Source organism: Gymnoscopelus braueri (assembly GCF_963280865.1).
Source record: "Gymnoscopelus braueri genome assembly, chromosome: 21".
Classification (NCBI taxonomy): Eukaryota; Metazoa; Chordata; class Actinopteri; order Myctophiformes; family Myctophidae; genus Gymnoscopelus; species Gymnoscopelus braueri.
In genome coordinates, this window is record NC_137623.1 from 11,877,019 (window position 1) to 11,949,107 (window position 72,089).

The window sequence follows — 72,089 nt, forward strand, 5'->3', positions numbered from 1 at the left end:
TGCAATACCACATTGACATTGTCCTGTTTGGCATGGGGCGCTATTGAGCCAGTTTGTATGCATGTTATCTCCTGGTTCTGTGTGGAAAAAGTAAACTTGGAACTGAAAAAACTGGAGGGATTGTACCGAACGTGACGTCACGTTCGGGTGAAAATCAGTTTGGTCTGTTTTGAGACCAATTTACAGAAAACCCCAGATATGCTGTGAAAGCCTGAGTGTTCAAACTGGGGTGTTTTTTGGGATAGAAGAGAGGTAGGGGAGACCAAAAACACACAAAAAAGAAAAGTTAAAATTCATGGTGTAGTCCCTTTAACCACTTTAGCCCTGTTTTATATATAGGCTATTTTCAAACATTTTAGTACTTTTATTTTTGGTACTTTATATTTTGATGCCAATACTTTTGTACTTTTACTCAAGTAACATTTTGAACTCTTTTACTTGTAACAGAGTATTTCTACATTGCAGTATTGCTACTTTTACTTAAGTAGAAAATGTAAGTACTTTTTCCACCACTGCTTCTAACCTTTTATGCCATGGACCCCAAATCGTCTCTGTGCATGACCGTAGTTCCAGTTTTCAGAAGGTGGCACATCTGTTTCCTGTTCCAGTTCCAATTTTCAGATGGCTTTGTTTGATTGGCTCAGCAGCAGATTTGAACTGGAAACACATGACTGTGTTTCCAGTTCAAACCTGGTGCCGAGCCATTCAAACGAAGCTGCATCCACACTTGAGATGCAAGTTGACGCTAGTTGTCGCAAGCCCTTGTTCCGGTTCCGGCCATTTCTGGCCGTTACTCAATGAAAAGCGGAACCCGGATATGCGCTTCAGACGCGCATCGGGGCGGTCTTTCCGTTTTTTCCTATAACATGGGAGTGGATGGGACTTCCGATGACTTGCATCTTATGTGTGGATGCACCCTATGGGAAAATGAACTGGAGCAGGAAACAGGAATGCCACCTTCTGAAAACTGGGACAGCAGTTATGCACAGAGCCGGCCCCCCTAATTGCAAAATGTCTTTAAAAAAAGAGGGGGGAAAAATGTTGTCTTCTAAGGTCACAACACGTCACATCTATTATGTATTATTATGATTTTATGTTATAAAATGTTTGATCTTGAGCAAAAAAATAAGGAGAAGCTGATAGCAGCAGTGTCAATATGATTTGTGTAACCGAAACAGAAATTGTTAGAGTTGATAGTTGGTTTAATTTACGTTTTATAAAAGATTAATAACATTAGCTTGAGGCACATGTATCGCTCTATTAAAACATGCTGTAATTATATTTGTCTTGCCAGATAATAATTATTAGAACTTATTGCCCATGCCCTGTGGTGTAAAAATATCTATTTTAGCCAACTTTCAAGAACAGTTGTACTTTATGAGGAGTCACATGGGATCTCTGAGGGACATGGCCGCTCCTCTGAGATCATTTAGTAAGAGAATAGGGACTGATCCGGTTTAAGTGAACAACGTGTCAACAGTTCTTCTTTCTTGTGCCCGCAGTTTTCCAAAACGTATAATAGGACAGAGATGGTTTTATTGTTTGTCTAGCCAGTAAAGCCTGTCATTTGTTAGCCATGAGAGCAAGGCAATCAAAGAGTTGATCCCAGCTATAGCAAATCATTTGTCTTTTTCATTCCACTGGGTACAGTATGTATGAGCCTCTTAAAATCAACTTCAATAAAGATTTAGGGATTTTTAAGATGCCTGTCTTAAATTGATCACAGATTGGGATGTGTCATTAAAGCTCTCGCCACCATGATGTGGTTGATGAGTTATTCTAAGCGGAAAAGAAGATGAGGCAACCAAGATGAGGACTCCTACTACTGTTAACTATTTTTAGTATAGTTTAAACTATATTTATATGACAATTTTTATATTACAGTAGGTAACTGTAATCTCAAACAAATAAACATTGCAAATAAGTCTGTCATTGAAAGACATATCATGATGTGACTGGGAATGGCACCGCCCCAGAATCGCCTACCGTGCCGTAACGGATTGAAAGTATCGTATTGTCAACCATTTATCGTGATGCGTATCATATCGCTGTTAAAATGTATCGTTACACCCCTACTGCAAACTTATAAAGGCCTGGTCAGGGCCGTCACTGGCTGAGACCCCCCACACGTGCACACATGCACTCCACATGCATGCAAGAACGCATGCACGCACACGTTTTTCAAACAATGTTAACCACTTAACTCCTAACATACTCGTACGCGCAGCGACCTTGTAGTTCTGCTAGGTTTGTTGTTTTTTAAACGTTTTTTTTTAAACATTACAAATGATGTGTGGAAGCACTCCAACCGACGCCTCCTGGAGGCTGTGCCTACCGCTTTGACAACCTGTGTGGCCTAGTCATTATGATTGGAACACACCAACAAGAGTCAAAGCATCAGGCTCTATGAACAGCCGCCATATTGGAAAGAAATTGGGCCTCTTCCTTACTTCCTTCACAGGTGTTACAAATGATACTAATGAAGGCTTTGTTCCATTCTGGTCAAACAGAGTCAGGGTGCTGCTGGTACATGTTGGCTCACTGGAAACACTCTGCTACACCAGTGGGTCTCAAAGTGTGGTCCAGAGACCCTCAAGGTTCCTTGAGGGGGTTCCAAATGGCCCCTTACGAGTGTGTAACTCTGAGAGTGTACAAATGGAACCAAATGGACCCGTAAGGGTCCATTTGGTTCCATTTGTACACTCTCAGAGTTATGGAGGTCCTTGAAATCAAAAGGTTTGAGAACCACTGTGCTACACTAAATGGAACATAGCCTTCATTAGTATCATTAATTGGTAACACCTGTTAAGGAAGTAAGGAAGAGGCCCAATTTCTTTCCAATATGGCTGCTGTGCATAGAGCCTATACTGCTGCTGTTTCCTCTGTTGCTTTGACTCCTGCAGCAGGCACTCGGTGTCCGACACGCGAGATGGAAACGATGAAAAGCAAAGTGTAGGGGCCGTCATAGGACCCTGAAGAGAGAGAGAGTGGCCTTTATTGAAGTTATAGCCCACTCCCATGCATTCCTCTGCCAAGTGCCTGGGCCTCCCTGGAGAAGCTTGAGATGAGACACTGACTCAGACTCAGACAGGGGGCTTTCGGGCTGGAGCTGCTCCAGGCGGGTGGACACACATACACACCCACACACCCACCGCGCACACAGGCAAATAACACTCACTTTCTTCCTGGTTTCCCCTCCCTTCCTCCTCTCATTGTTCCGTCAGACAGGTTTTTCAGCTGTGATCCACGGTGGGGATTCTCCCGTTTCCGAAACGGGAAACGCATGCAGGCTCGTAAAAACCGCAACTGATTGATTTATTGAGTTTCAGGGGTTGAAGTAGGTGGGATATTTAGACGCTCCTCCGAGATCATTTAGTAAGAGAATAGGGACTGATCCGGTTTTAAGTGAACAACGTGTCAACGGTTCTTCTTTCTTGTGCCCGCAGTTTTCCAAAACGTATAATAGGACAGAGATGGTTTTATTGTTTGTCTAGCCAGTAAAGCCTGTCATTTGTTAGCCATGAAAGCAAGGCAATCAAAGAGTTGATCCCAGCTATAGCAAATCATTTGTCTTTTTTTTAATTCCACTGGGTACAGTATGTATGAGCCTCTTAAAATCAACTTCAATAAATATTTAGGGATTTTGAGATGCCTGCCTTAAATTGATCACAGATTGGGATGTGTCCTTAAAGCTCTCGCCACCACGATGTGGTTGATGAGTTATTGTAAGCGGAAAAGAAGATGAGGCAACTTCTTTTGGACTCCTACTACTACCGTATAGTTCTTCCGCTCCAAATGGGCTCCTTAAAAACCCCGAACCCTCCCTTTAAGACACTGTGGGGAAACCGAAAACCCGGTGTAATGGAAGGAAAAGGCCACTTTAGCCTCCAGTCAGCCAAATGCCCCCATGTCCTGAGTGACCCCCGAACAATATTCTAGAATTCATAACAAGAACGTTTACCGCCAAAGGACTGATATGGAGAGAGGGAAACGTACACATAAAAATGGATTTACTAGATTACAAAGTGAAGTCCACATTGTGGACAGCTCAAATAGACCTGGGAGAGGGTATAAAGACAGGTGAAGGTTAAAATGGAAACCAAAAGCTGAAACAGAATTGATATGTTATTCCTAACCCACAGTACAATCTGGGTGCATGGATGGACATGAACATGCTGTAATCTGTTCCAAAGCGAGAGGACAGACACACAACACTCCGAGAATCTACGGTGCGTTTATTGACTGAGTAGGCTATAAATTGAATAAGCACTTTCACACCCCAGTAGATTGATAGTAGTGCAAACAGGTCAGAAAACTAAATGAACACAGCGTAAGCCCCTGTGGGGATAGTGCTAGTAGTCATTCTCCTCCTCGCCTTTGTACAAAGTGTGTCATCACAGATCAGGCAGATTAAGCTTGCGTTTCAAACTCTGGGAAAGACTTTTTTCATGTTTGGGAATCTACACTGAACGGACAAATGCGAAATACAGAAATTGCAAATGTGATCATTGTGTTTTAGAATGGATTATTCTTTTAGGGCAGTTTTTTTCACCTTCTTCTCTCTTTGCTTTTATTTAGTCTGGAAATAGAGCAAGGTCAAAGAGGGAGAAGGTCTCCGGCTGAAATTGAACGGGGGACGTTGTGCTTATGCACTATCCAATCAGTTACTGGTCCATTACCTGGCATGAAGAGCCGAAGGAGAACATACTATGTACTTTATTATCCATGGTTGAGCTTTTGGAACATGAGCAGCACATTGTTCACATAATACTGTAACATCCCTGCTACTTCACTCACCAAGAGAGGGCTAAACCTTTGTGCAGGGGCACTGAATCATCTTTTATACTGCTTACCTATCACATTTATGTTCCATGACTTATTCCCATAAATCTATACCCAGACAATGACGGATAAATAGCCGATAAATCGGGCTAAAAAGCAAATGGTTTTCCCATGATTGTTTACAGATTTGGTTTAAATCATTTCCTTTATTCCCGCATCTTAAAACGGGAGCGCTTTATGGAGAAAAGGGATGTAGAAAAGCTGGCGGGAAGTTTTGCGTTTAGGCCCGGGTAAATCGATTTAATCAAATCTCCTGAGATTTGTTTAATTGGACATCTTGGTTGCAGCTTTGAATATTCAATTTCAGAATACACCCCACAGTGGTGCCCGCCCGCAGTGTTGATTTCGTCAACTAAAACTATGGCGAAAAATGTTCCGTCGAAATACCTTTTTTCACTGACGAAAACGAAATAAAAACGACATAAAACCTAAGCTATGATGACAAAAAACGAAGACTAAATAAATGGGCAATTCCGTCAACAAATAAAAACTAGACTAAAATCATGTTAGGGAGGGACTAGTGGAGAAGGGATCCAGTAGAACTAAAAGACAAGTCATTTTATGCTCGGTTGCGCTCAGGAGTTGCGCTCTGAAAATAGCAGATCTACAAGCTCACAACGCGTCGCGCTGTGACGCGTTGTAAGCTTGTAGATCTGCTATTTTCAGAGTGCTCCCAAGTGTAAAATCAGCCATTACGACGCCATCAAGGCCTGCCAAAATACATTTTTGTCGACAAAATCAACTGTAGATTTTGTCTAGAACTAGACAAAAACTAAAACATTTCAAATGACTAAAATATGACAAAAACTAAATGGAATTTTATTCAAAAGACTATGACTACAACTAAATCAAAATTTGCTGTCAAAATCAACACTGCCCACCCGTTGACCTAACGAAATGTGGGAGCGTAGAGGGGAGAGGGTGCAGGGTTAATGATGTGTGTGTGTACAGTATGTGTGTGACAATCACTGAGACTCGTAGAGGCCACTGTTATTCGTGTCATTAAAACCTCATCCATAACCTGCTGGCGAACAATGGACGGTGGTCTAAAAACACTGCTCTGATAACAAACAACCATAGATCTCGCTGTCTGTCGCTCCGAGGCCTTTAAGATAACCTCTTATCAAGGTAGAGATACACAGGAATCATAACAGCTAGCGTTGCTCTTCCTGTCGTCATTGCAGAAGCGAGTGTCGAGCCACAGAGAGTGATGCACGGTTGCCCTCCTGGCCCACAAACATTCCACTTTTTTTTTGACAAGGATAGTGATTTTGCCCAGTAGACTGCGGCTAGGTATTGTCCTATGGATGATGGAGGTGGCAGTAGAGCAGAGAACCGAGAGCTCAAACCCTACAAGACTGTAATAACGAACAAAATCCTAGACAGAGCTCATCCCTAACTCGTGTCATTTGAGATCATTCTTTTTTTAACCCATTTAAACCGGGAACGCATCTGTGTCATTTTAGATTTCTTTGGCTATTAAAAAATAGCAGATATACAAGCTCATAGCACGGCACCGAGTGCCGCGCTATGAGCTTGTAGATCTGCTATTTGAACATTTTTGCGAATCTTCTGAAAAATAATCTGAAAATATATATTTTAAAGCAAACATTTGTAACTCAAATCTTTGCTTCTGGGGGTCCCTGGAACAAAATATTTTACAAATGTTCGCTTTAAAAAATATATCTATTCAAAGATTTGCACACATTTTCACGATTTTTCAAAAATTGCGAAACTACAAGCTCGTATAGTGCGGCACTCGTGCCGTGCTATGAGCTTGTATATCTGCTATTTTTGAGTAGCCATTACCAAAGACATCTAAAAAATTACACAGATGCGTTACCGGTCTAAAGGGGTTAAGTGCGGGGGATTTTTATTATTTTCTTTTTTTCCTTTCCTGACCTGACCAGAGATTCCGGATCAGTGCTGTTATTTTTAGAAGCCTCGTACATATGGTGCCTGGCACTCATTTTTGCAATTTCCCTTCTAAAGATTAAGGTTAGCATTGAGGGAAGAGAAATTGGCCACTCATCAGCGTTCAGGGTCAAATTCACTCCAGAGTGGAAACATGAGGGGAACGGAGCCGAGCGTAACAATAACATAGGGGGTTTCTAGTTGTAGATCGTCATCCATAACCTCTTTGGGTAACATTGTTGAATGTTTATAGACTTAAGGATGACAGAGTCAAAACCTGACGATGTCAAGCAAAGTACCTGGGTGGTTGGCAGACAAAAGGGCAGGAAAACCAAATCTGCTGAGAAGGTATGTCGTTGGCACTGGACCCAGACATTCTTCTGGGGTTCTGGAATCCAGACGACAACAAGTTCTGTGTTCCGTTGGTGGCCGTGGGCTGATGACAGCCTATTCTCTACATGCTCTCAGGCCATTGTTCACGCCATGATTGACTGAGGAAGGTGCTTGTTGTTGCTGGACTCTTATCTGTGTTTCTTTCTTGGACCTGGCGGTCCAAGAAAGACGCAGTCACTACTATGTCAGTGGTAGTAAGGCCCGGCCTGTCTGTCTGCAGTTTGCTGGTGGAAAAACAAAAGAGAAATATAATCCGAGGAACTATTTATGAACAAGGTGAAGAAACTTTTTTATTCCATTGGCGCTGTACACTGAAAATAATAATAAAAAAGTGGTGGGGGTAGGGGGCAGGGGGGCACGGTGGTGCTCACAGCTAGAAGGTCCTGGGTTTGATTCCCGCTGAGGACACTGTGGGTGCTGGGGGGCGTGTTCTCTCCTCCGCGTCATCAGTGCCCATACCCTAGGTAAGGTTGGCGAAAGGGCCTTTTCTGTGTGGAGTTTGCATGTTCTCCCCGTGTCCCCTAGGGTAGGTACCCGCACAAAAAAACATGCAGTAATCCTGGTCTCTATACTGCCTCCCCCTGGTCAGCCGGGGCGCCTGATGGAGGGGAAAGGAACTGGTTGGAATAACGTGTTCCTTCCATGCGCTACGTCCAACCGGGGAAACACCCCTGTCAGGTGATAAGAAGCGGCCTGCTCACTCCTCATGCATTGAAGGATGAGCTCAATTCGGGGCTCTCCCCATTCTGGCAGAAGGAGAGTAGCGTCCAGGATTACAGCTAGGGCAATTGGCACTGGGTGAAAAAATGGGTTACAAAAATCGAGGGATAAAAAGAAAAAAAAGAGGAAAAAAAAGAAACTGGTGTGTTTTAGTCACAGGCTCACAGATGGTGAACAGCGACATTACGAGAAACAAAGGGACATTTAATTTCACTCTTTAAATTCTCTTCTTGATAATTGCTTTTATATGCCACCCACTGCTCGTATCCCAATCAGCCAGGATCTGAGGCTGTTCGGCACGCCATGCAAACCCTCTCCCTCAGAGAACTATCCATTTCTTAATTTGTAATACCGCAGCTCAGAGAGCTCGTTCTCTCCTACTTAGCGATTCTCTGGGTGAACGTTTGCCACGGCCAAAGAATTCATATTACCACCTGTGTTTACCATCCAACCAGGTCCCATCCACTGGCTCCCTGGGGTGTTGTTATGCGAGGTTATTAACTGGGAAGCACAGCTCCATTGTTGCTCGCCATTTTCATTTTGGACCCCTCGGTAATGGAGTGAGATGGGGCCATCACGCAACACAAAGGAAAAGAAAGTGAGCACGCAGAGGCAGAACGTTCTCACGAGCTGTCAATGAAACACAGACGAATACCTCTCCACTTGCCATTTGTTCAGTGGTGGAAAAAGTACTCAAATTTTGTACTTAAGTAAAAGTATCAATACTGCAATGTAGAAATACTCCATTACAAGTAAAAGTCCGGAATTCAAAATGTACTTGAGTAAACGTAAAACGTATTGGTATCAAAATACACTTAAAGTACCAAAAGTAAAAGTACTCGTGCAGAATAATGTTCCATTTCAAATGTATAAAAACCTTTTGAAAATAGCAGATCTACAAGCTCACAATGCGTCGCATCGCGACACATTGTGAGCTTGTAGATCGCCTATTTTCGAATGGCCAAAATGTATATAGGGCTGAAGTGGGTAATGTATGTTTTGTAATAATAATCAAAATCTACAAAGTAACTGGTAACTAAAGTTTTCAAATAATTGCAGTGGAGTAAAAGTACAATATTTGCCTCTGAGATGTAGTGGAGTAGAAGTAAAAGTATTGGAAATTGGAAATACTCAAGTAAAGTACAAATACCTCGAAATTGTACTTAAGTACAGTACTTAAGTAAATGTACTTAGTTACTTTCCATTGTGAAACACAGAGGAATACCTCTCCACTTGCCATTGTTCCCCATTTCTTCCTCAACAAAGGAAAGGAACTTGGTGAAGTCAAAAAGAGAGCATGCCAAGTTTGCCGTCGGCATTCGGGTAACCACAGCAGCTTTCTGGGGACATTTTCTGTGGTTTTCCTTCAAGCAGATGGAAAACGTCATCCATATTTTATGCAATAGGAATGGACCAGAGTAATGAGGGGATTCCCACGTGACATCACAGCATAAGCTGGATTTTAATTTGTTTACATTTTCATAAACAAAAGTACATTGTACCTTGACTGGAATAAAAAAAAGGCAGCCTGGGTGATGCATTATCAACCTCCCATTCAGGAAAGTATCTGAAGTCCTGAAACAGGGCCTTGGAACTGAAGCATTGATGTGATTAGTGTTTAGAGCACAGAATGGATTCTCCTTTCTTATGCCCCACAGCCCAGCTGACAAAAGACACTATATAGGGCCCTATTTGTTATTAGTTCAAATAACCAATCTACAAGCTCACAACGTGTCGATGTAGATCGGCTAGTTGAACTATTTGAAAATGTTTATAAAAATAGTAAAAAATGGCAAAGAAGTTTAGGGATAATGGGTAAGGGCCCATAATCTTTTGGTTTGGTTCACTTTACTAATTCTATTACATTCAGAAAAAACACACATAAGCTATTGTCAGGGATAAAACAATGAAGCCCTGGCCTCATTTCCACGCTTGCTTTCCTTTCAGTACCATATTGTTGGTTTCCCTCAGAAAGGAGTGAGACCACACAATAAAAAAAGATAATACAAGAAGACATTTAACAGTCCCAGAGGAATTACGCAACTTGGCCATGCAAGCTTTGTTGTAATTCAGAAGTTCACGTTGCCATCTCTATCCTTTTAGTTACTTACTTTGCAGATATACATTATTACAATATAAAACATGCATACATTAACCACTTTAGCCCTATTTTATACCGTGGCTATTTGACATCGCGACGCGTTGTGAGCTTGTAGATCTGCTATTTTGCTGCTAACATTTTAGCACTTTTAGTACTTGTAACGGAGTACTTCTACATTGCAGTATCGATACTTTTACTTAAGTCAAACATTTTAGTACTTTTTCCACCACTGGTTTTTACTCAGAAAGAGAGAGAGAGAGAGAGAGAGAGCGGTAAGACAGGGACAGGAGGAGGTGTGGGCCGCAGGTTGGACGGACTACAACACTCTGCTTTGTTCTTTTACTTCTGAGGGAGGAGCAGGTGATAAAAAGCTGCACACAGGGACCTATCCCAACACACATGGTTTATATTTCAAGCCGTGTTCAATAAGAAAAGCACGCTGTGATTGAATGAACGGGGATGTTTCCATTATACTGCTGCACCACAGCCCACTCCAGCCAATCCTCTCACATATGCAGTGGTGGAAAAAGTACTCAAAGCATATAGAAATACTCTGTTACAAGTAAAAGTCCAGAATTCAAAATTGACTTGAGTAAAAGTACAAAAGTATTGGCATCGAAATGTACTTAAAGTACCAAAAGTAAAAGTACTAAACTGTTTGAAAATAGCAGATCTACAAGCTCACAACGCGTCGCGTTGTGAGCTTGTAGATCGGCTATTTTCAAATAGCCTATGTATAAAATAGGGCTAAAGTGGTTAATGTATGTTTCATAATATCTTAATTTATATCTTAAAAGTAACTGGTAACTAAAGTTTTCAAATAGTTGTAGTGGAGTAAAAGTACAATATTTGCTTCTGAGATGTAGTGGAGTAGAAGTAAAAGTATTGGACATTGGAAATACTCAAGTAAAGTACAAATTCTTCAAAATTGTACAGTACGTAAATGTACTTGGTTACTTTCCACCACTGCACATATGGTTCCTGCTTCTACTAAGCCTAAAGTATAGGTCTACGTTGCATTTGTTTTTATATTCTCTAAATATTTACTCACTCCGCATTCTCATATTGGCACTCCCAAGTATGCTAGCCTACCAGACCACACAATGGCACCAATCAACTCTGTTGGTAAATATCCAAAAGGTATCAGAATACCTATTCATTTATTCAGCATAGCAACCATCTGGAGGGCAGCAGAGCATTTAAATGTTTGGCAGTAAATCATATTCTAGCTAACAATGCACTGTAGTGAATATGTCTTTCTTGAGCCTTAACCACATTGAAGGGGCATGTTTTTGTTAAATATATATTTATTTTGTTAAAATGTTCATGCTCTATATTCTGATAGTAAGTAGATGTAGAGTGTTTGATCAGTAACAGGTGTTTCCCTGTGTCTCCAGCTCGTTTATCAGCTTAAAAGATATAGTGTACAAGTTCCAATTTTCACTGCTCTTTTTTGTTTTGTTAGTTCTAATTTCACTTGTTTATTCTGTATCCTGTATGCAGTCCTCTCTCCTGACTGGATACAATTGATATCCCAACCTGACAATTTGTGTAGGCTACTAAAAGAGCTTACTTACAAACTCTTTAACCCTGGTGTCCCTATTTAGTTTTTTTGTTTTTGTTTTAAAGGAAGGGTAAGTGATATTTTTTGGTTAAAACAAAAAGTATTTTGTTAAAAGGTTAAAGCACTATATTCTGATAGTAATCATTGCTATAGAGTGTTTGTTCAGTAACAGGAGTCTCACCGTCTCTCCAGCTCTTTAATAAACAGAAAATACATTTTCCGGTAGGTGTCAAAATCTCAGCCAATCAGGAAAAAGTACCAATTTTTAAGCTTCATTTTTATAGTGTTCCAGTTCCAATTTGCCTGCTCATTTCTTAGTGTCATCACTTCCAATTTCACTTGTTTAATCTATATCCTGATTGAGTTCTCTATCCTGATTGGATAAAATTGGAAATGAAACTGAAACGAAAATGCATTTTCTGTTTTATGAAGAGCTGGAAAGACAAGGAGACTCCTTTTACTGAACAAACACTCTATAGCAATGAGTACTATCAGAATATAGAGCTATCTAACACTTATTTTAACCAAAGAAAATCACTTACCCTACCTTTAATTTTCTTTTAAAAATGTCAAAAATAGCAGACAGCACAATGTATCACGATGTGACATGTGTGTGTGTGTGTGTGTGTGTGTGTGTGTGTGTGTGCGCGCGTGCGTGCGTGCGCTCGCGAGTGTGTGTTGAACTTGACATTACTGTCAACCAATACCTTCATCATTATCTGAGGCATTCTGCCAATACCAGCGAAATGCTCTCTCTATGACACGAGGCGTCGGATCAGCGCGTAACAACGCTCCCCCTAATCTCCGTCCCCTTGTCGGACAGGGCTCCGGCTGGGTGCTGCCTGTTTCCTTCACCATTTATGTTGGCACCGGGAGCGGTGTAGCTCCTCAGCTTTGACAGCGCTGCTCTCCTTCCAAAACAGGAAGAACACACTGGCCTCAGATAGACACAGGAGACAAAAAACAAACCGACCGGGGTCCTGAGGCACGAGGCAGCAGGCCGCAGAGGACGATAACGGCTGGACTTCGGCTGTTGTCTGACCCCTTACACGCCGCGTAGACTCGTCTTCCCAGGATAAAGGGCCCTGGTCTATCTAGACATTTTGAAGGATAGGAAGTACACAGGCTTCAGAGGAAGTTCCTGCGCTGGGCAGCCTGGGTGGTTTGCCAAGAGGCTTTAGTTGTAATGTCTGTCTGATATCATTTCCATGACCGGATTCTAAACTCTAAGAAATGCCTTGGGCTTCGTACAGCCTGGACCGCAAGACTTTTTAACCTTTTCAAGAGAGGTTTTGGATAGGCTATAAATGTTCAAGACATCATGCTTACTTACAATACATAGCCTTGTGCTGTTTGCTACCGAGTAGCCTCATTTGTGCAGTTTTGCAGTTAAGTGCCGTAGTAATGGTAATCTTAGGCAGTCTTATGCAGTCTTTGAGAGAGAGGACCCAAGGACAGCACACATTTCAGCTATTAAACATTTCCAGGCTATACTCTGGTGGGTTGAACCAGTACATTTCCTGTTACAAGCCATCAAAGGTTCATTTAAAGGTTTTAAAAAAGTGCAACAAGTCCTCAGTGTTAAATTATCCATTGGTTAAACTAAGCTGGTGCCCAAAGATGAAAGTCGGGAACGACACAACGTGGGAATGCATGCCATATCTGATTATGCAATACCATTGTACTCGTTGTCGGAGAGTTGTCAGAGTATCCAGGCCAGGGTGGTACCCATTAACATAGTTCTCAGAGGCTAGTTTATGATGCCAGCACAGGGATCTCCATATATCAGTTTCAGTTTATTTTTATTTATAGTGCAACATCACCCCAAGGGGTCTCTGTGCACTTCACAACAAAAAGTACATAGTAGTCAAAAACACCGTAAAATGTGCCCGCATGGTCAAACAAGTTACCATGCAGTACACGGTTCAGAAAAAGTACAGAACGACAAAAAATAAAAATAAATAAAATACATTTTGAACAATATTTAAAACCACAGGGCAAGAACGTGGCAATAAACCACGTAGCAATAAGTTCAATAAAACTAGGGGGAACCATAATGCAGGGAAAAAAGATAGGTTTTTAGCCTGGATTTGAAAATGCCCAGAGAGTCGGCATCTCTAACAACTTGAGGGAGAGTATTCCAGAGATAGGGGGCGCGATGTGTGAATGCTCTGCCCCCAACTGTTACTTTACTATTTGTTGTGACTGTGAGGAGACCAGCATCCTGGGAGCATAGTGGACGTCCAGGGATGTACGGTTCTACTAAACTGGACATGTAGGATGGGGCAAGTCCGTTTAGGGCTTTATAGGTCAGGAGTAGTACCTTGAAATCGGCTCTGGCCTGTATCGGCAGCCAGTGTAGTGCTATGAGTGTTGGTGTGATGTGATCATGTTTCCTTTTCCTGGTTAGTAATCTAGCTGCTGCATTTTGAACTAATCTAAGGCCATGTGTTGCTGTTGATGGTAAACCGGAGAAGAGGGCATTACAGTAGTCTATTCTTGAAGTGATGAAAGCATGAACCAGGGTTCATGCTTTTCATATTATGGCTACAAATAATCATATAACTAAAATGGGATCAGTGACACAAATGTGACGCAAAACTTGGCTGATCCATGAAGCCGATGGGTTTGCCAATCAGGGAAGCCGATGTGGATGTTCGGTTCAGGACAACCACCAGTCGGACTGAGTTTCCACTAAACACATCCCTGGGTCATCAGCGATATAGACACATGGCAAGTCTGAAGTCGATTGCTCGAACGGTGCCCAAGTTATCCCCGGGAGAGATTTTGTGAATTTATGTTATATATGAGGATTTGACTGTGTACACACAGGGATGATGTCATTTTTGTAGGCCAACCCTAGCCCTAACCCAATAGAACCACACCTCTCTTCATGTATGTTTGTCCATCACTTATGCTCGTGTTTAACCCATTAAGACCTGAGGTTCCGATTCTACAAAATATTTAATTAAAAAAAAAACAAAAAAAAAAATATATATATATATATATTCAAAGATTTGCAAATTTTTTCCCAAAATAGCAGATCTACAAGCTCGTAGCGCGGCGCTCGGTGCAGCGCTATGAGCTTGTAGATCTGCTATTTTTGAATAGCCAAAGAAATCTAAAATGACACAGATGCGTTCCGTGTCTTAATGGGGTAAGCAAAGCATCTGGTTCGTCCAGTGTGATTGTGTTGTCCATGTCAAATAAATAAAGTTATTACAAGGCTTAGTTGAATGCTTGATTCTGATTGGTCAATCACTGAATTATGTGTTATTTCTGAATAATGACCGATGAGCTCTATAATGAGCTCTTGCATAACTTACACTCTTGTACTGTACGTTCGTCTCAGTAAAGATATAGAAGGGGGGGAAAAATTACTTTTGGTACACCCCAGTAACTCCAAAATGACGCTTGACCCTGACACTGAGCAGGTAAGTGGAAATGTGTCACCATCCTTCACTTTGCAATATCACGCTCGGCATCCACACCAAAGCACTTCACAAGAGCCGACTTATAACTCTCGACTCCATCCATGAGCATCTACCACTCGCGGTGCCTCCAACAGTGACCTTTCATTTTGCTCTGACTGTTTTCTTTCTCTCCAACGAAACCCAGAAAATAAACAAGGGCAGATGAAAAGGTGCCTTGTTGGCAGACGTGCCCCATGTTTCCGTATTGTCGCTCCTCATTAGCGGGTGATGGGCTGTCCCGGCATCGGCCAGCTGTGCCCAGTCACACACACACGGACCAAGGCGGAGAAGCAGAGGGTCAGCACGCATGTACACACACACGCACGCACACACACACACACACACGGCAGACTGGCCATGGCCCTTCATTTCAAAACGTTTACTGGCAGGTCTGTGCCCTCTGATCTCCTATGAAATGCCACCATGTCCTCCTGCACTGACGCCAGTCACAGACAGATGCGCGTGCACGCGCACACACACACACACACACACACACACACACACACACACACACACACACACACACACACACACACACACACACACACACGCACACGCACACGCACACGCACACGCACACACACCAGAGAGTGCACCTGCGTGGCAGTTGAAGGACACAGAGCAGAGGGGACAGGTTACTCACTGCACCTCGCCTTCTGCTGAAACCAGACACTTTGCTGTCAGATGTGTCAGAAAGACTCGGGTGACAGGGCTCCCTGGTGGCTCAACCTGTTAATGCATCCACCACATGCAGTAACAGCAACGTTCTGGGTTCAGTTCCTGCCTGGGGATAACAAGGAGGTGCTCCGTTGAAGCCTGGCAAGTCAACCCACTAATTTGACGTCGTCTAGAGAGCACTGTTTCCCAAACAATGGGTCGGGACCCATTTGTGGGTCACGTAACCATTTTTATGGGTCACAAGTAAAAATCCCTTTTTTCCGTTTCCTAACATTTTCGAATTATTTTGAAAGATTTTCAAAAACAAAAAAATCTATCAAAAAGGTTCAGAAAACAAAATCTAAAATGTTTCAAAGAACATTTCCCAAAAATCAAAGAAATTGCATATTTAATTTTTTTAAGCAGTGAAAATAGCAGATCTACAAGCTCACAACGTGTCACGATGTGACACGTTGTGAGCTTGTAGATCGGCTATTTTCACTAGTTTGGGTGCCGAGAAGAAATAAAATGTTTCTTTTGGGTCTCGAGCTAAAAAAATTGGGAACCACTGGTTCTAGAGCAGTGGTTCTCAAACGTTTTAATTTCAAGGACCCCTTGATATGCATGAGGCAAAGTACCCCAATTTAATACAATTTTCTATCTCTAGGACCCAAATCTACACTGTAAAGTCCTAACTCTGGGAGTGTACGAATGGAACCAAATGGACCTGTAACATCGGGAACACTCCCAGACAGTGGTGGAAAAAGTACTAAAATTCTTTACTTAAGTAAAAGTACCAATACTGCAATATAGAAATACTCTGTTAGGGCGCGCTCCCACCAAGAGTTGGCTGGCCGCTGTTTGCAGAATCTGCCAATGCATTGTCAATGCAAATGCGTTGATTCACGCAAGAGCAGATTTTTCCGCTAGTCGCGCAGACCTTGCGTTTATCTGCTCTCCGCGACTAAGCATAAAACTGCTGGAGGCAGGCGCTGATTTTCTCCCTCTGTCCAATCGGGTGAGTCGAAGGCAGACCGTCTCAAGACTCAGGAAGCAACATGGTGCTCAAGGCAGCAGGCACAGGCGGTGCGGGGGGAGGCTCCTGAAAGTGAGTGACAGGCGCGACACTCCCGTTTTTTAGAATCCGCTGGCTGCAAAAAACTGTGGCCGCGCACAACCTGCGTTTAACAGCGGCCAGCCAACTCTTGGTGGGAGCGCGCCCTTACAAGTAAAAGTCCAGAATTAAAAATTTACTTGAGTAAATGTACAAAAGTATTGGCATCAAAATGTACTTAAAGTACCAAAAGTAAAAGTACTAAATATTTGAAAATAGCAGATCTACAAGCTCACAACGCGTCGCGATGCGACGCGTTGTGAGCTTGTAGATCGTCTATTTTCAAATAGCCTATGTATAAAATAGGGCTAAAGTGGTTAATGTATGTTTTATAATATAATAATTTATATCTGCAAAGTAACTAGTAACTAAAGTTTTCAAATAAATGTAGTGGAGTAAAAGTACAATATTTGCCTCTGAGATGTAGTGGAGTAGAAGTAAAAGTATTGGAAATTGGAAATACTCAAGTAAAGTACAAATACCTCAAAATTGTACTTAAGTACAGTACTTAAGTAAATGTACTTAGTTACTTTCCACCACTGCTCCCAGAGTTACACACCTATTACTCCTAAAGGACCCCGGAGGGTTCCCAGACCCCAGTATGAGAACCAGTGGTCTGGAGCGCCAACAATTTATTAGGTTGGACGATATATCGGCCATCATTTGACTTTAATGACATCGGTATCGGCAATTATGCAAACGATGTATCCTGACTTTAAACCACTTTCAACCTGTCATCCCTATTTTGGGAATGGCATTATAGTTACAATTTTTATTACAATTTACTTAGATTTTCCAAAATGTGCAGATCAACAAGCTCACAACGTGATGCAATGCATTGTGATTATTCTTTATTTTTTTAAAGGGCTTAAGCGGTCAAATAAAAGAAAGTTCACTTTGTGTATTTTATATTTACGTGTTTGCTTATTCACCGTCTAATTAAAGTTAAATATTCTTTTCATATATTGGAAGTATATACTTAATGTTATCTATCAATTTATTTTAAAATTTGTATTTATTTGTTCGCTTATCAGTTTAATCTCTAGAATGTTCATATTGATTTCAACATGTTGAAATTGTTTTTTAAATTTATTTACTTATTTTTTACCAAAAAAACAAAACCCATCCAGTGTCCAATCAGGACTGGCATCGAACCCACGCTGGGCAAGACCTGGGCTGTTGGTTGTCTAGGCGGAAGTGGTTGAATTTGGCGGAAGTACCGCCCAAGGATAAAATGACGTTGATGCTTTACAAATCTGTTAACATTCTCCGTGAATGAAACGAGTGTTGTGATTCAATCGAAAAAGATTGTTTCCGGGGGAAACACGTACGACGGAAGTCCTGCCCTATGGACACTCTCTGCTTTGTAGGTCGTGACCAGGCTCTTCTCTTCGCAGATGAGCGAGGCTGGGAACGAGGCCCCAAAATCTGCAATCTGCGGTCGGGCTCTAGCTGTTTCATTACAGTACTGCATATCTAGTATAGTGAAAACTGAGCTTTGTTGTAGCTTACCCCTCCTCCTCTGTTGACACCTAACTTGTCTCTGTCGGAAAATTACATTACATTACATCCATGTTACAACGGAACCATAGTCGAATTTTTACTCGCTCTAGTGAATGGCTAGTCCTTCAGGTTCTTCGAGACAGATCTGACCTGGGAAAGACTGCTTTCAGCATTGGTGCACCAGGTTCCTGGGACCTCTTGCAACATGACCTTAAACTGAATAACCTAGTATCTATTGACCATTTTAGGAGTTTACTTAATAACTGTTCATTACCAGTATACAACTGTTTTAACTGATTGTTGTCTTTTTGTTGTCATGTTTCTTAACTTAAGTTTAATCTCGGCATCATCGTAAATTAGGGTCTCCCTCAATGATCTTTCAGAGAATTTTACAATGAATCAAAAATACAATAATTCAATGTATGCTCCAAAAAACAGATTTGAGAATGTATTTATTTACATAAAACACACACTTGAGCGATTGTTGTTAACAGACTTTGACTTCTATTGATTGATGAGTATAACTCCCATCTAAAAAAGCAAACAAAAAAGATGCTTGAGCAAGACAGCCTGTACCTCTCTGCATGTGTTTCGGAGGATGGTGTGTGTGTGTGTGTGTGTGTGCGCGCGCTCGCGCAGTGGAGGACAAAGAAAGTACTCAACCGCAGTACTTGAGTAAGAGTATAGATACTACTGGTCAAATGTCACTCAACTACAAGGGAAAGTTGCGGAGTCAAATTTGTAACCGAGTTAAAATACTGGAGTACTTTCAGCTTGTAGATCTGTTATTTTCATTATATTTGAAATAGTGCTTAAGTGGTTAATTAAGTCGTATACTATACTTTATCCCTTTGTAGAAATGTAGTGGAGTCAAAAGTACAATACTTGTCTTTGAAAGGTAGTGGAGTGAATTCCAAAAATACAATTACTCAAGTACAGATCAATATATACAAAAAACTTAAGTACAGTACTCAAGTAAATGTACTTTATTACTGTCCACCACTGCATGTGAGTGTGAGGGGGTGCATGTGTGTGTGGGAGGGGGGCTATTTTAAATATTTGTCCTGTCACGTCGTTTCTGATGAACTCTGCTCTCAGCCATGCCAGGAATGCACCCAGCGTGGCCGACCATCCATCAACCTGTCCAAATAACCTGCCATTGTCCAGTGAAAATACTTTTCCAAACAAAACACTTCATGAAAAACTATCGCATGTCTCTCATCCACCTCAGGAGTTCTGTGTATGTATGTGTGTGTGTGTGTGTGTGTGTGTGTGTGTGTGTGTGTGTGTGTGTGTGTGTGTGTGTGTGTGTGTGTGTGTGTGTGTGTGTGTGTGTGTGTGTGTGTGTGTGTGTGTGTGTGTGTGTGTGTGTGTGTGTGTGTGTGTGTGTGGGGGGGGGGCTTAGGGGGCAAGGAGAGGGGAGATATAGAACACAGTGATTAGAAAAACAAAAAATATATATATTTTAATGCACATTAAGCGACGGCACAATTATGTTCATATTATGAAATAATGAATTGTAGTTCCTTGAACTGCCTATATTTCATTGAATTGTTATTCAGATGGAAAAACAGGAAAGTCTCTTGTTGTCTCAGTTCACTGTGCTCTGGTATTAACTTTAAGAAGGGGTCACGTTTTAAAGGTGTTTCATCACATACATGTACTGTACAATACAGCTGGTAGCAACATTGCAGGCAGGGAAATGCTTGTACTTCAAACTTCCATTTGCACCCACTTTTATGGGTGAGGCAAAAAAGTTAAGTTCCACTGTGGTCCAATACATGACGAGTCACGCCGAGTTCTTTCACACTGTCATCCCAAATCAAATCGTGCGTGTACACATGACAGATGTGATATTCCTCATTTCTGTCTGAACAGAAAAAGCATACGCTGATTCCAGTATTTGTCTGTAACTTCAGCAATGGTACATTTGTAATCTGTGACACATGATAAAGCTAGACCCAAGGTGGCAATGTAAATCTAAAATTCACAAACTTATAGCCGCCAGTGACATTTTGGAATTGGCTTTCGGCAAAGCCGTTTTGAACTCCAGTCATTTCAGACGGAGTTGGTTTACGTGAAGTTGATGTAAGAGACTGACCATTCCAAACACTGAGGAGCTGCTGAGAGACACTTTGCTCTGGAGACTGTTCTGTTTGAGGCCGTTTCTACAACACTTGACCCGCACTTGGCGCGACTAACATTTAACGCTTGCGCTTTTCAATGCTCGAAACATCTCACCTTGCTGCCAAATTCCAGTTTCCTTTCATATAATTCAGCTGACATGATGATACGAATTCATCATCGGCACCCTTCAGGCCGAATTCCATTAAAAATCTCAAAATGGTGAATACTTAACAGCCAAGAAACAATCAGCCGATTGCTTTTTTTCTTTTCAAGTGACATTTTCCAGACCTCTCGTGTGTTATATGTATTCCGTGTGCTTAAGACAGAAAATTGTGATTTTGATGGGCTGTGAAAATGTGAAAACGCTACGTTGTTAATCACACGTTCGTATTTCTGATTTGGACAATGTTGACTTTGGGTGCGGGGCTGGTGCTCCAGGGTTTTACACAGCCGTCGGTGCCAAACACTGAGTACTTGCATCAATCAAAGGCAAACAGCCTCATTTCACCCATGCAGAGCAGGCACTTGGTGCAAACGAGCTGCCACACACACACACACACACACACACACACACACACAGGCGAGGGAACGAATACACGCACTTACTCGCTTACTCAACTCACTCATTCTCTTTCACACCGACTCCTGTCCGCCGGTCAGAAGGGTGAGAACTTGGCCAGGTCTTTCTTCATTTCGCTGTACTGGGTGCTGAGGCGACCCACAGCCTTGGCGTGCTCCTCGTCCACCTCCTCCTTCAACCTCTGCTGCTCCTTCAGAAACTCCTCCCACTCCACCTTGCACTGCTCCATGCTCGCCTGCAGCTGGGCGCTCTGGGAAAGGGGTGGAAAAAACATTGGGAACACAAGACAAGAATATTATCGTTTTTAGTCAACGCTTTTGTGATAGTCATGTTTGATTGATATTCACTTTAAGGTTGCAACAATTAATCAAACTAATCGATTTAATTGATTATTATAATTTTTTTTGGTGGATCATTTAATAAAAGAATCGATAAAGAATCAATCCATATTTTGGGCATGTCATGATGATAGGCGAAAAGTAAAAATAGTAAAAATGGTTGATTTAGAAGCTCACAACGGCTATTTTCACATTTTTTGTGCAACCCGTTGTGCGACTACATATATATAAATTAAATTAAAATTAATCAAAAAAGTAATAAATGGAATCATCTCTAAGAAGAAAATCGATAGTTGCAGCCCTAATTCACTTAACCCATTAAGGCCTGAAGTTTCCGATTCTACAAAATGTCTTCTAAATCCACTTTAAAACTGTTAGCTGAAAAACTTATGTTGCTATATATCTGTGGTTCTCAAACCTTTTTCATGTCAAGGACCTCCAAAATTATAGGTATTTGGCGGTCGACCTCCATCTGAAAATATTTTGTTCCAGGGACCCCCAGAAGCAAAGATTTGAGTTAAAATGTTTGCTTTAACATTTATGTATATTCAATGATTTGCACTCATTTTCAAAATGTTTCAAAAAATAGCAGATCTGCAAGCTCATAGCCCTATAGATCTGCTGCTATTTTTGAATAGCTATAGTATAAAATAATGGTTTGAGTGGTTACACAGATGCGTTCCCGGTTTTAATGGGTTAACAAAAAGTTATAAAGAGTCATTACAATGCTTGTTTTGACTCCTGATTAGAGCAGGCTTGTCAGGCTTGTCAAACTCATTTTGGGGTCTGGGTCGCATTGGTGTGACTTGATGTGGGCAAGCAGGGGACACGCATGCGCGCTCATGCGCATTCAGTTATACGTCATTGTTTTTCAGTCTGTTGCAAGGTTATAATAGTTTTGGATTTTTCATTACAGTTTAGTTTTAGTTAGTTTTGACAGTATTTTTTTCTAATTCAGTTAGTTTTAGTTAGTTTTTAGAGCGGGTTTGCTAGTTTTATTTAGTTTCTATTTTTGTGAGAACCCTTAGTTTTAGTGATTAGAGTCAAAACAAGTTGAGTTATTCTGGCAGCTGGAGTCATAGATGGTCACAGAAAGCAAGTGAGAAAGGTTCTGTGTAGTTTGTACATCTATGTGTCTGACTACATTTCTTCAGCAGTATCATATAATGTAACTGGATCATTTGCCATGCAAAAAAAAGCTAATCTAATGATTTTCACATTATGGACTGCATTATAGGTGCATTAAGCTACTACAGTATAAATGTAAGCCATTTGTCTATGGAGCCAGCTATGTTACCTGGTGTGCATCTAGCTCCCTCTGCTGGACTCTCTGTGCCATGTGATTTGCAGCCTCCACTGTGTGAGCAAATTAACAACCAGACAAAAATAATTACATAAGACAAGACAGGTTTTACTCCCAGTGAAAATATCTTTACAAGAGCCAAGTTTGGGTGAATCACATTCCCTCCATGTTACAAAGCAATTCAACACCAGAGAACTCTAAAATGGCTAAAGGGCAACAGTGGTGGAAAAAGTGCTCAGATGTTTTACTTAAGTAAAGGTATCAATACTGCAATTTAGAAATACTCTGTTACAAGTAAAAGTCCGGAATTCAAAATGTATTGGGTAAAAGTATAAAAGTATTCACATCAAAAAGTACCAAAAGTAAAAGTACTCATTATGCAAAATGTCCCATTTCAAGTTTTCAAATGTATACAAATCTTTTGAAAATAGCAGATCTACAAGCTCACAATGCGTCGCATCGCGACGCATTGTGAGCTTGTAGATCGGCTATTTTCAAACGGCCAAAATGTATGTATGCTACAAAGTAACTAGTAACTAAAGTTTTCAAATAATTGTAATGGAGTAAAAGTACAGTATTTGCCTCTGAGATGTAGTGGAATAGAAGTAAAAGTATTTGAAATTGGAAATACTCAAGTAAAGTGCAAATTCCATCAAAATCGTACTTAATTACAGTACTTGAGTACTTGTACTTAGTTACTTTCCACCACTGAAGGGCAATAAGTAAAACATTTTTTGAACAGTATGTTATTCAATGCCTTATTCGATCAATATATCACTGTCGTTGAATGATGTCATTGCATTTCTCTCTCTCTCTCTTTTTCCTCAGTCTTAAACTGACTTGTTGGTATAATGGAATTGTAAGCTAGCTATTCCAAGGAACTAGACCTACATCTGACATAGAGTACCGAAGTCCTGACGTCACTCGTTCATCCCCTGAGTCGTGGAAGTAGTTTCTCTATGGAAAATAACATTGGGTCATCTTAGAATCGTCTCATATAAGAATTGTGGTCCAAAAATAAACATACTGTCTCGGCGATATTGTCAGGGAGGTGGCTCTGTATCGTTTATGATAGTCAGTCACTCATATTTGATACAGTCTGTTTCTGGCGAAAATTTAACTAATTCGGCGGAAGTAACATTAGCGTTTTCTCACCGTCAGTTGATGGTTCACATCCATATGAGTCAATTCGCCGGGATCATTTGTTTATTTTTGGAACACAGTTCTTATTTGATGCGATATTAAAGACGTCTATGGGAATTCAGAATGGGGGGGGGGGGGGGACCGCGACCCAGGTAGGATGCGTGAATTACGTCAGACTTCGGTGCTCTATTGTTTTAACTGTCTAAGTAGACAAACAAGACAAGCCCCTAGTGAGAGCGAGGGTGAGCGGGGACTTACATCGCGTTATGACATCACACAAGTGCTCCTGCATGCCGTCTGTACATTTGGGCAGTGCATTCTCATTCGTTTCCACCACCATCTTCTGGAGGTTCTCCAGAAGTCTGCTCTCCCTGTGGCCTCTCTTCTCCTTTAGAACAACCCAAAAGGACATCTGTTCAATCTCTCGTGTACATTTTAAAAACTGACGTTTCTGGTGGGATGGTACGGCTGGTTTAGGTCAATTATATTCACTTATTTATTGACGATCTATAAAAACACACGGTAAGAAATGTATGAACTTGTACCACACAAACATATTTTTACAGTTCTGCTTAGTCATATAACATAAATCACATGTAGGCCATCATGTTACAGTCAGTCAGTCAGGGGCACCCCCCCCCCCGATCTGTAGGTAGACCCCCCCCCCTGATCTGGAGGTAGATCGGCCGCTTGAGAATTGGAAGGTTCCCGGTTTGATCCCCCAGTTTACTGTCAAAGTGTCCTTAAGAGCCTCTAACTGCTCCTCATGAGCAAATTGGTGCCTTGCATGGTTTCCGCTGCCGTCTGTGTGTTAATGTGTGTGTGAATGGGGGAAATGTAAATACACATTATTTGTTAAGCGCTTTTGAGAAAGGCGATATCTTAATCTATAAAATCTATATCTTGCTGTGATAGAAGTTAATAGCTCACAGTAACCACTGTTCTTTTTTACCCTTCATTACAGGAAACCGCGTTTCTTCTTTCTGTTCTTTAAAAAAATATATTTCTGCACATTTGATTTGTTTCTTTATGCTTTCCTCTTTATGTACTTGTTTTTTGTTGTTGTTGCTGTGTAAAGCACTTTGAGTTGCATTCTATGTATGAAAGGTGCTATATAAATAAAGATCATTATCATTACGAACACAGATTAGACAGACGCTTTCATAAGATACACTGTAGCTTCCCAAGATTACAGGGAAAACCGAAAACCTATATCAATAACAGAGCATGTGTCAGTGTTGTGGGTGCTCTCCATCTCCGACAGGGCATCTGTGTCTTGCTCAACGTGGTTTTACCTCAAACTCCCTCACAAAGTAGCGAATCTCTCCTTGGGTGATGGGCCTGTGGTCCAGGAGTCTTGACTGAATGTCTCCAACATCTATGGGAGGAATGACGGTGAAAACAAGAACATTAAAAGAAAGACCACGACCGTTGATCGTTGAGGTAATAACTTGTGGGCTCTAAATTGTTTGATTATTATAGTGGACTGTCTTGATATTGCCTGGCATTCCTATTTTGGCCATCGACATTGTGAGGCGCTGTGAACTTGTAGTTGGGCTTTTTGAAACAGGGCTTAGATGTGTCTTTATCCAAACAGTCAAGCAGCCAAATGCACTTGGCTGCTACTCTCTCTCTCTCACACTCACACACACACACACACACACACGTATCAATTTGTAGGCTAGTGGTTTCGTTGTCTTGTTGAATCAACATTTCAAATCATTAAAAAGGCACTGATGCACAATTAAATACATGGTAGACTCAGGAAAATCATTGTCCACAAACAACTTTTTGTTCTCTTTACCATTTAACCCATTGATTGAATCAACATACAGCTTCATCCATGCTCTCTGGAAAATTGTCCTCCAACCCAGGTACCTGCCCTTATCCTAATTACGAGTGTCATACAGTATAGCTAACTACCCGAGTGAAGTACTGTACTAAAATAAAAATTTGAGGTATTTGCACTTTATTAAAGTATTTCCAATTTTCAGTACTTTTACTTCTACTCCACTGCATCTCAGAGGCAAATATTATACTTTTACTCCACTACAATTATCCACTAAGGATTTTGATTATTATTACAAAACAAAACATACAGTAACCATTTCAGTCCTATATACATTTCGGCCATTTGAAAATAGCAGATCTACAAGCTTGTGAGCTTTTAGATCTGCTATTTTCAAAAGATTTGTATACATTTCATACATTTGAAAACTTGTGAAATGGGGACATTCTGCAGAATGAGTACTTTCTACTTTTGGTACATGATGCCAGTACTTTTGTACTTTTTCTTTTGAATTCCAGACTTTTACTTGAGACAGATTTTCTACATTGCAGTATTGATACTTTTGCTTGAGTAAAACATTTGAGTACTTTTTCCACCACTGCTACTACTATTAATAATAATAACAATAAAAATAAAACCCTGAAATTGCTTCTACACAATTCATGAATCTATTCTTTGCTGCAAACGTGTGTTTCTAGCAGCATGTAGATTTTTAAATCAATGCTAACAAGCTATTTGGACAGAAGAGGGGGATTTCACCCACCTTTTGCCATCTTATCCATCTTCTTTATTCGTAAACAAAGGCACTTTAGCTCAAGCTTGGTAGCTATAGCTAGCCTTCCTTTGTTTACTCAGGTTTAAAATGCACACAGAGGAGCCAAAACACCAGTCCTAAACGTTGTAGAATGTGTATTGTATAAGAATGATACAGAATTACAGACTCTTCTAATAGCTGTCAGGAGGATGGAAATCACCTGACTCTGAGATGTCAATATTTACTACTGCTTCCGGGTGTGTGACCAGCGTTGCCATATTTTGTGAGAGAAACAAGCAACCAGGTTTATGAAAACAAGGCCGCTGATCTGCTATTTTCCACACAAAAAAACATCTTGGAAGACATTTTTTAAAATTAGGAATGTTTTAAGAAACATTTTAACAACACAAATCTTGTATGGGGGTCCCTGGCATAAAATGTTTTCAGATGGGGGTCCGCAGAGTGCAGACAAATACATATTCATTTGGGGGTCCTTGACTTGAAAATGTTTAAGAACCACTGGTTTAAAGGAAACAGGCCAAAATAAGCAACTACACTTTAGAAACAACTAATAAGCCCAAAAAACTGCAACCACCAATATTTACAAACTACTTTACAGAAAAATAAGCCCAAAGTCGCTTATAATAAGCCGACATGGCAACACTGGTGTGACGTTATAGAATAAACCAAGACTAGCAGAGAAATAGGGGGGTTTCGTCTGGTCGGATTTTGATTTCAGCACCTGCTGCATTTAGTGCATTATCATCATATTAACCACTAGTAATGATGAATAATTGATATGTCGTCATTAAAACATGATTAGACTAGGTAGATTTGTACCTGGATTTAGAGGGAGCGAGTCAGAGGAAGAGGCAGAGACAGAGAGAGAAATTCAGCTGAATGTCTGACTAAAGTTTTGACTGCACACTTTGCACAGCAGCCATATTGGAAAGAAATTGGGCCTCTTCCTTACTTCCTTCACAGGTGTTACCAATGATACTAATGAAGCCATTCTGGCCAAACAGAGTCGGGGTGCTGATGTTGTGCAATGTGCATGCTATTGTCTCACTCAGGGCCGGTGCTAGGCAATTTGGCGCCCTAGGCAAAAAGAATCCTCGCACCGCGCCACCGTTTTCTGCCACAGCGCCACATAGAGCCTGCAAAAGAAAGAAAAAATTTGGCACCCCCCCCCCTAGTGGCGCCCTAGGCAACTGCCTACTCTGTGATACCAGCTCGGAACAAGAGAATGTAAACAGATAAGACATGGGAGAAGTGAGAGGCTGTAGGGAAGAGGGATTTAAAAGTTATTGTTAAAGCTCAATATATTAAATGGATGGATGATTTAACTACAGTGGTCAAAATAAAACAAACATATAAGACAAAACAAAAAAATGTACTGACAAGTAAGTAAAACACAAACTTCAAACGGACACACGGGCCGATGCAGAAGTTTCTGAATTAAAAGGGAGACAACCTGGCAATTGTCAATATGGGTCGAACATGTTAGTAATGTTCGGTATGCAGCTGGCTGGTAATATTTCGTACTAAGAGGGATGGTAAGGGTGGTACTGACATTGAAAACACAGATCTGCATACATGGTGTTACCTGTGGCGAGCAGGTAAATGTAGCCAGGATTGGAGAGTGACACTGAAACACTCTCCTCTTATGGGTTGATATGAGACCCGTTGTGTAACATTAACCCACATATAGCAAATAGGCAGTGTGAAAGGGTGGCTATATCTGACTGGGTTAATCTTAGGTCAAATATCAGTATAGAAGGAATTATTAGTACATTATGACAATTGTAAGGAACTAGAACAAAGGTAATATATATTCATGCAGGCACACAGACAAACCCCCCGTACCTAGTGTAAAACTAATATTAGATAAATTCACCCGCACCGAAAACCAAAGCGTGAAAAAGTGGTATTTCGAGGTACAAAAATAAATAAATCCATATATTTATATATATAGCCATGCATTGCTCGAACACCCAAGTTGAATTGTGGGTTATTCTAGACGCCTTGACATGCATATATATATAAATAAAGACTGTAAGGAACAGCTGATAGTCAAACATCTGTGTAAAAAAAAAACGTCGGGGTATCTCCGGTGGTCTCATAAACATATACAGAGACAAAGACAAACTATATAATGACCCAGGTAGATAAGAGAATTTATGAGACATTCAGGAATGTCCTCCCAGGAATATAAGGTGATAAAACATTTTTACTTGACTCACTCCCTAGCGGAGTTATGTTAAACAGTAATTTACAAACAGGCTGATAATTATGAGACAAATGGTTCGGTAAAGACAATAAAGAAAAAGGTATACTCATCAGATCAAGGTTCACAGGGAGAAGTTACATGGAGGTCCCAATCACTGGACCATGGTACAATAAAAAATAAAAATATATACTCATCAAATCTGATGTTGGTTCAGGGATCCCGACCCCGATGGCTGGACCATGTGGAATTTGAGACATGTCGAGGGTCCAGTCCAAAGGTCCAGCGATCGCGTCCAGGTCCAAAACAAAATAAAATGTGATACTGTTCAAAGTTAACCTTCATCTGAATAGAAGTGATAAGTCGTTACACCCAAGGCTGGTTCGTTTGATACGTATTAAAATATGGTCTGCCGGGGGAAGAGTCTGACAATAGCAGTTCCCCCCCGTACACCATATTTCAAACATATCCGTCTCGATAAGGACCAATTGTTGGAATTTAATTTCACCTCATGACCCACACAAAGTACAGATACTTGTAGCACGGAGACAATAAGGAAAAAACCAAACTCAGACAGGCAGCGAAGGGTATAAGGAAACATGTTTGTATTCAGATCAGAGAGACATTAGAAGGTTTACAGTATATCACAGGTATGGTTCCGCATCATCGGTCGCGTCTCTCCGCAGTGTAACAGAGCAAGCACGAGCTTTTAACAGAGTCCAGTAACATAAACATATGACATCATAGGATGTGACATCGATGAGGTTCCGTGCGAAGGTGGACTTCTCGGATTGGATGAGAGCGATGGTTACGTCGTGTCTGATGATGGTAGATGATGGTAGATGATGATTGTGTGACAGTTTATCTCTGGACAACAGCGTCCCCATGTCTGGGTCAAACACGTTTGACATCTCTGACCTGTCACTGGTCAGTGGAGATTTGGTGACACTAAGGGAGACAGCTGTAGAAGAGAAGAGAACACCCAGATACCGTGTTCCCAAAACAAGATTGCCGCAGAGAAAGCCTGCTTGCGTTTGACCTTGGCTTGCAGACACAGAGACTAAGAGTACAGAGTACTTTTACCATGACAAAGTACAGGCCCATATGAGACCATAATTAATAGGACATTTTAAGGTTAAGGACCCTAGACACATTATGATAATTAAGATAAGAGATCAAATGAAATGACTCTATCAGTGGTCCAGGGACCTTCATGGTTCCTTGAGGGGGTTCTAAATGGCCCCTTACGGCTGTATAACTGTGTACAAATGGAACGAAGTGGACGCGTATCGGGTCCTTGAAATGAAAGGTTTTGAGAACCATTGTGCTACACTAATTTGAACAGAGCCTTCATTAGTATAATTGGTAAGACCTGTGTAGGAACTAGGAAGTAAGGTGGAGGCCCAATTTCTTTCCAATATGGCTGCTGTGCATATCGTTGCTGTCTGGCAGAAACCAGCTAACTCCATTTTGACGCTTTTGCATTTTTCCCCCCATAAATCAGTGCTATTGAACACCCTTTACGTCTGTGTGTTGATTAAAAAAATATTGAACCAATGAAAAGCATTAAAACGCGCTTCCGACAAACCCAGCTAACTCCATTGGATCCTCAAACTTTCTGCCAAACCAACTAACTCCAGGCTCCACCCCCTTTTGACCTCCAACCTCTTTGGAGCTTTGAGGTCCATTCAGCTGTTCTTATCAATTATGAACAAAACCTCCTAACTCCACTTTGTCATTTCCTGAAAAACGAACATTTTGGATTTAGCTGGTTCCTGCCGGACAGCAGAGATATATTATAGGCTACTCCATCACATGGTGTCGCTTGCTGACATTTTTTAATCACTTAAACTCCATTTTATACTTTCAAAGATTGTTGTATCTTTACTTTAAAAAAAAGTAATTGAAAAAAAAAAAAAACAGCCCCTTCACACATTAGAAGGACAATATCAGTCATGAGAACAAAGGACATGACATGTTTCCAATGAAACACAACGTTAAAATTGAGTTTGAAGTTCATGGGCTCGAGACAAAAGCTTGTCTTTAATTGGGCATACATACTTTATGACTGTAGATGTCAGTGTTGCTCTGCAGTGTGGTGAAACAGTCCTGGCACAAAACCCCCTACCAGGGGTCTTCAACGTTTTTCAGCCCAAGGAACGACCCCTGAGAGAGAGATGAAGCAGGGACCCCCACTAAATATGGTATAAAATCGTGTTGCAGATTAAACATTTTTCGCTCGCTTTGACAAATTTCTCAGCTCAAAATACATCTTTAGAAAAACAATAGGCTCGATGTAATAATATATTTTAAAAACAAAGTAAAACAACTGTAAGATCCTGAGAAAATGCTTGAAATGTTACTTGCACATGTATAGACAAGTGAAATATAGTGGTTTTTCATATGTGTGCCTTTGTTTGTTTGTCTTTTGCACATTTGACACAGATATTAAGATATTGTATGTCTTAAGAGGTCTTATCATACTGCCAATATACTTGTAGGCCTACTTTACATTTATTTCTGTCTCATCCAGTATCATTACTTGTCTTTAATCATTACCCTTATCTTATTATATTGTATTGTTGTTATAGCACAGTCTCTGCGGAACATGTCCCAATAACATTTATCTGTTTGTACTTCTATGAGCAGCTGAGAAATAAACACATCTTGATTCTTCACAACACCAAGTAGTAGATTGTAATTGAATCACTGGTACATCTCAAGTCTGAGTTGAGTCTATTCTACAATGTTCAAGTTTGAGTTTGAGTGGAGTCCCCTTATTTAACCAGGTCATCTGACTGAGTTGGTCAACAGCACACCACAGCACACCTCAGCACACCTGCCTCCCGTGTTCAATCTCCTCGCCTGCCCTTCATCACCATCACCCAGGGACGCAGAGAGGGGGGTGGGGGGGGGGGGTTGGACATACTCACCATTGGGGGGGAGATATCCCCCCCACTTCTGGGACGAAGAAAAAAGAAAAAGAACAAACCTCCGACTCTTTTGCACCAAATTAACCGAATTAACCGAATTAATGTAACAAAAACACCCCAAAAAAACCCGCAAATGTCCGTGCTCGCGCACACGCACGGAACGTATGTACGCGTGTATACGTCCCCTTCGGTTCTGAAACGCTCTCTGCGTCCTTGCCATCACCTCCAAGGTCTACAAATCAAATAATGCATTTAATCATCAAGAATGTAGCAATAGAAGAACACTATTATTACTCCTCCTCCCCCAATTGAGGGGGAGGAGGAGAGCACTATTGAGAGCGCTGATGTTTTTGTACATCGTTCCCATCGCAACGTTAGTTTCCATAGAAAGAAGAGGGGGGGGGGAAGAAGAAGAGGGGTGGGGGGCAAGTGGGAAGGAGATCAAAACAAGAGAACAACAGAAGGCCAGACAAGTTATCTACATATTTACAAAGTACCTGAGATAATAAAAAACTAAGGTGCCTGAGCATAGCAGCAATGTATGTATACTGTGCATGATATACTTATGGACGTTAAGGTGCTTAGAGAAAAAATGAGCACAATAAAAAAAACAAAAACAAAAACAAAAACATTTGGAGCGACGCCCACTGCACTCTGGTTGGTTGGGGAAATTAAAGGTTGACTCCCACTTCCTATGCCAGGAATGTCAACAGCCTGGTCCAGCCTCTTATTTTTGAGCAAAACGCGAAGGAAAATAAAAGCCTGGAGATCGAGGCTAGGGCCCACCTAGGGCCCAGGTAGAACCCACATATAGCCCACACGGGCAAGCCCAAGTAGTGCCCACTTGGCAGCGCATATCAGTGGCGTAGCGTCATGAGGGCCAGTGGGGCCATGGCCCACACGGGCAAGCCCAAGTGGGACCCAAGTGGATCCCGCTGACATTGCCCACTGTAGGCCCTTATAGTTCAGCCCACCTTGAAACCATATGGGACCCACGTCAGCCCCACATAAACTTGCCTAGTTGGGGCCCACCTAAGGCCCAGGTAGAACCTACTTATAGCCCACATGGGCATCCCAGTTAGGACCCACCTCGGCCCCACATAGAATTGCCTAGGTGGGGCCCACCTAGGGCCCAGGTAGAACACACTTATATCCCACAAGGACATCCCAGTTGGGACTCAAGTGGATCCCGCTGACATTGCCGACATGGGGCCCATATGGTTTAGCCCGCCTTGAAGCTTGTTTCTCGCCCGTTTCACGGATTTGGCAACGTCGCGGTGCTGACTTTTCGTCGCAGATTATGATGATTGGCTGTTTAAAGGGACCAGCCGGAAGTAAATTGCGAGCTGTAATATATAACACTTTATGATTATTAGAAAAGGAGACACATGTGAAGGTGGAAAATAAAATATATGAGATTATATACTTTTGCATGAGTGATTTTTGTAGCAAGTTGGGAGAGAATTGGCCCACTCCTGTGGCCATGGGGTTGATAAAAAAGTTTTGGGTTCCAAAAGGGACCAGCTCTCTGATTGAGTAGTGAAGATGTACATTACATTATTGTACTTGCTTATATTGCACAGAAGGTACAACTATAACATGGGAAATACTGCATTCACTCCTGTGTCCTCTCTGTGTGTCTCAAAATGAAATACATCCATTGACATCCAATGACGTCTGAGCATTTAAAAAGCTTTCTTTGCTCTAAAGCGTTGCCGTATGCGTAATGGCTGCTTGACATGCTGGGTGTAAGATGGTGGCCCTGATCGAGCCAGAGAAATTCCTCACTTCTCACAGACCAATATGCAAAAGGCAATTTACTCAGATTCTTCATTTTCTTTTCATTCAATTCATTTTTGAATGAAATGCAGGCATGCCACTTAGCATTTTAACTTCATTCAGATCGAGAAAGCTGACTAGCAGATACTGTTGTGGATGACAGACGGTAGGAAATCTGAGAGGGAGACCCTTTTATGCCCACATATGGAGAGTCCCTTTTACACCCATATATGGAGATCTCTGTATCTGTCAGTCATTGTCCCTTTTATGCCCATTATATGGAGATCCCGCTGACTGATTTGTTTGCTGATGCCATGACGACACATTGAGGTTAGACAACACATTCCATAAGTGGGCGTAGCTACATTGGGAACTCCTTATATGGTTATGGCTGAGTGGTCCGCCCACCGGCAGATGTAGAGTGGTGTTGTGTTCTAACTGACACACTTTGTTGCAACCTTTTGAAACGCGTGGAAAAACAGAACGGTGACTAAGTGTTTCCGACTGGGTTCATCCAGCATGGCCTTGAAACTGACCGTCAATACCAGCAAGCTGCCCTTGGGGGCGCTGTTGGCAGCGGAGCACGTTAAAGGGAGCGTGAAGCTCTTGGTGGAGGAGGGCAAAGACACCGGGCTTCATGTCTCAGATGCTGTGCAGTTCAGAGATGTTAACTCCATCGCACGCTACCTGGCTCGCCTGGCCCCCGCCCTGGGCCTTTACGGATCCAACAAACTGGAACAGATCGAGGTGGACCACTGGCTGGAGTTCAGCGCCCGGTGTCTCTGCGGCCAGGCGGGGCTGACAGGAGTCCTGGGGGAACTGGACGAGACCCTGTCCACCAGAAAGTTCCTTGTGGGACATAATATGGTCACTCTGGCTGACCTCTGTGTCTGGGCTGCACTCAAAGGTCACGTTGAGTGGCCCGCTGCCCAGGATGGATCCTTCCTCCAGGTCTACCAATGGTTCAACCTCCTGGGATCTCAGGTGCCGTTCACCGCTGTGAGCATCAAGTGGACCGAGGGCGACGCCCCCCCATGCAAGTCCAACTCAGAGGAGAGGGAGAAAGGACAGGATGTGGGCAAATTCACGGAGCTGCCAGGAGCTGAGATGGGCAAAGTAGTGGTCCGCTTCCCCCCAGAGGCCAGCGGGTACCTGCACATCGGCCATGCTAAGGCCGCCCTGCTCAACCAGCACTACCAGGTGACATTTAAAGGCAAGCTAATCATGCGCTTCGATGACACCAATCCTGAGAAGGAGAAGGAGGACTTTGAGAAGGTGATCCTGGAGGACGTGGCCATGCTGAACATCCATCCGGACCAGTTCACCTACACCAGTGACCACTTCCCCAGCGTCCAGTGTCTGGCTGAGCAGCTACTGAGAGAGGGCAGCGGCTACGTGGATGACACGCCACCCGAGCAGATGAAGCAGGAGAGAGAGCAGCGCGTCGAGTCCAGGTGCCGCAACAACTCAGTGGAGCAGAACTTTAAGAGGTGGGAGGAGATGAAGGCCGGTACAGAGTACGGTCATACTTGCTGTATGAGAGCCAAGATCGACATGGCGTCCAACAACGGCTGCATGAGAGACCCCACCCTCTACCGCTGCAAGACTACCCCCCACCCCCGCACAGGCAGCACCTACAAGGTGTACCCGACGTACGACTTTGCCTGTCCCATCGTGGACAGCGTAGAGGGGGTGACCCACGCCCTGAGGACCACAGAGTACCATGACCGCGATGAGCAGTACTACTGGCTGATTGATGCACTGCGACTCAGGAAGCCCTACATCTGGGGGTATTCCAGACTCAACCTCAATAACACTGTGCTGTCCAAGAGGAAGCTCTCCTGGTTTGTGGAACAGGGCTATGTCGACGGTTGGGACGACCCTCGTTTACCCACAGTCAGAGGAGTGCTGAGGAGAGGAATGACTGTCGAGGGCCTCAAACGATTTATCGCTGCTCAGGGAGGATCCAGGTCAGTGGTGAACATGGAGTGGGACAAGATTTGGGCCTTCAACAAGAAGGTGATAGACCCGGTGGCTCCCAGATACATGGCGTTGTCCAGCTCATATGTGGTCCCAGTCTCCATCGCCGAAGCCCCCGAGGAAATGAAGAAGACTCCCAAACACCCCAAGAATGCAGATGTGGGGATGAAGGGGGTGTGGTACGGACCCCGGGTGCTAGTAGGGGGGGCGGACGCAGAGACCCTCACCGAGGGCGAGGTGGTGACCTTCATCGACTGGGGGAACCTCATCATCACCAAAATCAACAAGAACTCCAGTGGTGTGGTGCTGTCCATGGAGGCTGGTCTGAACCTGGACAACAAGGATTTCAAGAAGACCACTATTGTAACCTGGCTGGCAGACACAGACAAAGCCCCACTGCTCCCTACTGTCTGTGTCCGCCACCAGCACCTCATCTCCAAGCCTGTCTTAGGGAAAGAGGACGACTTCAAAGAGTATGTCAACAAAGAAAGCAAGTCTGAGGAGAGGATGCTGGGAGATCCCTGTCTGAAGGACCTTAAGAAAGGTGATATCATCCAGCTCTGGAGGCGTGGCTTCTACATATGTGACCAGCCCTACGAGCCAATCAGCCCCAACAGCTGTAAGGAGAGTCCGTGTGTGCTGTTTTATATCCCAGATGGACACAGCAAAGAAATGCCCACGGCCGGCTCCAAGCACAAGAGCAAGACCCAAGCAGCGAACGCTACCGCTGCCCCTGTCAAGTCTGCCATCACCACCACCACCACCACCACCACCACCACCACCACCACCACCACCAGCTCCTCAGCAGGCTTGTATGAGCAGGTAGCTGAACAGGGAGTGGTCGTGCGGAAGTTGAAGTCAGAGACGGCCCCAAAGGAGCAGGTTGATGCAGCAGTAAAGGAGCTGCTAGCCCTGAAGGCACAGTACAAGCTGACCACTGGCCAGGAATGTAAGCCTGGAGCTGCGCTTTCCCCTTCCCCGGCCACAACCCCAGCCACAGCCTCTGCTGCTGCAGGCTCTTTTATCTATGAACAGGTAGCCCAGCAAGGAGAGGCGGTCCGACAACTGAAGGCTGACAAAGCCCTCAAGAATCAGGTGGATGCAGCAGTGAAGCAGTTGTTGGCTCTGAAAGCTCAGTACAAGCAGGAGACCGGACAAGACTACAAACCTGGACTACAAGCCCCAGCAGCACCACTGCCCCAGGGTCCTGTCCAGTCAAGCCCTGTTCCTACCGATTCAGGTTCCCCCCCTCAGGCCCAGGCGCTGTCTCAGGTGGCTCAGAAGGGGGAGATAGTGAGGAAACTCAAATCTGAGATGGCCCCCAAGGATCGGGTGGACACGGCTGTGAAGTCCCTGCTGTCCTTGAAGAGATAGTACAAGATCCTGACTGGGGAGGACTGCAAGCCTGTTGTGGCTGCTGCAGGTGCCATTGGCGGAGAGAACAAGAACCGCAAGGAGAGAGACAATAAGTCAGAGAAGCAGGGAAAAGGAGCAGGAGGGAAGAAGGGGAAGGGAGAGACAGGCGGCCAAGGCAAGGACTCTTCAGTAGGTGCTGGAGGAGGAGCAGAAGGAAAAGGCCAGGGCCCCAAAAAGCAGACACGGTTGGGACTGGAAGCCACCAAAGAGGGGAACCTGGCAGAGTGGTATTCCCAGGTGATAACCAAGGCGGAGATGATAGAGTATTATGACGTCAGTGGCTGTTACATCCTTCGTCCGTGGTCCTTTGCCATCTGGGAGGCCATCAAAGACTTCTTGGACGGGGAGATTAAGAAGCTGGGCGTGGCAAACTGCTACTTCCCCATGTTCGTGTCCCAGGCTGCCCTGGAGAAGGAAAAGTCCCACATCGAAGACTTTGCCCCAGAGGTGGCGTGGGTGACACGCTCAGGGAAGACAGAGCTGGCAGAACCCATTGCTGTCAGACCCACCAGCGAGACGGCGATGTACCCTGCCTTTGCCAAATGGGTCCAGTCCCACAGAGACTTGCCCATCAAACTGAACCAGTGGTGTAACGTTGTGAGGTGGGAGTTTAAACATGCCCAGCCATTCCTGAGGACCAGAGAGTTCTTGTGGCAGGAGGGACACACAGCCTTCGCCACCAAGGAGGAGGCAGCAGAGGAGGTGGAGCAGATCCTGAACCTGTATGCCGAGGTGTACGAGAAGCTACTGGCCATCCCTGTGGTGAAAGGCATGAAGACGGAGAAGGAGAAGTTTGCCGGAGGGGATTACACCACCACAGTGGAAGCCTTCATCTCTGCCAGTGGTAGAGCCATTCAGGGAGCCACGTCTCACCATCTGGGTCAGAACTTCTCCAAGATGTTTGACATTGTCTTTGAGGATCCCAAGGATCCCAAGAAGAGGCAGTTTGCTTATCAGAACTCGTGGGGCCTCACAACCAGGACCATCGGGGTGCTGACCATGGTCCATGGAGACAACACAGGCCTTGTGCTGCCGCCCCGCGTTGCCTGCCTACAGGTGATCATCATCCCCTGTGGTATCACAGCCGGCCTGCAGGAGGCAGTAAAAAAAAAAAATTATAATAAAATAATAAAAAACAATATTCTGGCTATGTGTTCTAAGTACCTCTGCAGGCTGCAGAAGACTAAGGTCTGGGAAGCAAACATCAGGGTGGACGTCGACCTCAGAGACAACTACACCGCCGGATGGAAGTTCAACCACTGGGAGCTCAAGGGAGTTCCAATCCGTCTGGAGGTCGGCCCTAAAGACTTGAAGCCGTCTCAGTGTGTGGCCGTGAGGAGGGACACTAAAGAACGCCTCACTGTGAAAGAGGCTGACGTGGAGAAGAGACTCCCACTCATACTGGAGGAGATCCAGAACCACCTGTACAGGAAGGCTAAAGAGGACCTGAACAAACACATGGTGGTCGCCGACTCCATGGTGAAGTTCCAGGACGAACTGGACCGGGGTAAGATTGTCCAGATTCCGTTCTGCGGAGGCATCGAGTGCGAGGACTGGATCAGGAAAACCACGGCCAAGAAGGAGCAGGACCTGGAGCCCGGGGCCACCTCCATGGGAGCCAAGGGTTTGTGTATCCCCTTCAGGGATACACACAACTTCAGGGCCCTGAAAACTGGACAGATGTGTGTGAGTGGCAAGGAAGCTGCTCAGTCCTACACCCTGTTTGGACGCAGCTACTAAACACACAGGGCCCTATTTTGAGCGTCTTGAGTACCAGGTCTTATGACTTAACTTAAGACCAAGAGGCGTGGCCAATGCTGTTTGGCCACTCAAAACAGCGAAATAGCATTGGCCACACCTCCAGGTCTTAAAGGAGTAGTTCACCCAAAAAAGTACTTATTTTCTATCAATTACACACCCCATGAAGCATTGAATTCATGGAGATTTTTTTGGTTTTTGTCGTATTCCTGAGCCAATAATTTGATTACAGGCGGAAAGATGCTAATGTATCCCGGTAGGAGACTCAAAGGACACTCTTTGAGTCTCCTAGCAGAGAGACCGCCGGTCATCAAATTATTGGCTTAGGAATGAGACAAAAACTAAAAAATCTCCATGAGTTCAATGCTTCATGGGGTGTGTAATTGATAGAAAATAAGTACTTTTTTGGGTGAACTACTCCTCTAAGTTAAGTCATAAGACCTGGTACTTAAGACGCGCAAAATAGGGCCCACAGACAGACATATTGATGGTGGACCGTGTTGTTCCCGGCAGGCATCGTTGCCAAAGGGCAAGCATAAAGTATCATACGTCACAAATGTGTGGGGAGGAATCAATTGGCATAACGACTAAATTGTGGAGAAAAAGGGGCTAAAAGCCAAAATAATTAATAAACATACTGGAGATGTCTCGTGACTCATGAGAACAGTGACTAGGGCTGGCCAAAAAACGATCTCGATAGTGGCGGTGAGGAGAGTGGATGTGAAAGTGATTGAAAACAGAAGAGTGGAACAGAGGGGCATGAAGCGAAAGCTATAGAAGTTTCCTGGCTTCACAATTCAATTCGATTATGATTCTCATGTTAACAATTTGATTAGATTCTACTATTAGTCCAGTTCTATATGTAATTACGTTCACATTTTTGGGAGATTAGGAAAACTATACATTTTTGGAAACTTCAGAGCATAACAAATCAGAAAATCCATGATTCCATTTGCGCTGAAGGCAATATGGTGGCCATCTTGGATTTTGGAAAATGGCGATCTTTGAATATTCGTTTTTCAATATCTCGACTTCTAGATTGCGATGGATCTTGATTCTAGTGGCTAAATCTACATTTTTAGGGTCAGGAAATCCAATGGTGCTAATTAAAATGCATGCAGGTATCTAATTAGAAATCAGTACAGCTGATCAATAGCACATATTTATGTAACAATCTAGAATTGTAATATAAGATTATCTGAAGAGACAGAGACAGATATTTTCTCTCATTGACACAAGATTGTGTCATTTATTTACACAAACACAAACTGTAGACCAGTCTATATGTTACAGGTAAATTGGCATTCCAGGTAAATTGGAAAAGAAGCGCTTGTTTTCACCGCCCCTCAGGCAATTCTGTAGAATCAACGCTAGAGGGCAATGCAAGCCAGACATGAGCCCCACACCACACACGCACGCATGCACACGCGCACACGCGCACAAACGAGCACGCACACACGCATGCGCACACACACACGCACACACACACACACACACACACACACACACACACACACACACACACACACACACACACACACACACACACACACACACACACACACGCGAACAGCCTTATTCCATGCAGTTGAAGCACAAGGGGGCGAGGGGGCGGTGCTGGCGGGCTATGTTAGTGCAGTGAGTGGCAGTTGGGGCAAACGCAGTCCCCACAACAACATTTACGATTCTGTGCCTATCGGTACATAACTCGGACAGCGCTTAGTCGACTAGCAGACCATCGGCCGGTCGTCGCGGGCACTCGCGCCTGGAGGCGCTCGGGCGCGACTCCTCGGCCTCAAGGTCTGCTGAGTCGGCGCGCCTCCGTCATGGTCCAAAACTATACTTCGGCGAAAAAAAGTAGTCCACGGTTGTTTGAAAAAGTGATGTCCCAAGCGGGAGTCAAACCCAGACTTCTAGTGGTAGTGGATGGGGAGTCCAATGATTATGGAAGTACGCCACTGAGGCTGGTGTTTGTATTTTCTGGTTGCTATGTTGTTGTTGTCGTCCTCGCATCAAAGCCTCGCCTCGCAGCCCCGCGCCTAAAAACAAGCACTCCCCTTCCAATTTACCTGGAATGCCAATTTACCTGTGACATATACATCATCCTCACTATCATCATTTCTGTCACTAGCCAATGTATCTTGACAGTATTCATCGTTTTGGCAGTCAGCAGTACACTGACATAGCTCCCTACAGGGTAGCTCCACTGATCTGCACGAACATCTATGTGAAGAACAGTCTGCTTTACAGTGATATCTGACCATCTCAATGATTGCCCCTGGTGCTGGGAGGGACTCAGTTGTAAATGGTTTCAGCTGTCACAGGATCAAAATGGATTTAGCTACTGTAGTTAGCAGATCCTCTGTCACATCGCTGGTTTGAGAAAGCATCTTCGGAGCCTCGAGGACATCATCATCAGCTTTGAGGTTGTCTGCTCCTATAAAGGCATGAAATGCTGGCAAAGCTTTGTCTCAGTCTGCACCCAGAATCTTCCATATTGGTGCCAGTTCCAAAATCCCAGATGCAAAACACATCTCAGATTTGCTATTGGATTGGATCCTTTCATTGTCTTCTCTTCTCCCTTGCGATGTGCTTCAAATAATCTGCCTTGTAGGTATTAAATACCACTACCAGAACCACCTCATCAAAGTCTCTGGTTAGAGACATCAGGCTGCCGTAGAACCATTCACTTAAGTGTCTTACTGTCACTGTTGCTGGCTTCTTTGTCAACTTTTGGACAAGTACCATACCATCCACTAGTGCAATTTTGCGACTAGGATTACCATCTTGATTTCCTAGAGACTGGTCTACAGTTTGTGTTTGTGTAAATAAATGACACAATCTTGTGTCAATGAGAGAAAATATCTGTCTCTGTCTCTTCAGATAATCATATATTACAATTCTAGATCGTTACGTAAATATGTGCTATTGATCAGCTGTACTGATTTCTAATTAGATACCTGCATGCATTTTAATTGGCACCATTGGATTTCCTGAACAATTTAGATGTAACCACTTCATGATCCTATGTAATCTAGAAGTCAAAATAGTGGAAAAAACAAATATTAATTTGTTTATTTTGTCCCCCAAAATCAAGGATTATTACCCAAATCTGTGCCATTGATAATTTTTTTCATATTTCTAATTAGCACCATTGGATTTCCTGACCCTAAAAATGTAGATTTAGCCACTAGAATCAAGATCCTACGTAATCTAGAAGTCGAGATATTGAAAAACGAATATTCAAAGGTTGCCATTTAAAAAAATCAAAGATGGCCACCATATTGGCTTCAGCGCAAATGGAATCATGGATTTTCTGATTTGTTATGCTCTGAAGTTGCCAAAAATGTATAGTTTTGCTAATATCCCGAGACTTTGAACGAACCTTCATTATTGGACATATAGAACTGGACTATTTCCCTGACATGAGGATTTTGATTATTTTGCATTTTTTTGTAATACTTTGTGATATCTATCTGAGCAGTGCTTGCATTTTCCTGAGCGTCCAGCTCGCCCCTCTTTCTTATCAGTTGTACTTTCCAGCGAAACCACGTGATGATCAGATAAGGAGAGCTGACGTGTCACAAATAAAGACACGGACGACAGCGATCGTTGATCAGTGCTGTTCAGGACATCAAGTGTTGATCAGTGCTGTTCAGGACATCAAGTGTTGATCAGTGCTGTTTAGGACATCAAGTGTTGATCAGTGAAGTTCAGGACATCAAGTATTGATCAGTGAAGTTCCAGACATCAAGTATTGATCAGTGAAGTTCCAGACATCAAGTGTTGATCAGTGAAGTTCCAGACATCAAGTATTGATCAGTGAAGTTCCAGACATCAAGTATTGATCAGTGAAGTTCCAGTTGGGAATCCAGTGTGAGTGAATCCAGACATGGATAAAACAGGGATAGTTTTCCTCCTTCTTTGGAGCTCAGGTAAGACTCTGTTTTAATGACACTTGTTGGTTGACGTGTATGTGAAACACACTGAGGCACAAAGCTAAGACAACCATGTGTACCGTTGGATGCTTTACTGTATGAGTGTGTGCGTGTGAGTGTGAATGTGTGTGCGACACGTGAAGTGAAATGATTTTTTTTCTTCGGCTGCCATGTTGTCATAATGTCAGGCTGCCATAAGGGTATCTGCCTATGCGGTCTGTACAGAGGACAGGTGGTGATTATGTGTTGTGAAGGTGGTGGTGTAGACTTGGCCAAAAAACAATTTAAAACATTTTTGGCTCTAAAAAAAAACAAACAAACAAAAAAAAAACTTTTTTTTTTTTTTTTTTTTTTTTTTCGACTAGAGTCGACTAAGAGACACTTAGTCGACTCGGACTAACCAGCGACTAACCAGTCGACTAGTCGACTTAGTCGAGGTCAGGCCTAGCGCGCACGCGTGTGCGTGTGCGTGTGCGTGTGCGTGTGGTACACAGAGGGGTCAAGGGTCAGATATATTTCTACACAGCTTAGTATGGAGTCTAATATAACAGTGGTTTCATGTCATCTCCCACCTGGAAATATTTTGTGTCAGGGACCCCCATACAAGATTTGTTCTTAAAATGATACAAAAATATTCCTAAATGTTTTGAAAATAGCCAATCTATAGCTCACAATGTGTCGCATCGTGACACATTATGAGCTTGTAGATCGGCTATTTTCAAATAGCCGATGTACCTGTCCTGTATATAAGGTTGCTCTTCTTTCGTTTATACTCATCATCATATGTCCAGCTCAATGGCTGCTGGTGCTGCTGCGTTGTTTTAGTTGTTGGGTTTATCTTATTTATTGATTGTTTGTTTTGTTACGGGGCCAGGCTTCAAGCCAGGCTCCGTCTTGTTATTGGCATTATTCTTCTTTTTCTGCCGTTTTTGGCAGTTCTGGCTTAACCGTGCATACACTTTTTACGAAACTCGGCCATATGGTAGATGGTCATGAAAAACTATCAAGAAATAATTCTCACACTCATTCGTCAAAGGGTGGCGCTATAGCACTCAATTGAAAATGCCAGCTTGTGTATCAAAGCTGAAACTTGGATACACATTATCCGTCTCCTCATGCTGAACAACTTTCACACTCTGACTTTTGACCTCTGACCTTTAGATCTCCCACCATTTTGAATTATATGAAAAACAGTCATTGGCTCTTAAAAGCTTCATTCTTTCACGTATGGAAAATCTTCTCTGACTATTTTGAGTTTCTTCCTGGAGGCTGAAACCTTGAGGGTCAAACGTGCCAATAGAGAAACAGCCATTTAATGACACAATGTAAAAATATACCCTCCCCCTCGTTATCATAACACAACAGGTGTGGGCATGAGGAGGAGGAGGAGGGACTAGGACAGGTGGGTGGTGCTAAGGTGGTGGAGGAGGTGCTAAGGTGAGAACCAGGTATACTTAATGAACTGGAGGCGTGCCCACATTAAAACATAATTTTAACACTTTCTGTACACTTTTTTGAAAAAATCTTCCTCCTAGTATAACCATAATACCTGATGATTATGTTTTAGGGGGGGAAAAAAAATCACTGAACATCATGGCACCCCGTCTTTAACTATTGCAGTTTTATGAAAATTATTCATCTGCGCCTAACACATACATGCAGACTCACATTTCTTTGAAACTTTGCAGTAATGTAGAGGGTCATTCCAATTATCACTGACACCAATCTTACTCCAATTGCCAAAGGGGGGCGCTATAGCAATTTTTTGATCAGGCAAACTTTAAACAGGCATAACGCATGCCTCGTTTGGCCCACAGCCATGAAACTTGCTTGCACTTGTGCCTTGACACATGAGGAACACATGTATCACTTTGACCAGTAAGCTCCGCCCTTAGATTTTCAGCAATTTTGAGCAGTTTGAAGAACACTTAAACCGACGATTTTTGAGCTATTTGCGTGAAACGGTATCATCTGTCTGTTCTCCTTTTTCACTACATCAGGTCTGTTGGTCCAATGGCTTCTCGCTAAAGCATCTGCCTTACAACGTCAAGGTTGCCAGTTCAAGCCTCACTTAATTTAAATTGCATTGCACACAACATATTTGTATCAATTAATGCATGTGCAACTGTTAAAGGTAACATGAAATGCTTCTTTGAGAGAGTATGTTTTTACAATGTATGACATACTTCATTGTGAAAATAGCCGATCTACAATCTCACAACTTTTCAGATAGCAACGTTTTGTGAGCTTGTAGATCGGCTACTTTCACTAGTTTTCGTTCCGAGGAGACAAAAAAAATCTTTATTGGTAAATGGTTTGTGAACCAGTGATCTAGAGTAGTTCGGGACACAGAGGCTTGGTTCATAATGGACGGAAATACTTATAAATATCAACAAACACTAGTAGGGAGGCCATATATCTAGCTCAATGAGAAGATAGGCAGCCTCTGAGTCTGTAGGTCGCTGGTTCAATCCCTGTCCCCGACAATGTATTGGCATTATTAGGTTTACACATAGTGTTTCTTGAGGATAGGCTTAGGCGTTGTTTTACTGAGGTTAGGGTTAGTGAGGGTTTTAAATGCTCATGTTAATTGCATGGTCTTCTTTCTCTCAAGTTCAGTCTTCTATGTTTCTATGGCTTATTGTGCATATTACTTATCATTGCTTCTTTCTTTTTTTTCTCTACATTCCCTGGCCCCGTATTATCACTGCTTGCAGCTGTATTTTTATTTTGTTTTTGTTGTTGTTGTTTTTTATTGGGGGGGGGGGGGGTGAATGTGTATACTGGTGCTGTGAGGGGGTTTAGGAGGTGAATGAGACACTAACAGTGAATCACAGCAGCAGCGGTGCTGCTGATGTTGTTGTTGTTGTGAGAAAGCAGTGAGGTTCCATGTATTATCTCTGATTATGTGATTAGGTGGTCTGTACAGAGGACAGGTGGTCTATGTGTTGTGAAGCTGTTCTGTACAGAGGACAAGTGGTCTATGTGCTGTGAAGGTGGTCTGTACAGAGGACAGATGGTCTATATGTTGTGAGGGTGGTCTGTACAGGGGACAGGTGGTGATTATTCTCACTGTTACAGATATGTACGTAGAGTGCATATTGTCATCATCATGGACGCCATGGAAGCTGTTTGTTTTGACTTGTTGTGTTGTTATGACCCTATATGGTCATTTGTGTGTTTCCCTGTGTGGTGTTTTGTCCTGTGAATGTGTGTGTGTGTGTGTGCGTGCGTGCGTGCGTGTGCGTGCGCGTGCGCGTGTGTGTGTGGTCATCATGGTACACTACACAGCGGGGTCAAGGATCAGATATATTTATACACAGCTTAGTATGGAGTTTAATATAACTATAGGTTACTACCTTAACCCCGGTCCTATGAAATATGAAGCGAGAGGTCTCGCCATGGCACAGAAGCATTTTCTTGATACACTTCCAGGCAAAGTCCATTTTGGCTGGATTCTGATTCGCTCCCTAGACCGGAGGTACCGCCCTCCGCCCGTATAATCAGAGGGCGGATCTTCACTCGTTCCTTCGGAATTAAGACTTCCTCTTCTCGTCTGCCTTTTAACAAGAAAGGGGTCTTTGCGAGACCTCTCGCTTCGTATTTCATAGAACCGGGGTTACGGAAGTAACCTATAGTTCTATATTCAATACTCCGCTCTAGGTCTCGCTTTGGGAGAGATATTGATAAACTCCCTGATTGTAATCCCAAAGTGTCCATGAGTTCTACCAGCCCAAGGCATGTCAATGCCTGGAAGTGACACTTGGGACCGTATGCGCCACCAGGGAGCGCAGTGACGTCCAAGCTGTAGAACCTGGTAAAGGTTAAGGGCGAAGTCCAGCTAGCTGCATCACAAATGTCCTGAATAGAGACACCTCTAGACAGAGCCCAGGATGCTGCCATACCCCTCGTGGAGTGTGCCCTCAGACCCACTGGGGGCAGCACACCACTGCTGGAGTAGGACAACTGAATGGCCTACACAACTGTAACGATTTTTATTCTCTAGGTCATTCAAAGTCTGGTCAGATGATGGGGAAGTTCATAGGAAAACACAAGGATGTCTCAGTTATAGCAGCATAGAAGAAGAGCGATGCATCGGGAACACATTGAGTCTCAAACAAGCATCTACGTCAAAATGTTCTAATTTATAGTCACATATATACATTGACAGAATTAGTGTTGGACAGCCCACCGAGGCGGTCTCGTATGGGCTATTACACAAATACATTATGCCTATATGTGTAAGTGAGTGAAGTGCAAAAGTTCATCAGGTCAGGTGAGATAAGCGAAGACATTGGCAGGGCCCCTTTGCCACATCCTGGATTGTCAGACAGATGTGCTGAGGTGAGGATGTGCTGTGGTTCACAGAGACCCAAGTTGAGCAACGTCGTCAGGTTTTCACCACGGGTGCAAATGTTCTCCCGCACGGGGCGCTATAGCGTCCCCGATTTACAGGAAGGCTGGTAGATGTATTCTGTAGATAACTCTCACCTCTGCAAACATTGCAAACATTTCTAGACTAGCTGTAACCACGAAACGTTAGAGTGACAAGGGGATAGGAAATAAGGTTAAGAGGCACTGCACCGCGACACTTCCATCCTGGACAGGTTGCACCCCTAACATAAAGAAAGCCAATTACTTTTTCATTATGTCAGTGATGTGAAACTGCATACGAGGAGTTAGGTAGAGAAAAGTTAGGTAGAGGAAAGAGCAGCACGCATACATTGTATAATAATCACAACAGTTGCCCTCTTTTGTCCTGAATAGGACAACACCATTATACAATGAAAGAATACCAGCATACACCCAATCAGTCATAGGAGGAAGAAAAGCATATCATACTTTTCTAATATACATTGAATGCAAATATAATGAAAAGGAAGGAATATATGGTGTTATGTCGTAAGTGATGAATAGATGTCGTGTTTTGACCAGTTCAGTGATGTCACTGTGATTGTAGTACACGACCACTACCTCCAGTCGAATTGAATCAGTGTTAATTTATGGAATACAGGCTCTATTACGACTTTCAAATTAATTGAAACAGTTAGTTTCCACTAGTGTCATTTGAATGGAGAATCTGAAACCCTTCTGTACAGTCTTCTCATAGTGAGTGACTCTGTACAGAGAATTCATATCGCCGGGGCGATGTTTCCTGTTGACCTCAAACATGACAGATCGCAGGATAAGATCTTCGCCTGTGTACTTATCAATTTCCTCCCCATGAGTTTGTATGAGTAGCCTAACTTTCCATTTGACAAGATTCTAATCTGCCACTGTAAATGGTACATGTGTCAGCATTGATCATTTTGAACTCAAAGGCATGTGTTGACAAATCCAGCAGTCGGTCATGTTATTTTTGTGAGCAAACTTTGACATTATAGTTAAGGCCAAATTGTCAAGTCTAACCATATTTTGAGAGCAGAGTCTGGTTCAATGTTAACAGGTGGTGTGATTGCTAGGTTGACAGCGGTTGGTCGAATGGCAGAAGGCAGCCCTCTTTTTTTCGTGACATTAGGCTTGACTGGCCTCTCAGATTCAGCATGTTTCTCTTAGAGATTGGACGTTGTTTGCGTTCATACATTTAGTCGTAGTCCGGTGTGTCAGGTGTGGTCTGGGAGAAAACTGTGAGTGGTTAGTGATGCCCTTCATCATATAAAGATTTTTATGAGTAGCTGTGTCCTGCCACAGGCGGACATGTCCCCTGGGCCACAGACCTACACATATGTAATAAACTAGACAATGAACTTAAATTGAGCAACTCCACAAGACAATTTTAAATAACCTATAAAGCAAAGGTAATGAATAGATATATAGAATCACTAGGGACAAACTAGTGATATAGTGAATACATCTTTCCACATATGTACAGTACGTGTGCTGTGCATACGAGCACACAAGCGTATGTATAAGAAAGAAAAAACGATGCGCTTCCTCTGGATGCCTTCTTAGTTTAGGCAGTGGGTGCTCAGCTATGTATACAACTCAAAACAAAACCACTAGTTTAAAGATTAGACTTTTTAATCTAATCTGCTCTGAGGAAGGCTGCGGCCGAAACGTGTTAGCGTTCACTTCTCGCAATAAAATGAGAAACCACATCTGAGCCACTGTCTTGTAGTATTTATTTTTGGAGTGCCGCTTTTTCCACTTAGGTGGTTTTGTTTTGAGTATCCATATGTATATATGTGTGTGCATATATACATACATACACATATGCATACACACATATATACATATATATCTATGTAAATCTAATTGTCTACAAAAATGAATATAAACAAGAATATATTTACATGTATGAAGCTACCACTTCATATATATAAAACATGGTAGTGGGGGTATTTGTTTTGTCTTTATGCAAATTCATCACATGTTAACATTGATATCATGTTATAGGATAGTTCTTACATATTATTACTATTATTATTATAAGTAATAGTGATACATTATTATTATAAATATGAAACAAGTAAAAAATACATTATATAACAATTAGTAAATGGTATTTACTTTTTCTGTGTAATTGATGCAAACCCAAAAATGTTTCTCTTTTGTTTCCTTTTCCTTTGTGACAATTCATTTAATTGAATTATTAATAAGGTGGGCATAATAAGCTTCGGCTTCAGCCCAAACCTTGTAGGACAAAATTATGTTGTTGACAATATTCTGTATGTTCAACTGTTTGTTTTTCTAAATCAAGACCAAATAAACTAACTAACTAACTAACTAACTGTATGCCTAGAACACAAACGCAGCAGCACCTGCTGCTGAGACAACCAAGGGTTAGGGTTAGGGTTAGGGCATAACAATTATTATTATGGAGTGGCATTCCTGTGTCAAATTCAGTGTAACGATAGTTTATGTAGACACGGAAGGCAGAATGTTTATATACTTCATTCACACTCCCCGGACCCCCCCATTCGCTAACAAGCTTATTCAGTTGTACTCCTTTAAGGCATACGTTCAACCCCTTGTCATTCTCATTTGCTACAAGCTAACTCACTCACGCCCTCATACCCACAGTGCATCTCAGGCGGTTCATTTAAGCAGCCTCTGTTCTCTGTTCATTCTACGTGCTTGGCTGTCAGTGCCGGTTGTACAGCTGTAGGTTTTCAAATTCCCTCCACCTCCCCGGCCTCCTCCCTGTGGCTTTTAGTTCATATTGTTATTGGTTGATTCTGTGTATTGTACTGTGGTTCTATGGATTATACTATGATTCTGTGTATTGTACTGTGCTTCTATGGATTGTACTATGATATGTGGTAGTTTAATTAGGCATTGAAGGTTCAATGTTTATGTAAAACTGTATTTATGCTCTGCTCTGGGGTTTGTGATTGAATGATCTGTGACATGTTTGCACAGGAATCTGTAATATCACATGAGCAGAGTCACACCGCCAAACTTGAATGCAATATCATTGCATATATGGTAACGGTTATATGTTAATAAATGGTTAATGGTTCATTACGGTCTGGTTATTTCTGAGCTGAAGTGTCTAAATGAACCAGGGTCTGTTTACTCTATTTCTTGGAGGGGCGGAGGGCCAGGTCTACCTCGAGGTGCGTACGGCGGTGTGGGCTCTCTGTTGGACCAAAACCAGGGTGTGCGGGAGAAGGAGACACGTCCCCCTCCTCGGCCCTGGCGCCCTCTTCCTCTAATCCTCTCTGCAAGACCTGGGGGAGTACCAGTTAGACATTTTATATATATAGACATTTTATCCTGGTGCCCGCTTCAAACGGGTTGCGTGGATCCACCTAAGCTCCCGGGCCGTAAGGACAGCAGTCCTAATAACAGCGATGACCTCAGTCGGCTCACTGTACCTCGGCTCACCCGGGACTGCTTTCAGTTCCTTCACCAGTACTAAAATCACCTGGCCTGCGGGGGTGAGACGGACCTACTAGACGGCAGAGGGAGAGAAAGTGAGACATTACCATGAACGCTATTCAGTTTGTTAATCAGAGCATCGGTATAGTCAGATACAATGGTGTCCATGTCTCCGGTGAAACATGCACCAATGTGTTTAGCGTTATGAATCCATGGAGTTGGAAAAGGCCTGCCCATGATCACCTCAAAGGGTGAGAGTTTCGTTTTTGGGTTCAGGGTTATTCTGATTTCGGCCAACAGGCAAATTGTCCAACCAGTTTAAGCCGTTTTCCAGGCCCGCCTTCACCAATCTTTCCTTAAAAAAGACGATTCATACAATGTTGTTGTACTGCTGATTTTAGATGCACAAAATTGTTCCTTAATTCTATTTACTAACCCATTAAGACCTTAGGCTGATTCTACAAAATGTCTTCTAAATCCTAACAAGTTTTCTGAAAAACACATATCTGTTGCTATATCAGTGGTGCTCAAACTTTCATGTCAAGGACCCCCAAAATTATATGTATTTGGCTGCGGACCCCCATCCCAAAATATTGTGTTCCAGGGAGTAAAGATTTGAGTAAAAAACATGTTCGCTTTAAAAATATTTATATTATATTCAAAGATTTGCACAAATATTCACGATTTTTCAAAAATAGGAGATTGACAAGCTCATAGTGCGGCACGAAGATTCTATTTACTACCCCTGTTTGTCCGGCATGTGAACAACCGTGAAAATGTCAGACAATAAAACGCACTACGCGTCCCTTTTCATCCCTCAGGACACCGTCCGGGTCAAAAGAGGAGTTGTGCACGGCCTTGTCTTCGTCATTGGCAGCCGCCTGTAATACCAGCAAGTCAATAGAGTGAGGAGTTGCGGCTGAGCTAAAGATTTGCACTGCTGCGGTGTGTGTGTGTGTGTGTGTGTGTGTGTCAGTGAGTGTGTGTGTGTGTGTGTGGTCTCTTATAAGGCGGCAGATCAAGTGCTTGTGGGCAATGGGCTTCCTATCAGCTGAAACAAACCCTCGTAGAGACCAGAGACCAGAGCCTGCAAAAATCCACCAAAACAGAGTATGCATACTTAGAATCTATATAGCCTGTGACAACCTTCCCTTCAGAAAGCTCACAAGCTCAAATTAAAGCCATTAACTCAGCCTTCTGTGCTGACATATATGCACAGGCAGCTTAACAATGGCATAACCACACTTGTACGCACCATCAGCAGGTTTCGAGCATGAACCATCAACAAATAGGAAATCACCTTAATCAAATGGGGCAGTTGAAATGTCCGTGCGCGCACCGGCTGTCTCGGCTGCAATACACATCCAACACCGACAGAAATGTATCTATGTCCTCAGACCATTTGTACTTTCTATCCTCAACTCTCTATCCTCTTTCCACTTCATCATCTCGTCATCAGATTCATAAGAAGCGGCAGCAGTGCCCCCAAACATGTGTTCTAAATAGTACTGCCAGTCTGTTCCAGTCAAATTGTGAAACTTTACGAGTCTGCGAGTGTAACTCATAAAAGCATTAACATTTTTGTAGGGGCATCACTGCAAATCTGATTCATTCGTGTGAAGTCATGTGGTTTTAACACATAGCTGTCATTAATGCGCAAAGAAAAAAGGACATTGATTCGCTACGGTCTGTACGGAGGGGCATGTCAGGCTGATGTCTGTCTCCTTTGCCTCAGCGTATACTCAATATACAAAATGCAACTTCATGATTTTTAGTAATATAAACAAAAAAAAAAAAAAATAGATAAATCTAGAATTTTTATAAATGGTACGGAAATCTGTCAGGTTCCACATTTTTGGGCGTCATTTAAATTGGAAACAACAGATTGATACTGTATGTATGAGGTCTATGAATATGCTTGGTATATTGAGAAAAATCCGTCCACTGGGCTCATCCTTCGTCTCATTTAACTTTATCTTTATCATAGTTTAATTCCCCCCATATTAATTACTGTAATATTGTTTGGGCTGTTACATATCCATCATATCCAACTACATTACTGATCATTCAAAAGAGGTTTTTGAGAATGATTTCACAGCCAAATAGACATGTGCTATCTGCACCTCTCTTTATTAAATATTCATTATTGCCTATAGATGTTTTTAATCAAATTTAAAAAATATGTAAACAAGACATTCCCTTTTCTATTCATAACTTTTTATTTTTTATTTTACTTCTGACATTCACTCTTACCCCACAAGGCAAAGAGATGATTTTAATGTGCCTTTTTTTTTGTTGTACTTCTAAAATTTGTCATCAAAGGATGAGGATGTGCTGTGGTTCACAGAGACCCAAGTTGAGCAACGTCGTCAGGTTTTCACCACGGGTGCAAATGGCCTCCCCGATTTACAGGAAGGCTGGTAGATGTATTCTGTAGATAACTCTCGCCTCTGCAAACATTGCAAACATTTCTAGACTAGCTGTAACCACGAAACGTTAGAGTGACAAGGGGTACATGAAATAAGGTTAAGAGGCACTGCACCGCGGCACTTCCATCCAGGACAGGTTGCACCCCTAACATAAAGAAAGCCAATTACTTTTTCATTATGTCAGTGATGTGAAACTGCATACGAGGATCGGCCAAACAGGATTGCAAAACAGCGCGTCTTCTAGGCCCATGGACGTGGGCCTGTCTCCTCGTAGGAGGAACGTCGCCGTTACCATCCCGAAAGTGAGCACTCACAGGCACTCGTTCAGTGCCTTTAGGTCCAATATGGGCCGTCCCCTTTCCTTTCCTACTAGAAGGTACCGGAGATGAGAATCGCGTACACCTAGTGTCTGTGTACCTCTACTATGACCCGTTCCCCCATCTGCTGTACGGAGACTGGGGGTCCCAGGCAGCTCCCATGACTTGTGGAGGGCCTCCAGGGTGACGAGCGTAAGGGGAATAAGGTCCTTTGTTGTTTGCTATGCCCTGGCTCCTCTGATGCCGTCGAGGAGGGAGGCCTGTGGTGCGGTCCTCTCCTCTGGACAAATCACACCTGTGCGGTCCGCCGCTCGGTGAAGTAGCTTGTGCATGCTAGCCTCGTTGAGCTCCAGGCCGGGCTCGGCTTTGCGGTGTTAGACCGCTGTGTGGAGGGGATGGAGTGTCTGCTGTAGGAGGGGGAGAGGATGTCGTCCTCCCCCGGAGAATTGAGGGAGACTTGGGCGTCTCCTTCGTATTCGTCCATGGCCTCGTACTTGTATGGGTAGAAGGCCCGTTGTAGCATATCCTCCTGGGTCATCTGCTCCGCCGCCTCCAGCGTGCAGCCCCAACTCAGCGCTGGGGATGGTGCACGGACCGGTCTAGCTGCTGCTGATGTTGAGAGAAAGCAGTGAGGTTCCATGTATTATCTCCGCCAGGACGGATGGCCGAAGGCCGGAGACTAAGATTTCACTCCTGTTCATTCGTGTGTCTGTGAGCAGCTAATCTCCGGCACCGTTGGACCGATCGACGTGAAACTTTGCGCAAACACTCCCTGGAGGCCAAGGAAGAACCTCTGCCCCATAAATGTTCACATCGGCCTGTTATAGTGCCACCAGGAGACCGATTTTTGCAAAGCACATTTTCTGATATTACTTCTACATATTTTGTCCAACCTCACGTAAATCGGAAATGATGGATTGGCTACGATTGGCTTACAAAGTGAGTGTTGAACTCTGGGATGACATCAAAGTACATGTTAACTTTGTAGTCACTCTTAGCTCTCACAGGGAGCTCTGCAGCACAAATGTCCTTTTCTTGAGGCCACTTGACCTCCTGAAAACTTCTCTCATGTTATTGGACAACTTGTCAGGTGTATTCCACAGCCAACTGAGTTTGAAGGATAATTATATTAGTTTGTTAGTGATGAAGGTCTGTGTGACCAAATCACTAAATGACAACCAACCAATTCGTTTTCAACAAACTATTGATTGTCATAGATTTTTATTTAGTTATTTCTGATATAAATTACAGTTCCTCATTTCCACCCTGTGAATGTCAAATAAATAGCAGCAAAAAGGAGAAACAAAGGACATCGTGTCCTGTATTTCAACAGATAAACCACAACCAGCTGTTACACTGAAGCTCATTTTGTTTTTTATGTTTCTCCTCAGCTGTCCAGGCTGAACCAACACACAACACAATAGGTAAGTCTCTGTCTGTCTGTCTGTCTGTCTGTCTGTCTGTCTGTCTGTCTGTCTGTCTGTCTGTCTGTCTGTCTGTCTGTCTGTCTGTCTGTCTGCCTGTCTGCGCGCACCGGCTGTCTCGGCTGCAATACACATCCAACACCGACAGAAATGTATCTATGTCCTCAGACCATTTGTACGTTCTATCCTCAACTCTCTATCCTCTTTCCACTTCATCATCTCGTCATCAGATTCATAAGAAGCGGCAGCAGTGCCCCCAAACATGTGTTCTAAATAGTACTGCCAGTCTGTTCCAGTCAAATTGTGAAACTTTACGAGTCTGCGAGTGCAACTCATAAAAGCATTCACATTTTTGTAGGGGCATCACTGCAAATCTGATTCATTCGTGTGAAGTCATGTGGTTTTAACACATAGCTGTCATTAATGCGCAAAGAAAAAAGGACATTGATTCGCTACGGTCTGTACGGAGGGGCATGTCAGGCTGATGTCTGTCTCCTTTGCCTCAGCGTATACTCAATATACAAAATGCAACTTCATGATTTTTAGTAATATAAACAAAAAAGATCCCAATAGATAAATCTAGAATTTTGATAAATGGTACGGAAATCTGTCAGGTTCCACATTTTTGGGCGTCATTTAAATTGGAAACAACAGATTGATACTGTATGTATAAGGTCTATGAATATGCTTGGTATATTGAGAAAAATCCGTCCACTGGGCTCATCCTTCGTCTCATTTAACTTTATCTTTATCATAGTTTAATCCCCCCCATATTAATTACTGTAATATTGTTTGGGCTGTTACATATCCATCATATCCAACTAAATTACTGATCATTCAAAAGAGGTTTTTGAGAATGATTTCACAGCCAAATAGACATGTGCTATCTGCACCTCTCTTTATTAAATGTTTTTCAATCCTGATTATTTATGTTCAAATTAAAAAAATATGTAAACAAGAAATTCCCTTTTCTTTTCATAACTTTTTATTTTTTATTTTACTTCTGACATTCACTCTTACCCCACAAGGCAAAGAGATGATTTTAATGTGCCTTTTTTTTGTTGTACTTCTAAAATTTGTCATCAAAGGATGAGGATGTGCTGTGGTTCACAGAGACCCAAGTTGAGCAACGTCGTCAGGTTTTCACCACGGGTGCAAATGGCCTCCCCGATTTACAGGAAGGCTGGTAGATGTGACTGGTAGATGTTGACCTCCTGAAAACTTCTCTCATGTTATTGGACAACTTGTCAGGTGTATTCCACAGCCAACTGAGTTTGAAGGATAATTATATTAGTTTGTTAGTGATGAAGGTCTGTGTGACCAAATCACTAAATGACAACCAACCAATTCGTTTTCAACAAACTATTGATTGTCATAGATTTTTATTTAGTTATTTCTGATATAAATTACAGTTCCTCATTTCCACCCTGTGAATGTCAAATAAATAGCAGCAAAAAGGAGAAACAAAGGACATCGTGTCCTGTATTTCAACAGATAAACCACAACCAGCTGTTACACTGAAGCTCATTTTGTTTTTTATGTTTCTCCTCAGCTGTCCAGGCTGAACCAACACACAACACAATAGGTAAGTCTCTGTCTGTCTGTCTGTCTGTCTGTCTGTCTGTCTGTCTGTCTGTCTGTCTGTCTGTCTGTCTGTCTGTCTGTCTGTCTGTCTGTCTGTCTGTCTGCCTGTCTGTCTGTCTGTCTGTCTGTGTATAATTAAAAACTTCCCTCTAAAACTGCTCATATTTGAACCAGTGAAATATGTTGATATTTGTATTTAAAGTGAATAAAAAGGTGAGTCAGTAAATACAGCAGCTTGTGTCAGTGGTGTGTTTGACAAAGAGAGGAAACACATCCCAAGTTAACCTTTATAAACATGGTGATCAATAAGTTTAGATTTATGAGGTTATTTATATATCAATATGTTACATTTATGAGCGTATTAACCAGTGGCGTGCACAGACATTTTGAGGGGCAGGTGCTCAAGTGAAAAAGAAAGGGCATCTTGTGTGGCACGTGGAACTGCCTAGTAGTGTGAGATGTATATAGGCACAGCTTGTACGTCGTAATTGCATTATGTATTTATTTCAATAGCCATATGCTGTCTGATGTTTAATAATATTCAACAGGTTGTTTTATGCTAAATTACTGTAACAATTCAATACAACATAAATAAGTAGGCTACTACTATTCTTAATGTACCTGTACAGAAGATTGAAATACCACCTTGAACTGAGCATTATCCACTATCAGTCAGTGGACTCATCCATGTCACAGCTAAAATGCACTGTGTATGTTTTACGATTCTGCCTCATACAATTCAGCAAATCTTTATTATGAGGACACTCCTGCATGTAGGTAAGGTTTCTTATAGGCTGATCATTGTCATATTTTAATTTTTTCTTCTCATTCAGTGAGGCTGGTTGGTGATTCACACTCCTGTTCAGGCAGAGTGGAGGTGTACTACAGTGGTATCTGGGGGACGGTGTGTGATGATAGTTGGGAGCTGGCTCATGCCCAGGTTGTGTGTAGACAGTTAGGCTGTGGATTAGCTGTGTCAAAACCACAGAACGCCCACTTCGAACACGGTTGACATCATCATCATCATCATCATCATCATCATTATCATCATCATTAGCCAGTATTTCAATTCTACTGGCTGCTGGAATCAGAGAGTCAATTTGTCTTTTTGTTTGGCTTCAGTTCAAATGTGGTCACTGCCTCTCCACCAGAGCTACATTCCTCTTGGCATAATAGGATGAATGCAAATTGTTCAGTCCATTGCCGAGTTTTCAAAAGAAAAAAAGCCTGGGAGAAACTTGCAGGAACGGTGGTTTCTGAACCTTGTTATCTCCTAACCAATCAGAGTGCAGAGGGGCGTCGCTCTAAATTTGGTCTATCTATGCACGTCCCTGGTATTAACCCATTAAGACCTGAGGCCCATTCTACAAATGCCCTGTAAAAATCAGTAGTTCTCAAACCTCTGCGTGCCAAGGACCCCCAAAATGAAATGTAATTGGCCACGGACCCCCTTCTGAAAATGTTTTGTGCCAGGGACCCCCAGAAGAGAAGATTTGTGTTAAAATAAATCGGAATGATTCAAAACATTAACCCATTGAGACCTGAGGACGATTGTCTCGTCTCTATAGTTACAGTGCAAATACAAAAAAAATCCAAAATAGCAGATGTATAAGCTCGCAGCGCCGTGAGCTTGTAGATCTGCTATTTTCTTATAGCCAATGTTAAAATCTAAAATGAAACAGATGCTTTCCCGTTTTTTTTTTTTTTTTTTTAGGTAGTTTTTCTGGTACACCAGATAAACTAAACTCAGAGGTGGAGTCCTTCCTCATCGTATCCACCGCGTCCGAGCTGATGAAGATCAACTTGGACGGCTCCAGCTCCGCAGCGCTCAAACAGGTGAAAACCATTAGACATAACAACACATCCTATTAGTGATGAGCGGGCTGACCCGTAACCCGTGGGTCCCGCGGGTCAACCCGCGGCGCGGGTGGTCGAGTCAGGATTTCAGAGGCAATTATGCGGGCTGCGGGTGAGCGGGTCAGCCGCTCTCACACGAAAAACAAAACAAAAAAATCACATGCTCTTGTTTTGTCTTTATTCCTAATAAGAAATGACAATAATAACAATAAAACAGTCTGAATAAACTTCGGGTGTATTTTCTAACCTTCATGATTTTACAGAATTATAGGTACGACCTGCAGGGCTCAACTCGCCCCGCGGGTTGCGGGGCGAGTTGAGCCATAGATTTATATATGGGTTCGCGGGGCGGGTTGAGGTGGGTTGGGTTCCGTGGCGGGGCGGGGCGGGTCATGAAAAAACCCGACCCGCACATCACTACATCCTATGTAATCCTAGACAATATTCTACACACACAGCTTTAGACATGCTGGAATGTATTCCTGTCTAAGACTAACACAACTAATGTGATGTGACAGAGCGGTGCGAGGGCTCTGGACTTTGACTATCAGCAGCAGATGATCTACTGGACAGAAGGGTCTCCCAACTACGCGATCAGCCGCATGCACATCAATGGCGGTGACGTTCAGGTCAGTGTGACAATGACAACGACGAGGATGAATGACAGGGAAGAGAAACTGAATTCAAATTACTTACAGTATACATGTAATTGAGAGTATTTATATCTGACTCCTGGTCTTGTCTCACATGTTTCTCATCTTTCTGTCCTCGGTTTCCTGTCTCTGTATACCAGGGCTTCACAAACTGTTACATGACAAGGACCCCAAATAGACAGTCTGTGGCTGGGATCCCCTATTGCAAAATGGATAAAAATAGCAGAACTACAAGCTCACAACGCATCACAAAGTGATACGTTCTGAGCTGTAGATAAGCTATTTTCAAAAAGAAACATTCAAAAGCTAGAATATTTGTGAAAAACAAATGAAAATATAGCTGCAAGCAGCAATAAGCGGGTTCGAGGGCTATGGCAAAAGATAGAGAGAGGGAGAGAGAGAGAGAGAGAGAGATTGCTATATGAAAAGTTGTGAGATTGTAGATTGGCTATTTTCAGAATGAAGTATGTCATACATTGAAAATAACTAGGCCTACTCTCAAATAAGCATTTCACGTTATTTTTAACAATTGCACATGTATTTATTGATACAGTCATGTTGCGTGCAATGCAATAGAAATTAAGTCTGCATGAGGTGGGACTTGAGCCGGCGACCCTGTGGTTTCAAGGCAGATGGTTAAGCAATCAAGCCATTGGAACAACAGACCTGAAGTGGTGAAAAAGGAGCTCACACAGATGACACAGTTTCACGCAAATTGCTCAGAAATCCGAGAGAGAGAGAGAGAGAGAGAGAGAGAGAGAGAGAGAGAGAGACGTTGCTATCTGAAAAGTTGTGAGATTGTAGATCGGCTATTTTCAGAATGAAGTATGTCATACATTGAAAATAACTACTCTCAAATAAGCATTTCACGTTATCTTTAACAATTGCACATGTATTCTTTGATACAGTCATGTTGTGTGCAATGCAATTGAAATGAAGTCTGCATGAGGTGGGACTTGAACCGGCAACCCTGTGGTTTCAAGGCAGATGGTTAAGCAATCAAGCCATTGGACCAACAGACCTGAACTGGTGAAAAAGGAGCTCACACATTTGACACAGTTTCATGCAAATTGCTCAGAAATCCTTGGTTTAAATGTTTTTCAAACTGCTCAATATGGCGTAAAATCTAAGGGCTGAGCTTACTGGTCAAAATGATAGATGTGTCCTCATGAGTCAAGGCACATGTGTAAGCAAGTTTCACGGCTGTTGGCCAAACAAGGCATGACTGGTTTCAGTGATACTTGGAATGACCCTCTACATTACGGCAAAGTTTCAAACAAATGTGATAGGGTGCAGGGGCAGACGAATAGTTTTCATAAAACTGCAATATTCATTGGCTTATAAAAGCTTAACGTTTTCACTTATGGAAAATCCGCTTGCTCACATCTGTCGGCATAGGTCCAAAGTTCATATGTAAAACATTTCGTGCAGATTGCTCAAAGATCCCAGGAGGATATAGATTTTTACTGTTTTTCATATAATTCAAAATGGTGGGCGATCTAAAGGTCAGAGGGAGTATGAAAGTTGTTAGGCATGAGGAGACGCATGTGTTTCATGTAGGTCAAACAGGGCATGAGTTGTACCTGTTCAAAGTTGGCATTTTCAATTGAGTGCTATAGCGCCACCCTTTGGCCAATGGTTGTGAGTTTCGGGCCTTGGCCGTTTGGCATAGCCCTCTACCATATTGCCGAGTTTCGTAAAAAGTGACCACACGGTTAGGCCAGAACTGCAAAAACGGCGGAAAAATAATAGTGAAAGCCAAGAGATGCAATAAGGCTTCGAGCCTTATAGGCCTCGAACCCTTAAATACTCTCCACTACCCTATCTAAAACATAATTGTAATAATTGCATAAAAAATATAAAACAACTAGAAAAAGTGCTCCTCGGAGCACAGGTCTCCGTCAGGTCAGGTAGGTTATTGTGGGCCAGCAATGTTCGGAATTCACCTATCAGCATGGAATATGCTGGAATATGCTATAGAGATACTGTGTACCGATTTGCGTGAAGTTTGGACAAAATCTGTAGGAGTACTGTCAAAAAATGTGTTTCGCAAAAGTGGCCTCCTGGTGGCGCTATAACAGGCCCATGTGAAAAATTGGCGGAGACAATAAAACATAGTGAAGTAATTTGTATATTCAGAGTACATGTATGGTTCATTGACAGGTCCTTCACAACACGTCGATCAGTGATCCATCCAGTCTGGCTGTTGATTGGGTGGCAGGAAACCTGTACTGGTGTGACAGTATAAGGCACACCATAGAGGTGTCCAAACTAAACGGGTTGTACCGAACAGTCCTGGTCAACACCGGCCTGGACCAGCCAGCTGGCATGGCTGTGGATGTACGCTACGGGTAAGAGCACTGTGGTGACGTCATGAACCTCACACTGAATGTATCAACCATCCTGTGAAACACCACGGATACAAGAAGACTGAATTACATCTAATCATCAAACTGATGACATTGCATCATATTCTGTACATCAACAAGTTAAAAAGTCACTTAATAGATGTTTTTGTGGTAGAACAAGAAGGATAGAGTTTACCTCATGAGGAACATTTAAATAGTATCATGTAAGTTGTCACTCACTGAAAAGTGCACTAAATATAATGTGCAATACTTCCTTGTGATTGGCTGTGCTTTCTGGAGCTCCTATGAGGCAAATTCCAAACATAATATGTTTTATGATTTGTTTTAGATACTTAGGTGTCATATTATGACACCTAAGTATCTAAAACAAATCATAAAAGGTAGAGTAGGCCTATGTCTGATTTGTTGTGAATAATGTGTTGAATGTTGTTATTGTTGTTATTTATTCCCTATGTATCCCTCCCCCCCGCATGGAAGACACAAACATGCACGCACGCACGCACGCACACACGCACGCACGCACGCACGCACGCACGCACGCACGTACACACACACACACACACACACTACTTAAATGTAAGTGTGAATTACATGTTCACACAATGTAAATCTTGGCTTCATTGTGTTTTATCATTTTGATAGTGGTGGAACAATATTTGTATTTTTACATATTGTTGATGTCGGGTGGAAAACTGTCCAAAACTGTTACTTTTCAGGAAATGGAAAAAAATAGCTGTGTTCCAATGTAGTTAGTATTTAGTCTCAAGCTCTTATTAATACTTTTCATTGGTTAAATATATATATAAAACCCAAATACACACTCAACCACTTTCACTTTCAATAAAAAAGGCAATTATATAAAAAGATCTACAGGCTCACAGTGTGTGACATCGCAACACATTGTGAGCTTGTACATCGGCTATTTTTGATACTCTGGTGTGTCTTTGTGGTATTGTAGGGCATAGAGCACCGAAGTCTGACGTCACTGCCACTAGAGGGCGCTGTTCCACTGGTTTGTGGCTTTATTTTTTGTGTTGAAATCCCCATTTGGGAATCTTAGATCACGTCATATAATAACTGTGTTCCAAACATAAACACACCACCCGGGCGTTCTGTCAGGGGGGTGTCTCTGCATCGTTTATGATATCCATTCATATTTAATACAGCCTGTTTCTGGCGAAAATGGAATTAATTCTGCCTTAAAAGTCTTAAGAACTACTACTTCCGGGTCTGAAATCACTGTTCCTACAGCAGCTGCGTTCATGGGAAATGTATTCTTTGGGTTGTTTGACTCGTTTCTAGTGTTTATATTGTGTTATTCTTTGGGTAAATGTGTACATTTACACCTTCAGTCGATGCTTCATATCCATATGAGTAAAATTGCCATGGTGGTGTGTTTATTTTTGGAACGCAGTTCTTATATGAGGCGATCTAAGATTCCCCAATGAGGATATCAACACAAAAAGTAAAGCCACGAACCAGCGGAACAGCGCCCTCTACTGGCAGTGACGTCAGGACTTCGGTGCTCTATTAGTTTACAAAACAAGGTTTCTGCCCGTCAACAACAATATGTTACATTGTCAGTAAAGATGTCACACAGTGACCCTGACTCAGTGTCTCCCTGACAGGTACTTGTACTGGTCAGACATAGGTAACAGCAGCATAGAGAGGATGGGGATGGACGGCACCAACAGGAGCATCATTGTGAAGCGTAGGATCCTCAAGCCCTACGGCCTGACGTTAGACTACATCAACGATCACATCTACTGGAGCGACCACAACGGGTGGAGACACATTGAGTTTTCCAACCTGGATGGAACCAACAGACACAAAGGTAACACACACACACACACACACACACACACACACACACACACACACACACACACACACACACACACACACACACACACACACACACACACACACACACACACACACACACACACACACATTTTAATTCTTTATTTGAATCCACAAATTGATTTGCAGGGAAACAAATATAATGGGGTTGATAGTTCATGGTCCCTAAGGATACACATGGCACCTTCTCCTCCACACAGACAAACTGCCTATAACAGCTGAAACAGAGCAATATTTCGTAAGTTGGCTTTGCTTTTTGTCATGCCAGCGATTGCTAGGCCACTCGTGGTCAGCTTATTACATACATGGCCCAGGCTTCCAAATATGAGTACAGAGAATCTGCATCTGTACCCAAGGTTTGTTATGATTCTCAGTAGCGGTTGGTACTTAGAATGCTTATCTTGGAAAGCCTAGTCCATGTATAGATCAAAGACACAGCCCACCTCCAGAATCAGAACCTCTTTGTGACAGGTGTCAACAAAAACAACCTCAGGGGTATTTGGGATGTTAGCAAAGACATCACAGGTTAAACCAAACCAATCTGGTAGCACTCTTGAGTGTTTGTACATTGCAGCACTGGATGGCATGCATTTTTTGACTGCATCGGACACTATGTTGACAATGCGGTCATGGCGAGCAATGTACACATTTCTATATGCACTACATCCATTGGTGATGTGTGTAATGGTTCTTTCATGCTGTTGGAAGGTAATCCATTCATGATCTGACAACGGTCGCACATATTGCTCGAAGTCCACAGGGATATCCCCGACAGGTAGTGGTGAACTCGGGTCGTAGACATTCAGGCGTTGTTTGTAAACTTGGGCACTGTTCAGCGCTTGTTTAAAGGCTGATTTTAGTGTGGTGATAAGGCACACATGTATAAAAAGTGTCCAGAACATCTCAAAACCCTCCTGCATTAGCGATGGCAGTTACAACGGTTGTGTGCGTGGTTAGGTGTTTAGAACAGGCTCGTCTCACTGCTCTCTGCTTGCGACCGAACGGCAGGCAGCCGGCACACACACACGCACAGCCGGCACACACACACGCACACACACACACACGCACGCACGCACGCACGCACGCACGCACGCACGCACGCACGCACGCACGCACGCACGCACGCACGCACGCACGCACGCACGCACGCACGCACACACACACACACACACACACACACACACACACACACACACACACACACACACACACACACACACACACACACACACACACACAGGTGGAAGAAGTACTTAGATTATTTACTTACTGGATTCCCCCAGGGGTGTATACTAGGCCCCTCCTTTTATTAGATATATTTTCAGAAAATAGCAGATCTACAAGCTCACAACATGTTGCTGTTTGATGCGTTGTGAGCTTGTAGATCTGCTTTTTCCGGTGAATGTTTGCCCCAGAATAGGATCACTAGGGTTCATGTGGTTAAATTAACACTCCAGAGTGTTACTGTGTATAAGAATGGATTACGTTCATTTTTACGTGGAGAAAAAAACAAGGAAAACAGTGAGAATATAATTTTCTTTTGTAAACTTCATTGATGCATTTTAACTCTTGTTATAATATTCTTTATAATACTTTGTTCATGTATTTTATAATATTGTGACTCTTTTCGTTGTGTGTGTCTGTAGTTGTGAGTGCTGACGAATATACCCACAACATCATCTATGCTGTTGCTGTGTCTGAGTACCACATCTACTGGATAGAGTGGAAATGGATGACCAGCTCCATCTACAGAGCCAACAAGACTCAGGGAACCAATCAGATCGAACTCATCAGCAACCTGAACGGACCATCTGACCTCCACCTGTATCACCCCTATAGACAACCTGAGGGTCTCAGCACTCATTATTACTCTTCTTGCTGTTCTATGACTTTTATTTATTGTGCTATTGTATTATTTGATCTGTTTTGAAAAGGATTATATGAATACACATCACTGCACCAACATCTTGTTTACAATAATCACCATAACTTTCCATGGATGAATTACTGTTTGTGATTTAGTTTTTCCTATAGTAAGGTAAGAGGAGTATTTACACTGCAACCTCCTAGTTGTTTACAGGCAGACGGGCACTATTTTCTTGTAGACATTATTATTGTAGTGAAATTAATATTACATTACAGTAACAGTTAGAGGGTCACTCTGCTCTGCATCGTTCCTAATAACACCTCATAGCTGCTCTAAACTCACATTAAACCACAGCCTGGTGTGGCTTATTGCTTTATTCTAACATAATAGGTGTGTGTTCATGTTTGTTCCATGTGTGCATGTTTTCTCCACCCTGCAGTGGCCGGTCACCCGTGTCAGACCAACAATGGAGGCTGCAGTAACCTGTGTCTGCTCTCACCTGGAGGAGGCTACAAGTGTTCCTGTCCCACCAACACCTACTTGGCAGCTGATGGCAAGCAGTGCATGTCCAGCTGCACTGCCAGCCAGGTGATTCACCTCAACCTCACTTGTGTTACGCTGTATGACTTTATGTCTCATGTTTACTTTTGATACATTACTGATTCTAAACATAATCCTCTGTCTCCCCCATCAGTTTGTTTGTAATAATGAAAAGTGCATTCCGTTGTCCGGGAAATGTGACACGATAGAGGACTGCGAGAACTGCTGTGAGTTGAGACCTCACACACACACACACACACACACACACACACACACACACACACACACACACACACACACACACACACACACACACACACACACACACACACACACACACACACACACACACACACACACACACACACACACACACCACACGCAGACAGTTGTGTGTTGTGTAACTTTAGAGAGTTGATGAAGCTACAGGAAGGCTGTGGTCAATTGTAGCTTCAGTCAACAACCTACACAGTCTGCTTGATATTTATTACAAACGGCAACACCTTGATGATATCACATGACATAAGATGACGTTACACCACACAGAGTAGCAGGTGCATGGCTTGCTTTTTATTAGTGTCCAAAATATGAACTGTCAAATGTGATAGGAATCTAAATAAATACATAAATAATGTGTAATGCAATTAGATCAGTAAAAAACTCAATTCAGTTCAACGGATTATCCCTTGGGATTATGCAGTAATTAGGTTTTTCAGGCAGAAAGTGACACAATTAATTGTATTTGCGCTATCAACAAACTATATTTCCTAAAACTATTGTATGCATATTATATCTATTTTGATATAAATCATACATTTCATCATTAATTATCAGTCATTCCCAGCTTGTCAATATCAAATAAATATCATCAAACAGGAGAAACAAAGGATGTATCTCAACACATCAACAAGCTGCTGTATTGGTAGAGAGGATCCATGTTCTCTGTTAAAGTGAAACTCATTTATTTGATGATTTTTCTCCTCAGCTCTCCAGGTTAAACCAACACACAACTCAACAGGTAAACAAAGATGAAAGAAGAAAAACTGATCATAGATTACAGTCTTGTAATAAAATGATGTAGTGTTGTAATGAAAGTAATGTTTTAATGCTTACTCTGTACAGAGTCTGATGATGTCAGGTTGGTGGGAGGAACCAGTTGTCTAAATAGTGATTAAAGGGATATTTCACTTTCAAATAAAATAAACATTTAAAAAACATATTAAAAATAAATGAAATAAGTAATGGAAAAATCACGGCCCCCTCACGCATTAGAGTGTCCTACCAATGTGTGAGGGGGCCGTGATTTTGCCATAACTTTTTTCATTTTTTAAAAATATTTATTTTTAATATTTATTTTATTTGAAAGTGAAATATCCCTTTAAACACAAGAACACCATTAGTTATTTAAGGTGTCTTGTGGCCAGGTCTTAGACTTAGAGTATGGAGCTTAGATGTATATGAGCTCTAGAGGAGGCCATTGTTTCATGTTAGTTATTTTCTTTCTCTTTGAGTATTGAAATAATAATGCAGTTTGTTTATGTTAGAACTTTCTCTCTGTGTGTATAGAGGTACAGTTAAACAACTTATATTTGATGTGTTTAAAGTTCCATATGCATTCATATAAGATTCATGTAACTTCTGTTGTGGTCAAATACATTAATATATTACATCTCTCTCTCTCTCTCTCTCTCTCTCTCTCTCTCTCTCTCTCTCTCTCTCTCTCTATCCAGAGTCAGTGAGGTTGGTGAATGGGACTAGCGTGTGTTCAGGCAGAGTGGAGGTGAAGTCTAATCAGTCGTGGGTCTCAGTGTATGAAGGTGACTTTGACCAGCAGGATGCAGAGGTGGTTTGTAGGGAGCTTGGATGTGGGGCTCCTTCAGTCCTCCAGGGGGCGCTCTATGGAGAAGTGGAGGGTCCAATGTGGACCAAAGAGTTCCAGTGTGAAGGCAACGAGTCTGTTTTCCTGGACTGTAGAACCTCAGACTCAACTAGAAACACTAGCTCACCTAACAATACTATTGAACTCACCTGCTCAGGTAAAAGACAAAACTTTGGTTTGGATTATTACTTACCAAGATATGAAATATTATATGTGACTGCTTATTCTCTCTACAGTCTGATCGTGTCAGGTTGGTGGGCGGAACCAGTAACTACTGGTTTACTAGATAGTGAATAGTTACATGTAAAGAAATCCATTTGTTATTTAAGGTGGCATGTGGTGATTTTTACTAGATAAATGCATGTTGAGGCACAAGAGTGGAGAGTAGAGCAGATATGGTCTCTCAGTAGTATGGTTACAGGACCAGGTCTTACAGTGGAGTATGGTTACAGGACCAGGTCTTACAGTGGAGTTTAGTTACAGGACCAGGTCTTACAGTGGAGTTTGGCTACAGGACCAGGTCTTACAGTGGAGTTTAGTTACAGGAACAGGTCTTACAATGGAGTTAAGTTACGGGACCAGGTCGTACAGTGGAGTTTGGAGCTTAGGCTTCTATGAGCTCTAGAGGACGACTGATGATGATGATGATGATGACGATGATGATGATGATTGACATTTTAGTTATTTTCTTTCTAGTTAATATATGATTAACTCTTTAACTGACAGAGTTTTTCAGAAAAGTGTCAAGCCACTGCCAGCGAAAACGACCGATTTTACTAACCTTTGACAAATCATGGAATATTATCCGTGATCGCCGTCCTCACGGAGATCGCCTCATTACACGCACAGGGGTCTCGGAGAATCGGGGGGATTTTTTTTCCCAGTCGCGATACTCCATTCCATAGTTATGGCCAGTTGAATGTGGCTTGTTTTTGCCAAAACAACAGAAAGGAGAGAAAAACGTAGCTTTTCTCGTCAATCTCGTCAGTGGCAGGCTGCGCCCTAGCAGAATCTGACGAGAGGTCTCGACTGTGACAGGCAAAGAGTTAATAATGAATTAAGTCTTTTTATGGTCTCACTGTGAGTAATTTATGTTGATATGCATCTATTCATTTTATGTATTATTTAATATTTGTCTCTCTTGTGTGTAGAGAGGTACAGTTAACAACTTGTATATGTGTTTAACTTTCCACATGCCTTCATATAGGATTCATTCAACTTCTGTTTAGTTTGAATGAATTCATCTTTTAAATTATAATTATTACTGTTTTATAACACACTCTCTCTCCAGAGTCAGTGAGGTTGGTGAATGGGACCAGTGTGTGTTCAGGCAGAGTGGAGGTGAAGTCTAATCAGTCGTGGGTCTCAGTGTATGAAGGTGACTTTGACCAGCAGGATGCAGAGGTGGTCTGTAGGCAGCTTGGCTGTGAGGCTCCTTCAGTCCTCTAGGGGGCGCTGTATGGCGCAGTGGAGGGTCCAATGTGGACTAAAGAGTTCCATTGTGAAGGCAGTGAGTCTGTTCTCCTGGACTGTAGAACCTCAGACTCAACTAGAAACACCAGCTCACATAACAAGACTGTTGAACTCACCTGCTCAGGTAAAAGAAAAAACTTTCGTTTGGATTATTACTTACCAAAATATGAAATATTATATGTGATATGAATCCTCACGGAGATCGCCTCATTACACGCACAGGGGTCTCAGAGAATCGGGTGGGGGGGGGGGGGGAATTGACCAGTTGCGATACTCCACTCCATAGTTATGGCCAGTTGAATGTGGCTTGTTTTTGCCAAAACAACAGAAAGGAGAGAAAAACGTAGCTTTTCTTGTCAATCTCGTCAGTGGCAGGCTGCTCCCTAGCAGAATCTGACGAGAGGTCTCGTCTGTGACAGGCAAAGAGTTAATAATTAATTCAGTTTTTTTATGGTCTCACTGTGAGTAATTTATGTTGATATGCATCTATTCATTTTTGGTATTATTTAATATTTGTCTTTCTCTCTTGTGTGTACAGAGGTACAGTTAACAACCAAAGAGTTCCAGTGTGAAGGCAGTGAGTCTGTTCTCCTGGACTGTAGAACCTCAGACTCAACAAAAAATACCAGCTCACCTAATAAGACTGTTGAACTCACCAGCTCATGTACGAGACTTTAAACTTAAACTTTAGGGTTTACTTACCAAAATATGAAGTATTTATATGATAAAAATGCTGCATATGGTTAACATTATGACAGTGAAGATATCTATATCTCTAAATTCAATTAATGTTGTTTGTTATAAACAAACTGTTAATTTTCATTCCTGTATACATTTTATTTTCATCTGTTTTTATATAAGTCATACATTTCATCATTCATTCATTCCCACCCTTTGAATATGAAATAAATATCATCAAACAAGAGAATCAAAGCACCCGTGAAAATTTTACCCGGAACCGAATTGACATGGCCAATGGTCCAATATGAAGGAGCAGAAGGACCCATACCCGAATGGACCCGCAAAACATTTACCCGGAACCGAATGGACCAGGGCCATTATTAGAAATCTGAGTTCCGGACCCGAACAGTACCGAGAGCTGTCAGACCCCGACCCGTATAGAACCACGACATACCAGAACCGACCCATACATAACCCGATGCCCGATGCCCGAATGCAAAATGATTTGCCAACGTCATTACTACAAGTTGTCCAGCATTAAATAAGACTTGTGTTTGTTACTTTCTTACCTAAACGTAGCCTCCCTGGCACTGCCAGCCCCATGCCCATGTCATAACGTGATGTAAAATCCCAGTCAATGCTCATTGGACAGTTTATAAATAAAAAATAAATCCATGTTTTCTTTAGATGCATGTAATCCTTTTTCATTGCTAACTATAATCAACGTTTATTTCTGTTGTTTAACATTATAATCGGCTTTGGTGTTTCCATTGCAGCATATGGTAACAACAGGCTATGACAGCTCTATTGTTTTACCATTTTGAACCATTAACCAAAACGTAATCAGCAATATCTATTGTAATTGTTTATTTTTAGTTAGATATAACTGCCCCAACTCTAACATGTGGGAGCTGTGTTCTGCTAACAACAATAACAAGCTAACAAGCAACATTTAGACTTCCGGTAGACGATCTCTTCAGAATAAGAGTACCATCTAGAGTAAACAGAAGCCATTGAAAACCATTGAAAAACGGTTCATTTGCACCTGAAGTCTTATTGTTGCTAGCTCAAAAAACATAAGTCTTATTGTTGCTAAAGGAACAGAGCTGTTTTGTTTGACAGCTGCGGCCGCCAAACGCGGGTCCACTCGGGTATTAGTGGAACCGTACATGTCACTGTCGGAGCCCCAGGGTAACATGCTTTACCCGAAGACCTCTAATTCCAACACATCAACAAGCTGCTGTATTGGTAGAGAGGATCCATGCACTCTGTTAACGTTAAACTCATTTATCTGATGATTTTTCTCCTCAGCTCTCCAGGTTAAACCAACACACAACTCAACAGGTAAACAAAGATGAAAGAAGAACAACTAAAAATAGATTACAGTCTTGACAATATTTTAATTAAAGCACTACTTTTGACTGCTTATTCTCTGTACAGTGTCTGATGATGTCAGGTTGGTAGGAGGAACCAGTAACTGTAGTGGCATGCTGGAGATGAAACACCAGGGAGAGTGGAGACCATTGTTGGCTTGGTTTGACTGGAACAGGATGTCATCATCTGTAGTGTGTAGACAGCTGGACTGTGGCTTTGCTGTCTCAACAGAATTTACTTCTATTTCTACACATCAAGCTGGATGGGTGATTCCATCTTCCTGTGTTGGCTCTGAGTCTTCACTGATGGAGTGTGGACCAGTAAAGTCTTATGATTCCACTGTCACACTGAAGGTGAACTGTTCAGGTAAAACAATTACTTCAACAATGACACCAATCTTTACACTCTCTTATATCATTGCTCTTTCTCTCACACACACTCCATAGCGTGTCTCTACTGTGCATACTGTACATCTGTCCCTCTATATCTGCAAGTCTATGGCTTTTAAAAGTTGTGTCATTATCAAAATGCATTTAGAATGTGCCATTTCTGTTCATCTGGAGTTCACAATTTATTCAGTCCATTTAAAATAGTGATTTGACACGTGCAAATAACTCCATTTGTTATTTAAGTTGTCTCGTGAAGGTTCTTTACTAGATAAATGCATATTGAGTCACATGACTTAACTCTTTGACTGCCAGATCTTTGAAAAATCATGGAATATTATCCGTGACCTTCGTCCTCACGGAGATCGGCTCATTACACGCACGCGGGTGTCGTAGTGTAGGAAAAAAAATGTCCGGACGCGATCCTCCATTCAAGAGCTATGGCCGTTTCAATGAGGCTTGTTTTTGCCGTAAAACAGGAGGAACGGAGATCTAGCAGAGATATGGCCATTTCACTGCAGGAAATAAACAGGAAGTAAACAAGCTTTTATTTTTTTAAATGACGTCATTTCCGGGTCTGTCTCCATCAGCATCATCCATGCGATAGGTATCAGCGCCATATAGTGGAAAACCACTGAAAACAAAAACGTGTCCATACTCGTCGTTGGCAGGGAAAGCCGAATGGGAGCGCCAATGGAGGGGGAAGGCTTCTTCCGTGTGAGTTCCCAAACATGGTCATGTTTTTTCCTCTTTTTAGTATTTTTTTGCCTTTCTTTTACACCGTCGGGAGCATAAGGAGTTATGATAGACAAGCACTTCTGGACATCAGCACAACGATTGCGCACCGCTTTTACGCGGAAAACCCTCCACTTGGATGGGTGGTCCTTTGTCTCAGCGGGGACAATAGAAAGGAAACGGCGAAAGCGGCGGCCGCAACCCGGCCGCCGCGGGACTAGAGAGCTGGCCTCGTCGTAAGATCAACAAAACGTGGAAATAAACCCCCGCTGCCTTCAATCCTGCTGGCAAACGAAAGATCTCTGTGTGAGTAAAGAACAGTGACCACAATGGACGATCTACTGGCGCGCGTTAAATTCAGCACGGAGACAAGGAATACATGCATCGTTGTGCTAACTTAGACGTGGCTAACGGAGCTAGCATCTGATATCTCTAGCCCTCCTCCTGGCTTCACCGCTTACAGGAAAGACGGAAACTTTCTACTGAGC

At 42.5% G+C, this 72,089-nt stretch overlaps 1 protein-coding gene and 1 pseudogene across 3 annotated transcripts; one reads left to right on the plus strand and one right to left on the minus strand.

The window, feature by feature from the left end:
- Positions 1-18,716: 18,716 nt before the first annotated feature.
- Positions 18,717-26,562, minus strand: bloc1s5 (biogenesis of lysosomal organelles complex-1, subunit 5, muted). 2 transcript variants are annotated; one of them, XM_080417361.1, is made up of 6 exons: positions 26,325-26,562; positions 25,068-25,150; positions 24,031-24,160; positions 22,624-22,682; positions 21,745-21,798; positions 18,717-21,238 (listed from the first exon to the last, which is right to left on the minus strand). In XM_080417361.1, exons 1-6 carry the CDS (start codon positions 26,341-26,343, stop codon positions 21,065-21,067), a joined length of 519 nt encoding a protein of 172 aa, XP_080273487.1. In that variant the 5' UTR covers positions 26,344-26,562; the 3' UTR covers positions 18,717-21,064. The 2 variants fall into 2 exon arrangements, with proteins under 2 accessions (XP_080273487.1, XP_080273488.1); XM_080417362.1 differs by lacking the exon at positions 21,745-21,798.
- Positions 26,563-33,773: 7,211 nt separating this feature from the next.
- Positions 33,774-38,390, plus strand: LOC308077087 (bifunctional glutamate/proline--tRNA ligase-like; annotated as a pseudogene). Its single transcript has one exon. The product of its transcript is annotated as a bifunctional glutamate/proline--tRNA ligase-like (transcript).
- The last annotated feature ends 33,699 nt before the right edge of the window (positions 38,391-72,089 follow it).

What these genes read in the sequence shown, in the direction of transcription:
- bloc1s5 (XM_080417361.1), bottom strand. An exon ending in ACTTTGTGAGGGAGTTTGAG is followed by an intron (nt 24,161 to 25,067) that starts GTAAAACCACGT and finishes GTTGTTCTAAAG; the next exon opens with GAGAAGAGAGGCCACAGGGA. An exon ending in AGGTCCTTGACATGAAAAAG is followed by an intron (nt 21,239 to 21,744) that starts GTTTGAGAACCA and finishes CCCCTTTCCCAG; the next exon opens with AGCGCCCAGCTGCAGGCGAG.